The 72089-nt window shown below is 41.5% G+C and overlaps 2 protein-coding genes, 1 non-coding gene and 1 pseudogene across 3 annotated transcripts; 1 reads left to right on the top strand and 3 right to left on the bottom strand.

Moving 5' to 3' along the window:
• Positions 1–15281: 15281 nt before the first annotated feature.
• On the bottom strand, positions 15282–20622 carry LOC104429675. The gene is made up of 2 exons (XR_005547424.1): positions 20595–20622; positions 15282–15856 (listed from the first exon to the last, which is right to left on the bottom strand). It is a non-coding gene; the product is annotated as an NDR1/HIN1-like protein 3 (transcript).
• A 239-nt stretch (positions 20623–20861) lies between these two features.
• Positions 20862–23262, bottom strand: LOC104429674 (L-type lectin-domain containing receptor kinase IV.1). The gene is given in 4 exon segments (XM_039304328.1): positions 20862–21237; positions 21240–22405; positions 22407–22745; positions 22747–23262. Coding segments are annotated over 4 exon segments (1971 nt in total). The 5' UTR covers positions 23064–23262; the 3' UTR covers positions 20862–21088.
• A 2609-nt stretch (positions 23263–25871) lies between these two features.
• On the top strand, positions 25872–28354 carry LOC120289850 (annotated as a pseudogene).
• Positions 28355–67858: 39504 nt separating this feature from the next.
• On the bottom strand, positions 67859–68829 carry LOC104426070 (NDR1/HIN1-like protein 3). Its single transcript, XM_010039005.3, has one exon. It carries the CDS (start codon positions 68762–68764, stop codon positions 68069–68071), a length of 696 nt encoding a protein of 231 aa, XP_010037307.2. The 5' UTR covers positions 68765–68829; the 3' UTR covers positions 67859–68068.
• Positions 68830–72089: the final 3260 nt, after the last annotated feature.

Below are 72089 nucleotides of genomic sequence, written 5' to 3'. Positions count from 1 at the left end.
CAAGCTCTTAATAATCCAGCTACACTAATAAAGGTCGATGAAATTTGGGATGTCACACAAATGGTGGTGGTTCAGCGAAGTTGAGCTCACGACCAAAAAGGGGGGGCTTGGCTTAGGCAGACGGGCGGCGTGTGGTGTGAGCGGGTGGCGACAAGAGTTGGTGATGGTGGTGCAGGCAAAGATGATGGTTTGGTGAAGTTGAGGAGCAGCCAAGCTTGGTGGTTTGGCGGTGAGGATAGCGAACAACATGGCTCCAATCGGCGGATGAAGGTGGCGTGAGATGGTGATGGTGGTGTGGTGGTGGAGATGGGGTGAAGATGATGATGGATGGTGAACGTGGGGGAGAAAGGGAGGAAGGAAATTGAGGAGGGGAAGAAGATGGGGTGAAGAAAATGGAGGGGAAGGATGCGGCAGAAGTGAGGGTGAAGAGAAAAGAGAGAAGAGGGAGAAGAAAGAGAAAGAAATAAAAGAAAATGAAAAGAAAGGAGGAGTGTGGCAGGAGGGTGGTGTAAGGGGAGGCGAAAGAAAAGAGAGAGAAGAAAAGAAAAGAAAAGAAAGGGGAGATGGGGGAGCATTGGCAGAAGAGGGGGGAGCGGGGGAATGGACGCGTGAGAGAGGAATGGAAGAGAAAGAAAATAGAGGGAGAGAGAGAGGATTTTAGAGAGATTTTTCCCTAAAAAATCATCATTTTCCTCACACCACTCCCCCGTAAATCCCTCCTCACCAAGTCTCTTGCCCCCTTCTATTTCTTTTTATTTCTAGTTTCATAAAACAAACTTTTTTGTCCAAAAAATTCAATTTTTCCTTTTGATCCGATTTTTTTTTGTCTGATAATTCATTTTTCAAAAAATTTCAGACATCGCCGATAATTCGACGAACGATGAGACAACGTCCAATAATTAAATCTCGAAACCATCGAAAGTTTGATAATTAAATTCGATTGAATGCGACTTTAATATGACCTAATCTATCGGGTGGCTTTTAGGTGTTCTCGCGCGGTTGACATGTGGCCGATAATTTACATTTGTGCATCTTTGAATCGCGGACGACCCTCAGTTTTCATGTAATGACGAGTATTCAACTACGTACCATAAATATAATATCAACAGAAAATCAATTTATCGTCATTTGACGTGAATATCATAATCATGTAGAATCACCCGCGAATTGGCTACGCATTTCCATTGAATCGATTTATATCCGTTTGCTAATTGATTTATATATTGTAGTATTGACCCTTGTCGATCCATATGGTCGAGCGGTTTATTCCTAATCGAATTCTCTAGTCTTTCGTGTTTTAACCCAATACGGTCTCACCTAATGGATCAGTTAATTCGTGAGTGATTAGTTTAGAGTAAAGTAACTTTTAATGCATTGACGAAATAACTATTTCATATATCTTGAAATAGGGCCAAATTTCGGGATGTCACACTTGTGGTCTTTGATAATGTTATTGTGATATCCCGAAATTTGACCATGTTTCGAATATATGGAATGGTTGTTTCATCGACGCGCCAATGGTCATTTTACTCGGAGCTGGCCATTCTCAAGTTAACTAATTAATTATGTGAGGCTGTTAAGGGATATAAACGTGACAGACTAGAGAATTTGATCAGAAATTGACTGCTTGACCATAATAATTGGCAAGGATCAATACAATACCGTTATAATCAAATTATGATTGGATATAAGTCGGTTCGATGGAATCGCATAGTCGAATTGCGGGTGGTTTCGCATGATTGCGATATTCGTGTTGAATGACAGTAAACCGATTTCCTATCGATATTGTAGTTGGGACACGTAATTGAAACCTTGCGATTTTTATGACAATTGAGAGTTGTCTAGGGCGTGTATGACAAAATTTCTATTCAAGAAATTGATTTCTGGCCAAAAATTGATTTCTCAATTTCTATTTCCGAACAAGTTTCTGAGTCAAAAAAACCCGTTTGATAACAACTCAAAATTTCTATTTTTGGAACAGAAATCCGTTTGATAACATAATAAAATTTCTATTTCTAGGAATAGAAATTGATTAGATATCAACATAGAAAATCTTCAAATACAAAATAATAGTCGAAATAATACTAAAACAATAGAGGAAACCCTCAAATACAAAATAGTAGTCAAAATAATACTAATACATTACAAAAGTTGAAAATACAATTTCATGGAATTTTTGGCATATTATTATCCCTTGCCATTTTATTGGTAATGGTTTTCCTAAGTGTATTTATTTGGTTTCTCTCCTCGGTCAATGTATCGTTTGCAAGCTCATCCTGTGTAGGTTTAAACAAGTATTACAAAAGCATGAATATGGGTGCCATCAATGGTACCTATATAGTCTCGTCATTTTATCAAAAACTAGTATTATACAAGATTATCAACAAAATAAAATTAATGGTGTAAAGGAATATATGAGAATTCTACTTTGAAGTAATGTTTATGGTTAGGAACCAATCGAGGGAAGGTCAGTTTATTTTGATTCTCGAATTGAATCATTCCAGTTGCTCATCCCTAACTTTTTTTTATTGTTGCTCAATGAACTTTTAATGGCTCTTGCATAGCAAAGAGAGAGATTCTCTTGAATCTCTTACCTTTGAATTAAAATTCAAGATTGTGTAATAATCTAATTATTTTGATTTTGCAAGAATTTTGAATCCATAAAGAAACAAGGTTAAATTTTTAGGCACATTTTTTATTCATCTATTGCATAAGAACTTTTTCTTCAACTGGCCATGTGCATGTTGAAATACTTGCTAATCGTTTCTCCCGAACGTTGGAATCTCTCACATAAATCTCTATTTGAGCTATTGTGACTAATCAAGATAAGAAAATTCCAACTCGTTCATCTATTCGAACATAATGACTATCTTTTAACCAACTTCTTACCCTTATTAAATCACATAGATTCAGAAAAACATGTTTCTCCATCATAAAGATTTCATATATTTTATCTGAATGTCCATAAACAATCTTCATTATCCATTCAGATCTTGATAATTTACTGTCCCTAATAGATTCTTTAGTATGCACTGTCCATCGCAACTATACACAACCACGCTATCAATATGTCAAGATCACCATCATTCAAGAATTGTTCAACTAGTTTTATTTGCTGATTAAACACACTATTTGATCATCATTCCATAGTACCTATACCATCACACAAATATAAAAACATTAATATAAATTTTGAAAACATATTCAATAACAATCAATAACATAAGTTATAAAGTCTCAATAAAAGATGCCAATACATATAAATACAAGAGTCTCAACACTAATATCTTTAAAAATTAAATATTAATCGATAACATAAGTTATACAGTCTAATGAAACCTCATGCAATCCATAATATATTTCTAACCATCTACAAAAAACATTAAAGAAGTTCATTTATCCTTTCAGGTGGGGATTTGATGAAAGCCTCCCTCCATGGAGCACTAACGCATGCTCATTCCACTACTTTATTATAAAGATCTTGCTCTAGCTTATGCATACTAACTAAGACATCAATCACAATGATATGGAAAAAGAGTCTACAGGTGGTGATGTAACCCTTGAGGTCGTAGAACCACTAACAAATTGATTTGCCCTAACTTTTAAAAGATCTTGAATGGCTTTGCAAGTGTGAGCAATATCGGATTAGTTACTCTTTCTTCTCCTCTTATTATTTGGAGTCATATCCAATTTGTGCTTTTCATGAACTGAAGTTACAGCATTGTTAGATGTAAAGACTCTCTCATCAATATAGTGTTCACTGAAATCATCTGCATTGCCACCACCAATGTCACCGCTGTCGCGACCTAAATTTCGGGTACAACACTTAGAATTAGGCTAGTGGACTGTTAAGTTTTAAACTTAGTTCGGTCCTCTCAAGCCCATACCAATTCGCGACTTAAGTTTCTATTTTTTAACATGCGAATGAATTTTATCTAGGAGTCGCCACTAATCAGTTTATGATAAGTCGATTAGACACCGAAGTAAAATAATTAGAAAATTATTTTACTCTTACGAACTAGAGACTTTGGGTATAAGGACTTGGTTACATTAGATTTCTCTAATGCCCTTTCAATACCAATCTTTTTATTTTCAAAAATGTATTTTTTGCAAACAGCTTAGATTTATTTTAACATAAATTACTATCATGCAATAAGGTGATTACACAGGTGCTCAAACATTATTAAACACTCAATGAATCAAACAAATTGCATCAAAAGAATTAAACACACAAAGCAAGCAATTATTTTTTGGGGTTTTCTTTTATCTCAAAATTAAAACATATATAACCTAATTCTATTAACAAGCTATTTCTAATTAAATGAACCTAACATGCAAACTAATTGACATGCACCTAATATTTTTGTATTTTCTTTTAAAATTCGAAATTAATAAAGAAAAACCTAATTAAACTATCTAAAATGAAAGGTCATCCAATTTAGTTTAGGGATTAATTTGACTTAAACCCTATCCTACTTTAGAAAATTATTTTCTTTTAAAGAAAAATGAGATTATCAAAATGTGCAAACATTATTTAAAAGCCTATATATATATATAATTCAATCCTACTCTATTCCAAAAATTATCTAAAGGTACAATCTTGAAAATGCAATCTTAATTTATTAGACCAATACACTACGATGCAAGATTTAATTTTTTTATTATTTTTTAGTGTTTTTCAAGACAAACAATTATCAGATAAATATTATATCTAAATTAATCAAGATATTCATCAAATAAATGATTAAAATAATCGATAAAATAATATGTTGTTTTACGGATCAAATTAACGACTATTGTAACCTTGAATATCACAACATATAAAAGAATTCGAAATAATTAAAAATTTGATCCGAAGTCTTATGGACTAAATTTATAATTATAATGACTTAATAATCAAAACAATATCAAAATGCCCAAAAAATTAATATAATTAAAAAAAATGATCCAACGTCTTACGAATCATATTAATAATTACAATAATTTTGGACAAAACCTTACAGGTAATGCCTACAATATTCGAAAATCAACTTCCAATGTTCCAATTTGTACAATAATAACGGAACTTAAAAAAACAATAAACTAAAATAGCATAAAATAAATAAAAAATAAAAATAACAAAAACCACCTAGAGGGAGACTTGGAAAGGGGCAGCAGCGGCGGTGGGTGGCGCCGGGCAGAGGGTGGCCGGCGTCGGAGCTCCGGCGAGGGGACCGGCGGAGGTATGGCGTCCGGCGTGGTCAGCTGCGCGGCGGAGCGGGTCGGTCAGGCGCGGGGGTGACGCGGGCACGGCGACGGCGTCAGGCGGAGAAGGGACAGCGGCGCGTCATCGGACGGAGGCTCCGCAGGGTCGTCGGGTGGGAAGGGCAGCGGTCCGGCTTGGGCGGAGGCGGAACAGGGGCGTCGGCGTCGGGGCTTCTGGCGTCCGGCACTGCAGGTCGCGACAAGCGCTGGGCAGAGGTTGGCGCTCGGTTGCAGCGGCGTCGCGGACGTCGGGCGCTGGTGGAGCAGGGGCTGGCTGCGGGAGCAGAGCGGCAATGCGGCGTCCGGAGGGGCGGCGGAGAGGCAGCACGAGTTCCTGTGGCGTCGGGCAGAGGTTCGCTGGCGACGGGCAGAAGAGACGTCGGCACGGGGCTTCGAACGGAGGCTGGCAGACGCGGCGACATGGGCGACAGCGGCGGAGGCGCGAGCAGCAGGCGGGTCACGGGATCTGCGGGTTGCAGGCGAGGCGGAGGCGCAGGCAGAGGTGCTGGGTCGTGGCTGCAGCAGGCGGAGGCGTCGGGACCGGCTCAGGATCGCGGACCAGCGGGCAGAGGCGCGCGACGGTAGCGCAGGCGTCGAGTGGGCTGAGGCGCAAAGGCGCGGGGACCAGCGAGGTGGACGGCGAAGAGGGAGCTGCACGAAGGAGAAGAACAGTGCACTGTTTTGTTTTTCTTCTTCTTTTTTTCCTCTCTCACCTCACGTCTACCTCACGTCTACCTCACGTCTTCTCTCTCTGCTGTCTACCGCACGTCTCCTCTGTCTCTTCTATGCAGTCCCTATTGCTTTTGCTGATTTTTTTTCTTTCGACGAAAGAGAAATTCTCTTTTATGCTTCAAGTTTTTTTTTTTTTTTTTTTTTGGTGCTAGAGAAACCGGCTATTTTTATACTTCAAGTTCTTGATCAATAAACTGAGAAAAAGCTCCCTCGTGCACGAATTTTTCTCTCTTTTATGGTGATTCCGAAAACCCCAACTCATGGTAACTTTCAAGCTTCCTTTCTCTGTTGCCTTAAATTATGGTATGCAATCAAAGCCTGATTTCGCGATCAGCTTAATATTTCCTTAAATGCTTAGATTCCTTACCATCTATCAAATTTCTTGCATTTTTTATTCACCTGATATCCTTGACCGAAAATTTGCTTCCACGTTTACTAAGATTTGAACATTCATTAGAATTCCCAACTTCCATGCATAATCAATCAGATTGATTTTCTCCTATTTTCCTTTTATTTGCGATTTTATTTTATTTCCCTAAGATTGCCAAAATTAGGTGTTAACAACCGCCTACATTGCCATCACCATTGTCATCTTTCTCCGACACCGTCAAATCTTCAGCATTTCCTGTGGCGTGATCCCCACCAGCATATGTACCACTAAATACAATACATAACTCGGGATACTAAGGAAATCCATCCTTCTAGAATTTTGCCCAATCAACATTATCCTACAATTTTCACAATAATGACATTTTAGCAACATAACCATACATTTTAAAATTTACATCTATAATGATATCAAAATGATCAAAAAGTTAAAAAGATACCTTGATGTGAGATTCTAATATAATTGGATCATTGACAACAATTGTTTTATTCACATTATCCCAACAAAATCCGGACTAAGAAATGAGTTTCTTAAAACTGTAATAATGATATCAAAATGACAACAACTGTTTTATTTCTGTGCGATTTATCATTTTAGAGTAACAACCTTAAAATCAAGTTAAATCAGAGAATGAAAATTATGGTACGATTGATCAAGCTATGGAGCCAAAATGATAAATCGTACGGAAAGAAAGCTTTTGGAACCCATTTGTCTCAGCAGTTTTTTAATTGTAGGAGTTTTTTAGGCAAAATATCAAAATGGAATTTTCAATGGCGCAAAAGGGAATTTCTTTCTAACAAATTTTCGTTCTCTGATTTCACCCGACTTTAAGGGTGTTGTAATCTCCAAAGTGAACCCATTTGTCCCTGCAAATTTCCAACTGTCGGAGGTTTTTAGGCAAAATATCAAAAGAGAATTTTCTATGGAGCATAAGGGAATTTTTCTTTTTACAAAACTTCATTCTCTTATTTCACCTGACTTTAAGGGTGTGGTGATCTCCAAAATGATAAATCATACAAAAATAAAGCTTTTGGAACCCATTTGTCCCTGCAGATTTCCAACTGTCAGAGGTTTTAATGCAAAATATCGAAAGGAAATTTTCTAGGGAGCAAGAGGGAATTTTTTCAAACAAATCTACGTTCTCTTATTTCACATGACTTTAAATGTGTTGTAATCTCCAAAATGATAAAATCATACTGAAATAAAGCTTTCAGAACCAATTTGTCCTAGCAAAATATCGAAAATGAATTTTCTATAGAGCAAAAGGGAATTTTTTCGACAAATCTTCATTCTTTGATTTTACCTAACTTTAAGAGTGTTGTGATCTCCAAAATGATAAATCGTGGGAAATAAAGCTTTTGGAACCCATTTGTCACGGCAGATTTCCAATTGTCAGAAGTTTTTAGGCAAAATATCGAAATAGAATTTTCTATGGAGTAAAAGGAAATTTTTTCTGATAAATCTTCGTTCTCCGATTCCACATGACTTTAAGGGTATTTTGATCTCCAAAATGATAAATCGTATAGAAATAAAGCTTTTGGAACTCATTTGTCCTTGCATATTTCCAAGCGTCGGAGGTTTTTAGGAAAAATATCAAAAAGAGTTTTCTATTGAGCAAAAGGGAATTTTTTTTTTCAGACAAATCTTTCGACGGTTGGAAATATGTAGGGACGAATGAGTTCCAAAAGCTGACTTTAAGGGTGTTGTGATCTCCGAAATGATAAATCATACATAAATAAAGCTTTTGGAACCCATTTATCCTTGCAGATTTTCAACTGTTGGAGGTTTTTAGGCAAAATATCAAAAAGGAATTTTCTATGGAGCAAAATAGAATTTTTTTCGACAAATCTTCGTTCTTCGATTTCACCCGAATTTAAGAGTGTTGTGATCTCCAAAATGATAAATCATACAATCATAAAGCTTTTGGAACCCATTTATCCCTGCAAAATTCCAACTGTTGGAGGTTTTAAGGCAAAATATCGAAAGGGAATATTCTATGGAGCAAAAGAGAATTTTTTCTAACAAATATTTGTTCTCTGATTTCACTTGACTTTAAGGATGTTGTAATCTCCAAAATGATAAATCATACGGAAATAAAGCTTTTGGAACCCATTTGTCCCTACAAATTTCCAACTGTCGAAGGTTTTTAGGCAAAATATCGAAAGGGATATTTTTTCGACAAATTTTGGTTTTTGATTTCACCGACTTTAAAGATATTGTGATTTCCACATGAAAAAATGATAAATCATACAGAAATAAAAAAAAATTTGGAACCCATTTGTCCCTGCAGATTTCCAACTGTCAGAGGTTTTTAGGCAAAATATCAAAAGGGAATTTTCTGCAGATTTCCAATTGTCGGAGGAGCAAAAGGGAATTTTTTATTTCCATAAGATTTATCATTTTGGTGATGACAATACCCGTAAAGTCAGGTGAAATCAGAGAAAGGAGATTTGTCAGAAAAAATTTCCTTTTGCTTTATAGAAAATTCATTTTCGATATTTTGCCTTAAAACCTCCAATAGTTGGAAATCTGCAGGGACAAATGGGTTCCAAAAGCTTTATTTCCGTACGATATATCATTTTGGAGATCTCAACACCCTTAAAGCTTTACATTGTTCAATTATATGAATCCACAACATGCAAGAAATCATAAGGAAGTACCACGGCCATAAGGGGACTCAAACTATGGAGCATAATGAATAGGTTTATTTGCATGGGAATGTCTCACTCTCCCTAAAGAATGTTATGCAAAAGACAATGGCTAATCATCTTCCTACATCACCAAGCACTGTTTTGCAGGAAGAACTTCAGAATTAGTTGGGGATAATACGAAGGGAAACGCGTAACCTTCAACTGAGCATGCAACGATAAGCCGCCAGTGATCTGACCAACATGCGACTCGAGGCCTTCAATCAGATGGAGCAGCAACTTGAGTGCTCCATCAACAAGGTCCACAAAAGGAAGGTAATGGTTCTTTGCAATGATGAATATTGTCGTGCGATTTTTCTAACGAAACAACTGTTTTTGTCAGTTAGAAGCAACAGCATGTGCTCAGCACACCATACCGCCTTTCACATTAATTATACTATTTAGAAGATTTTTCTAGACGCCAAAGGAGAACACGCCGGCGATTAATGTATGGAGGAAGAGCGTCATGGTTAGAGTTTGAAAGAACTTGATAAAAAAACAAAAAATCGAAGCCAAAAGGGTAACATAATGATTGAAAACTACATGTAATTGTCTTCTTTTGCATTTAGATTTGCCCGCTATTCAAAGCGCGCAATTTTTCCATTATGTCATGGCACACACCCCACTATCGTGAATGAATTTACAATCACGTCTTTTATTTCTTAATCAACACAAGCTAATCACTCGAAGGGTTATAAGTGCTTATTTATGAAATGCTATTAACTTAATCAATCCATGTGATCCACTAATGATGTTGTTTAAATTGTTGATCCATGTATGCTAATCGAACCGTGTCCCTGATTTCCAGGTATTACTTAGTTTGAGCTTATGCAACAGCAAATAAACAATCTACAGAGAAAGGTATAACTGTCCTCTCTCTTCTCAAGTAAAATTAAGTTTACATGCATTTCTTTTTTTTGTTGTATATCAAGAAGGGGTCAAAGATTCATACATTTGTGACCATGGTTACAATGTCCAAGGGAAAATGCTACATGATGAAAATGATCAAATATATCATCTGGTGAGTTAAAATGCCGCTAGCTAAATACTTGCCCAACTACTATGCAATAGAACTTAAGTGAAAGATGTTTAGTTCGGTTGACTAACTTCAAAACTTGAAACAATTTTGAGGACATTTTTTCCTCTTTTGCCCCCTTAACTAGCAATGGGAAGAGGCCAGACTAGCTAGGGTTTCGGCTCAATACATATATTGATGGTGCTTCTGCGACATGTAATAAGAGAGTTTGGAAGTTAGTCAACTAAACCAAACATCTTTCACTTAAGTTCCATTGCACAGCAGTTGTGCAAGTATTTTGCTAGTGCCATTTTAACTCACCAAATGATATATTTGATCATTTTCGTCATGCGGCATTTTCACCTGGACATTGTAACCATGGTCACAAATGTATGAAACTTTGATCCCTCCCTGATATAAAACAAAAAAGAAAAGCATGTAAACTTAAATTTACTTGGGAAGAGAGAGGGCAGTCATACCTTTCTCCGCAGATTGTCTATTTGCTGTTGCATTAGCTCAAACTGAATAATACTTGGAAATCAAGGACACAATTCGATTGGCATATGTGGATCAACAATTTGAACAACATCATAAGTGGATTGCACGAACTGATTAAGTTGATAGCATTTCATAAACAAGCACTTATAACCCGTCAAGTGATTAGCTTATGCTGATTAAATGAAAAAAGAGGAGACTGTATATTCATTCATGATAGTGTTGTGCGTGTCATGACATACTGGAAAAATTATGCATTTGGAATAATCTAAATACAATACATGTAGTTTTCAGTTATTATGCTACCCTTCTGGTTTTGATTTTTTTTCCTCGAGTTCTTTCGAACTTTAACCATGACGTTCTTCCTCCGAATGTTAATCGCTGACATGTTCTCCTTCAGCATCTAGAAAAATCTTCTGAATACTATAATTAATGTGAAAGGCGGTACAATATACTTGGCACATGCTATAGCTTTTAATTTACAAAAACAATGGTTACATAAGAAAAATCACGCGACAATATTTGTCATTACAAAGAACCATTACCTCCCTTGCGCGGACCTTGTTGATGGAGCACTCAAGTTGCTACTCCATCTGATCAAAGTCCTCGAGTCGCATGTTGGTCAAATCACCGGCGGTGTATCACTACACGCTCAGTTGAAGGTAACACATTTCCTTTCGTATTCTCCTCAGCTCATTCTGAAGTTGTTCCTGCAAAACAATGTTTGGCAACATACAAAGATGATTAGCCATTGTCTTTTCCATAAAATTCATTAGGGAGAGCGAGACATTCCCATGCAAATACACTAATTTGTTGCGCTCCATAGTTTGAGTCTCCTTATGGCCGTGGTACTTCCTTATGATTTCTTGCATGTTGCGGATTCAAAGAACAGAACAATGTAAGAAAAATCCATCATTCACCATTATATATGACTAATTCCAAAGTAAGTTCGTTGAATAAGATGAAGCATCCATCCCATCAATTGTTTACATGAACTCAAAATGGAAACTAAATCAAACCAACCATTATAGAAATGAAATTAAAAGGAAAATAATATTCATCGCTCGAATTGTGTAACGAGTTCTAATAGTTTGTATTTTAGAATAAATTCGTGGTTTCCTTTAAATCATTCATACATGTTAATTATCATCTCCCACCAGGGATTTAGATTGCATCCTCACCTACCATATAAATGCAGGGATAGGAGTAATTTAATTTATAGACCTTTAAGGCCATTTGTCTTCTACCAGATAATAAAGAAGAATTATCAAAAATTAGAATTATAGAGTCTCATATAGATCACATATTAGCTAATCATTATATCATACATAACATTCATACATTAGGTTTGCATATCTTTCTAAAGTAACAGTTTGCCAAAACCTTGTGGCAATGGATAGGGATACATTTGCTTAGCGCATAAAGGTCCTTAAATTTTTCTATAATCTATTTACTGTATTGATTATGGGTGTTATTTTCTTGAGTGCGCACTTGTGTGATCACCCTCACATGTTAGTGGCATAGGGTAAAAATGGAAAATGACTACATGTAAAACATTTTCGAAATAAAGAGAAAAGGTACCCAAAGGGCATTAGATTAATTTAGCATAACCAATCCCCATACCCATCCTACATTTTACTTGGATGTCTAATCGACCCATAATCGACTAGCGGTGGGTCCAACAGATAAGTTTAATCACATATTGAATTGAGTACCAAGTTGCGATTGATAGGGCTTGAGAGGGCTCATGCTAAACACGAGTGATGGCCTTGTGAGAGGAACCTTTATTCCCGTTTAGTAATCCACTAGCTTTCCCCCAAGTGAACCTCCTCTAGGAAGGTCGCGACAGTGGACAATGTTATGGGCCATTGATCAACAAGTGAGACTAAAAGTGCACTGGCAACGAGAGATTTGCAATGGCTAGTTCAGGTGTGGGGCGAGTTAGAGGAATAATAATATTAATCCTTGACTTCTAATAATGTTCGCGTTCAACTAGAAGTTGAAGATTGTAGGATATACCTGTCGAAATGGAGTGTGCTTGGAAATGTTTTGAGACAACGGTAAATGGTAGCTTTGCAAAAAACGAAGAAGCCTCGAAACGGGGAGAATTCGTTCTATGCTTCTAAAGGAGATGGGTGTGCAACCGCCATTGTCATACGTAGAATGGAAGGGATGTAGCTCTTGGCTCAAAAAAGGTGTAATTGTCACCAGTTGGAGATTAGTTTCTTTTCTTTTCTTGGCTGGAGCAATGCGTGCTCCAATTGTCAAGACATCAGCTACGCTCATATTTTTTTTGTTCTTTATATGTAACTAGCTGTGTCGGAAGCATTTAGAGTAATCACGATAAGCATCACGTGAAGAAGCATCTAAACTTGCAGTCGGAGGACAACTATGCAAATTGACATTGGCCATAACCCCAATTATTCACCAAAAAATTAGAGATGATCAGAGAGGCAGAAGCACATGCAATACACAAATTCGCTCCCAAGTAAACGAGCCGCAAATTGAAAATCCCCGAACTTATGTAAATACAATAGCGAAACCTTTTTTGGCAATTTCATGCCCAATAATCAACTCGTCAAGCCTCTTGCAAAGCTCCTTTGGCATCAGCATCGGCAAGTCCCTCCCCAACCTTCATCTTTCTCCTCCGTAACCGCCACACCAATCTGCCGTTTCACCACAACCTTCACTATTCGCACACGAGGCATTTCGACACCTCTCCATGTCCTTAGCGGTTTCTTTACGTTGTATTCTCGTGCGGCGCTTCTTCAAGAAACTTTTTAAATTCCACACTGTCGGCTTTTGGAGGGGTCCTCATTTATTTGTGTTTCTTATTCAACTTTTATATTCACAAATAAAGAGAGACGTCCACTTCTTATAGGTCAACCGGTCAAACTTAGATAAAAGAAAAATAAATCTTGTGGACGAAATCTTGAGATTTATCTCCAACAAAATAACAAATTCTCCAATATCATAAACCTCTACATAATAAATCCATAACTTGGATTATTTGTGCAATCACACTTTGGATATTTATCCAAATTTATCCAATGGATTGAGTTCCATAAAGATTCAAATTTGAGACATAATTTAACAATTTTCATCCTATAATATCTCTACTTAAAATACTTCAAGATGATCGTGAATGTGACAAAGATTTATCTTTTTCTTTAGTGCAAACTATTAGCGGTGAGTCTTATTGATGTTGATTCTACATAAGCTTGGGCAGCTTCCATTCTAGTGATGAGTCTTAAATTTTTTTTCGGGTTGTAGGTTCACAAACTAGACGGTTTACATATAAGATTATTCTTGTATATACTACCACATTATTGGTGAAGTCCAATTTGGCTTTCACGAGATTATTGAGTGTGAATGATGCTTGAACATGTGAGGAAGGAGGTTGGTATATTGCCTTTGAAAATTGGAAAATAGGATGAGAATGCTCTTTTACTGATTAAAAATTGGAAAATGGACATTTGGTATATATATTTGTCCATGCTCATCAAGCATGCCAACTAGTACCGATGACAAAGTGGGGGCTGCTTAGGAACTGATTGTATGCTCAAACTTCTTGTTTCTAATGTTGCCTAGTGGCCTTGGTCCTTGTTTTGTAGGTGCCGCAAGGCCTCGGGTCCGGTCATGTTGGGGAAGATTGGGTCGGTGTAGTCGATGTGGTGGAGGGATGCAACAGGGTGACCGGCTGAGCCGCGAGGAAGCTGAATGTCTCCCAATTCTCATTCCATCCAGCTGCTGTCATAAGACCATCAGGATTAGTAGCGCGTGAACCATATATTCTTTTGAAACAGAAGTAGTGTGCTTGCTTGATTAGATTAATCCTATTAGTACAGCCTCCCAATGAATTTTGGAAATGAAGTAGGTTAGATGGTTTGGCAAGCTAGTAAATGTTACTTGATGTGTGAAATCATCTTCCCACTGTAAGGTTCTGTATCCTTTCTGTTTGAACCTCAGAGCTTCAGATTTCCCTCAGGAATACGATGGCGCCTGTCTTCAGATAAGATTATCCTATAGCCCAGCTGCTTGCCTTTTGCTGTTTCTTGTTCAGTGGACTGATTGCCACCTCACCGGTACCTTGGGATTGCTTGGGATTTAGGACTTTCATTTACAAGGTAGACTGCACTTTCTCAGTTTCTTTGTTCTTTAATGAAATAGTGGCTGTGTTGCGGAACGGACTTAAAGGAAGCATTTCTTCTGTTCATGTGCTGATCTGATGGTAATTCTCGCAGGCTTATGTAGATGGCAAGACAACCATGGACAATTCGGTGATGTAGATCATTGACAAATGGCGCTCCAAGAAGTCCCACCACCAACTCCCACATTCCACGCCCTTATCTCTTGACGAATGAGAAGCAATGCACGACGAAATTCAATTTCGCAAATTATGGCACCGTAACGAGTTGAATCGAGTGCTATAAAAATCGAACTCCGCGAGTTCCTTATTTATATACGAAAGCATGAACATCGATACAAGCATGCATCTGTATATACCAGAAACCTAAAGGCGACAGCCATAACAAACGTCCTAATGCGCCGATAATGAAAGAACAACGAAAGCAATGGTATCAACATGACCAAAAACTAGTGACCCCAAGAAAAATCAATACATCGCCCATAGAATGATCATCTAAAGATCCTCCAGTCGATGTTGCACTTCTCGGTCAGGAAGGTGGCCGTGGCTGACCCCGACAAGCTCAGAGGGACCTTCAACCCGCACTTGACCCTCGGCTTGATGCGAACGTCTTGATCTTGCCAAGCTTGAACCGCACCCTCAGGTACAGCTTCATATCGATATCGTAGACACCAGTCGCCTTCTCAGAGTTGAAATCGGATTGCTCGCTCGTGCCAAGCACCACCAGCTGCTGGCCCTGGAATGCTGCGCTGAGCGTCGTTGTGTTCTTGTGGCCCTGATAGAACGGGGTCAGGTAATCGGAGGCCAAGCGCTGGCCCCCATCTAATGCCTGCACCTCGATCCGGTCGTAGTAGATCCCAATGTGGCAGTTCGGGTTCCGGATGGTGAGGTTGAGCTGAGGGTGTAACTGAGGGTGGCAGTGAAGTTAAACTGGGTGAGCTCGGTGTTGGTGACGTGGAACTTGACGAGGTTGGGGGAAGATGAGCCAGAAGAGGAGGGTGAGGAGGCCGATGGTGATGACCACGGTGAGGACGATGTTGAAGATGAGCTTGAGAAGGCAGAAGCCACAGCCACAGCCACAGCCCCCACTGCGGCTAGGGCGGAGGTAGGAGTGCTGCTTGGGGGCACGGCGGGGCCATAGTAGGCGCCTATTGGAATTGTTCAGCTGCTGTTTTCTGTCATGTTTTCCTCTATTTTACTCTGTTTTTTTATTAAAAAATAGCCAAGTTCATTTAGTTATGCATTTAGTGTTTTTGCTATTTTCTAGGAAGTTAATAGCACGTTTGTGTGCGTTATGTGTTGCACGTACGTGAGCAGTTTCTGCTTTGTATTTAGTGGTTGTACTCGACAATTTTTTTCTTTAAGCACAAGACGTATGAAGTGCTATGCTCTGTTTTTTTTTTTTTATCTTCTTTCTCTCTCAAAAACAACAAAAATTTTCTGTTTTGATTGTTGTTTTTATGAGCTTTAACATTGGTATCGAGCATTTGTGAGATCTTAAGGGACTGTGAAGTGAGGGTGAGTGAGTGAAAATTGCTTCCAATCTGCAAGAAAAAGCTGATGGAGGCGAGGATCGAGTGGATTCTCTCGCAATGGTTGCTCCAATCTAAACTGGGAAAATTATCAGGCTTGGGCTGTGAAGATGATGGCATTCTTGGAGGGTCATGATTTATGGGAGGCTGTGGAGAATGATTATGAGGTTGTTCCACTTCCAGACAATCCGACCTTGAATCAGATAAAGTACCATAAAGAGAGAATCACAAGGAAGGCCAAGGCAAAGTCTTGCCTGTATGTTGCTGTTTCACCTACTATCTTCACAAGGATCATGAGATGTGATTCGCAAAGGCAATATGGGATTTCTTGAAGGATGAATACGAGGGAAATGAGAAGATAAGAGGCATGAAGGTGTTGAATCTCTTGAGGGAGTTTGAGAGACAGCAGATGAAGGATTCATAGTCAGTGAAGGAGTACTCTGATAGGCTGGTTGGGATAGCTGAAAAAATCAGAGTTTTAGGGACTGACTTGAATGATGAAAGGCTTGTTCAGAAGATCCTGATGTCTCTTCCAGAGAAGTTCGAAGCCACCATAGCTTCTCTGAAAATACAAGAGACTTAGCTGATATAAAGCTTGCAGAATTGTTAAATGCTCTGCGAGCACGGGAGCACGAGAAGATTGATGAAGAGAAGAGTTTGTAGAGGGTGCGCTGCAAGCTAAAGTGAAGTCAAATGATGGAGGCAAAGGGAAGAAATGGATTCAGTCCGAGAAAATGCTGGTGACTCCAAGTTTGTAGCAAAAGAAGGAAATTCTGGTGGGTCTAGCAAATGGAAGATGAACAAAAAGCCTTGTCAATCTTTGTGGTGGAACTAATCATCGTTTTTAGATGTTGGAGAAAGCCGATGCTAGATGCGAAGATGTCACAAGTTGGGTCACATGGAAGCCATCTGCAAAGAAAAAAATTACCAGCAAGCAGGAAAAGCACAGGTAGCATTGAATGAAACTGAGGAAGAGCACTTGTTTGTAGCTTCTTTTTCTGAATCTTCTGTTGGGAATGATGCATGGCTGGTGGATAGTGGCTGTACCAATCATATGACTGGCAATTCGAAGTTGTTTAGGAGTCTAGACAGGTCGATCGGGTCTAGAGTCAGAATTGGCAACGGACAATATATCGAAGTGCAAGGGAAGGGTACAGTGGCTATTGAAGGAAATCATGAGGTGAAGCTGATCGGTGATGTTCTTTTTGTGCCAAACATTGACCAGAATTTGTTAAGTGTTGGTCAATTAGTTGAGAAAGGCTATAAAGTGAAGTTCGAAGGGAATGAATGTCTTATTAATAATGCAGATAGCAAAGAAGTGCTAAGAATCCCAATGAGAGACAAGAGTTTCATGTTCAAGCCACAAGAGATGCAACAAATGGCTTTAAAGTGCAAAGAAGAAAATGCAGAGTTATGGCATAAAAGACTTGGGCATGTTCACAGGAAGAGCATGTCGTTTATACAGAGAAATAGCTTGGCAGATGACTAGCCAAGTTTAGAGGAGAAATTTCCACAGTGCAGAACTTGTCTTCTTGGCAAGCAAGCCAGATTTCCTTTCAAATGAGGAGGCTGGAGAGCATGTGAGAAGCTACAATTAGTCCACACAAATCTATGTGGACCTATGTCTAAGTCTTCTCTCAATGGTAGCAGGTATTTCATTACCTTCACTGATGATATGACTAGGATGAGTTGGATTTATTTTCTGCAAGCCAAGTCTGAAGTTCTGATGTGTTTGTGAAGTTTAAAGCCTTAGTTGAGAATCGAGTGGGAAGAAAATTAAAATGCTCGGGTCTCGATAATGGTTCGAGTATACCGCTCACAAGTTTAAGTTGAATTGTGAGCAAGGCGAATTGTGCGGTAGTTCTTTGCTCCCTATTCACCTCAACAGAATGGGGTCAGTGAGAGGAAAAACAGAAGCATTATGGAGATGGCTAGATGTATGATGCAGGAGAAGAAGTTACCTAAGAAGTTCTGGGCTGAAGCAGCTAATACTATAGTGTTCCTATTGAACAGATTGCCCACAAAGGCCTTAGAGAGGTCAACACCTTTTGAAGTCTGGTATGGTGTTAAACATTATGTGAAAAATTTGAAGGTTTTTGGGTGTTTGTGTTACACTCATGTTCTTGAGGTTAAGAGGGACAAGTTGGATAAGAAAGCAGAGCTTGGAATCTTCACTGGGTACAGTCTCCAATCAAAAGCTTACAGAATTTTTCACCCTATGACAGGGAAGGTAACTGTAAGTAGAGATGTTGTTTTTCTAGAGGAAGATGAGTGGAATTGGATGGAAGGAAAGAGTGCAGAACAACAACAGTTCGAAAAACAACCTGCAACAGATGTAGAGGTTGATGAAGTTATAGATGGATTGGAAGACAGTGTGGATGATTTACCAGTGAGAGGCACAAGGTCACTTGCTGAAATCTATGAAAGAAGCAATGTGGCAATGCTCAAACCATCTAACTTTGTGGAAGCTAAGGAGGATCAAAGGTGGATTGCAACAATGTAGGAGGAGATTGCTATGATCCAGAAAAACCACACATGGGAGCTTGTTGACAGACCATCTGATAAGAATGTGATTGGGGTTAAGTGGGTGTTTAGAACAAAACTTAATCTTGATGGTTCTGTCAATAAACACAAAGCTAGACTGGTGGTGAAAGGCTATGCACAAATATGGGGAGTAGACTATTCTGAAACATTTGCTCATGTTGCACGACTTGATAGAATAAGGTTACTATTAGCTATTACAGCAGAGAAGGGGTGGCCTATATTTCAGTTAGATGTCAAGTCTGCTTTTCTGAATGGAGAGCTTGAGGAGGAGATTTTTGTTGAACAACCTGAAGGCTTCAGTATCAAAGGCCAAGAAGAGAGTGTATACAGGTTGAGGAAAGCTCTATATGGACTAAAGTAGGTTCCAAGAGCTTGGTATAGGAAGATAGATCGATATTTGCAGGATTTTGGCTTTGTAAAAAGCTTAAGTGAGTTCACTCTTTATGTCAAGAAGGTGAATCACAGTGTTGTAATTTTGTCACTTTATGTAGATGATCTATTAGTGAAGGGGAATGATATGGAATTGATAGAGAAGGTGAAGCAAGATCTATTTGCAGTTTTGAGATGTCGACTTGGGAAAGATGGCTTATTTTTTGGGTCGGAAGTCAAATAGGCTTCATATGAGATCTTCATCTGTTAGAAAAAAATACATGAAGGAAATTCTAAAGAAGTTTCAAATGGAAGATTGTCGAAGTGTAAGCACTCCTATGGCTGCTAAAGAGAAGCTGCAGAAGAATGATGGAATAGATCCTATGGCTGCTAAAGAGAAGCTGCAAAAGAATGATGGAACAGATGCAGTAGATGCTTCTATGTATAGAAGTCTGATTGGGTGTCTCATGTATCTTACAACAACCAGACCAGATATTCTATTTGCTGTGAGTGTTTTATCCAGGTTTATGAGTAGTCCTAGTCAGTTACATTTGATTGCAGCAAAAAGGGTCTTGAGATATCTCAAAGGAACATTGTTCTTTGGTGTGAAATTTAAGAAAGGTCAGAAGCTTAATTTACAAGGATTTTCTTATAGTGACTAGGCTAGTTCAGTGGATGACATGAAAAGCATGTCTGGGTATTGTTTCAGTCTTGGTTCTACTTGTTTCTCCTGGTGTTTCAAAAAGCAAGAGATTGTAGCTCAGTCCACTGCAGAGGCTGAGTTTATAGCAGCTACTGCAGCTGTAAATCAAGCTTTGTGGCTGAAGAAGATAATGAAGGATCTGTGGTTGAATTCTAGTGACTGCATTGAAGTTAATGTGGATAATCAGGCTGCTTTAGCAATATCTCAGAATCCAGTTTTCCATGATAAAACCAAGCATTTCAAAGTCAAATTTTTCTTTCTTCGTGAGGTGCAACAAAGTGGCGAAATTAAGTTGATCTATTGCAGATCTGAAGATCAGCTTGCAGATATGTTCACAAAACCACTTCAGGCTGGAAGATTTGAGCTGTTAAGAAAGAAAATAGGAATCTGCAGTAGCAACTGATCCAAGGAGGAGTTTGTTGGAATTGTTCAGCTGCTGTTTTTTGTCATGTTTTCCTCTGTTTTACTCTGTTTTTTTTATTAAAAAACAATCAAGTTCATTTAGTTATGCATTTAGTGTTTTTGCTATTTTCTAGGAAGTTAATAGCATGTTTGTGTGCAGTTATGTGTTGCACGTACGTGAGCAGTTTCTGCTTTGTATTTAGTGGTTGTACTCGACAGTTTTTCTTTAAGCACAAGACGTATGAAGTGCTATGCTCTTTTTTTATCTTCTTTCTCTCTAGAAAACAACAAAAAATTTTCTGTTTTGATTGTTGTTTTTATGAGCTTTAACAGCGCCATTGAGGTGGGCTTGCTTCTCCGCCATGGGGATGTTGCAGAAGAAACGATGGAGACGCTAACCGAGAGGAGATGAATATGGAGAAGGAGATGTGGATGGAGAAAAATTGAGGGATGAGTATGGACTCGGCTAGGGTTATATACAGGGGTGGAATGCGAAGTGGGGACTTGCGTCGACGAAGTGTTCACGCGTTATTTCGCTGCGAGTCCGAGTTGGTGTTGTGTCGACAAATTTTCACAAATTTGTGGCCAAATTTAGCCAAAACCTTCAACTAAAGAGTGAAACTTCACTCAAAGATCTTTCCAATTGTATTTTATTGATACTTACACGAACTAGGGCCAGAATGACCCATGGAGCCTACGAATTCTAGATCTGAACATGATCTTATCTTACATCTAATCTATTTCTACAAGAGAAGAAAGATGCTACTGGACATACGGATGTTTCCCCAAATACAGGGGATGGAACTAAATTAGAAACCAAACCATGAGGCTCATCGTCCACCCGTGAGATGGGATTCTGCGACAGAAGACGATTGCGTAAATGCCTTGGCCAAATCATCAAAACCTTCGCGATGAGCGAACATTAACCCGCCTGAGGAAAGGCCCATGGACAACAGTTCCGGCATCGGAAGATCACCCTCAAGTACTGCAAAATTTGACGCATGCTCGGCCTCATCAACGGGTCAAAGTGGGAACAGATCAACCCGAGTTTCAGCACCAACTCCATCTCTTCTTCCACAAATTCCTCCCCCAACCTCGGATCTCTAGCCTCGAGAATAGCACCTCTGTCCCAGCAAGAAAATACCCACTCCACTAATATCACGTCCTCCGGGTCCCGAAGCTCTATCGGCCTTCTCCCGCAGGCTACCTCGAGCAAAAACGCTCCAAACGCATACACATCGGTGTTCCTAGTGGCCTTGCCTCTTAGCGTGTGCTCAGGGGCGAGATAACCGAGCGTTCCTACCACGTGAGTCGTTTGAGGGTCGGTTCCATGGTCGTATAGTCTCGCAAGCCCGAAATCTCCAAGTCTTCCATTTAATTCAGCATCTAGCAAGATGTTACTCGCCTTTATATCCCTGTGGATCACCACTTGCTCCCACCCTTCGTGCAGATAAAGCAGCCCAGATGCCACTCCTTTGATCACCCTGAATCTTTGCCTCCAATTGAGGGTCACCTTTGGTTGGTTATGGAGGTATTTGTCGAGGCTCCCATTGGGCATGTAGTCGTAAACCAAGAGCAACTCCCCTTTCCGACGGCAGTAACCGAGGAGCGAAACTATGTTGCGGTGACGGAGCCGGCCAATGCTGACGATCTCCGCTATGAACTCTCTCATGCCTTGTCTCGACTCGTGTGAGACCCTCTTCACCGCAATCTCTATCTTCGATGCGGGTAAGATTCCTCTATAGACCCGACCAAACCCTCCTGTCCCTAGTAGCTCTTGCTCCCGGAATCCTTTTGTCGCAATATAAAGGTCTTTGAACTTGAACCGGTGCGGGCCGTAGTCCCTCTCCCACTCTTCGAGGACCTCAGCGAATCTCCTTTTCCTTCTTATCACGTAAACCACGCTCAAGATCATCATCGATACAACGAAAAGAACCATCAGCGGGAGCCCTATAGTCAGTACTTTCGACATCTCCTTCTTACCGATCCGAGGAAGCTTAGGGAGTTGGGACAGGGCAAGTGCCTGAGCCTCTCCATTTACCCTGAAGCTCCAACCTAGAACATAGTGAGAAGTTAGGAGCGAACCGGTCGATGATGAGAAGCCGACATACATGCTCTGGTTGATGATTGACGAGAGATCCTGCCTACGAGACAAGGGGAGTCTGCGGTTTTTGCACATTGATTGGAGCCAATGTGACATCGATCCGCCTTACAGTTCCATCGTAGTCCACCCAAACTTGCATTTCTTTACCACTGATTAGAGTCAAGTTCTTGAACTCACCACCATCTGCATAATACCCCGCCTGAGTTGAGTATGCTGATGTCAACCCATTCAAGTCGATTCCAACATGATTATCGTTGATGTCTTTAAACTCTGTGTTCTGGATCGTGTCGAGTTCCACCCCAATCACATGATTGGTGGAGTTGCCGTTGTCAGTTTCGTTGAACATGCCAAGGTATGCGCTAGCCAGGGACCCAGGAAGCCTCTCTGGGCGCAATCACGAAGACGATCCCATGGCCGCTCAGAGTGGCATACTGAGGTTGAATTGCGAAGACGAAAGCGGTGGAGAAGGAATAGACGGAGCCGTTTGGTGAGTTCTTGAACTGGACAGGGTCGGGATGGAAGGCGTGGCCCTTGTGCTGTTTGGTGTCGTCGGTCAGCTTCAGGAGGCCATTGGAGGTGACTGCGGCGATCCCATCGAGGCTCAGATTGGCCGATCGGAAACCGTTGTAAACAAAATTGGTCTCTTGAGCGTAAGCCAAAACTGGTAGCAGAGAGAGCACGGCCAGAATCTTGAAGAACATGGCTCAAACTCAAAGTCTGCTTAGCAATTAGCTGAAGAAGGATGCAGCTACAAGGGCTATAAAAATCCAGAAGAATCTTTATCTAACAACGTCAAACGAATGGTGCAGATTTCAAAAATTTCTGCTCCACATGAGTCCTACGATTGATGAATGTCTTGGACTTAAGGACGAATCCGATAGAGCCCTCTTCATGAGGCAAAGAGGACTTCAAGGACGAATCCAATAGAGCCCTGTTCATGAGGCAGGACTTCAAGGACGAATCCAATAGAGCCCTGTTCATGAAGCAAAAAGGACTTCAAGGTGAGAGAGAACTTCGATTTCATATTGCATTTGCGGTCGCGATGACTCTGAATAAACAAATTGGACGGATGCTACTGAGTAGTTCGCAATCTGACTGCTATGGACGTTGCAAGAAGTCGTGGCCTCCGAAACAGATGACGACTTTATGTCGGGGAGAGAGATTGGAAGGTGGGTGTGATGGAATCGAAAGCCCGGTAATTTTCTTCCCATAATAAAACAAACATGTGACAGTACTACTTGTAAGACAAGGGATCCGTCGGAATATTTGAGGGAGGACCAACCCATGGTGGAAGGATGAAAAGACTGGTCTACCATATGGTCCGTGAGGAACACGAAGTTCTGTCTAAACGGCCGGCGGTCGGCGGTGGCAGCCAGTGGGCTGTGGGCGGTGGTTGGGCAGCAACAGGTGGCGGTGACAGGCAATAAGCGGCGGTCGGGTGGTAGCAGGCAGCGGTCGGCGGTCGGCCGTCTTTGAGTAAGAAGAAAAAACGAAAAAATACAAAAATTTGTGGATGGTACCAAAGGCATCACTATTCTTTTTCTATTCCAAAAATAGAAATTTTTTGTAATTACTAAACGTCTTATTTTATTCAGAAGTTGTTCCTGGGAATAAAAATAGAAAAAAAAAACTATTTCTAAAAAGAAATTGTTTCCCAGAATTGAAGCGTTACCAAACAAACCCTTAGGGCGCGTTTGGTAATCATTCTGTTTATGAGAACAATTTTTTAGCAAAAAAACGCGTTTGGTAATTGCACAAAATTTCTATTCCTAGAATAGAAAAAGAATAGAAATACGTTTAGGGCTGTTTGCGCAACGTGCAAACGAGTCTTGATTCGATTTTTTGTTCCGAGAATCGGTTTGGGACGAGAATCGCGTTTGGTAAATTTTTGTTCCGGGAACGATTTTGGACAAGATTTGAGAATCAAAAAAATTTGATTCTACGTCCGAGAATCGAAAAAGAATCAAAACATAAAACCCTTGGTTGCCATCCGCCATCGCCCGCCGCCGTTCGCCACCGCCCGCCGCCGCCCGCCGGTCGCCGGTTCGCCGCCGGTCGCTGGTCCGGCGAGGTCGCGGAGGCTCGTCGAGGCCGGGCGAGGTCCGGCGAGCTCGCCGGTGGCCGAGCCGGCCTCGCCCGGCCCGGCGAGCCGGCCCGGCCACCGGCGGGGTTGGGCGAGCCTCGCCGGCGGCTGGGCGAGGCTCGGCCTCGCCAATCGGGCGAGGTCGAGCCTCGCAAGTGGCCAGCGAGCCTCACCGGCAGCCTCGCCCGATTCGGCGAGGCCGAGCCTCGCCTTGCCACCGGCGAGGCTGCCGGCGAGGCTCGCCTAGCCCGCCGGTGGCCAGGCCGGCCTCGCCGGTGGCTGGGCTTGCCTCGGCGAGCTCGGCGGACCTCGCCCGGCCCGACGAGCCTCCGGCGACCTCGCCGGACCGGCGACCGACGGCGAACCGGCGACCGGCGGGCAGCGGCGGGCGGTGGTGGGCGGTGGCGGACGACGGCGGGCAATGGCGGATGGCAACCAAGGGTTTTATGTTTTGATTCTTTTTCTGATTCTCGGACGTAGAATCAAATTTTTTTATTCTCAAATCTTGTCCAAAATCGTTCTGGGAACAAAAAATTTACCAAACACGATTCTCCTCCCAAACGCGATGCAGGAACAAAAATCAGAATCTGGCACTATTTGGCACGTTGCCAAACATGCCCTAAACGTATTTCTATTCCTTTTCTATTCTAGGAATAGAAATTTTGTGCAATTACCAAACGCGTTTTTTTGCTAAAAATTGTTCCCCAAAACAGAATGATTACCAAACGCGCCCTAAGGGTTTGTTTGGTAACGCTTCAATTCTGGGAAACAATTTCTTTTTAGAAATAGTTTTTTTTATTTTATTCCCAGAACAACTTCTGAATAAAATAAGACGTTTAGTAATTACAAAAATTTCTATTTTGGAATAGAAAAGAATAGTGATGCCTTTGGTACCATCCACAAATTTTTGTATTTTTCGTTTTCCTTCTTACTCACGGACGGCCAACCGCCGACCGCTGCCTGCTACCACCCGACCGCCGCTTATCGCCTGTCACCGCCACCTGTTGCTGCCCAACCACCGCCCACAGCCCACTGGCTACCACCGCCGACCGCCGGCCGTTTAGACAGAACTTCGTGTTCCTCACGGACCATATGGTAGACCAGTCTTTTCATCCTTCCACCATGGGTTGGTCCTCCCTCAAATATTCCGACGGATCCCTTGTCTTACAAGTAGTACTGTCACATGTTTGTTTTATTATGGGAAGAAAATTACCGGGCTTTCGATTCCATCACCCACCTTCCAATCTCTCTCCCGACATAAAGTCGTCATCTGTTTCGGAGGCCACGACTTCTTGCAACGTCCATAGCAGTCAGATTGCGAACTACTCAGTAGCATCCGTCCAATTTGTTTATTCAGAGTCATCGCGACCGCAAATGCAATATGAAATCGAAGTTCTCTCTCTCACCTTGAAGTCCTTTTTGCTTCATGAACAGGGCTCTATTGGATTCGTCCTTGAAGTCCTGCCTCATGAACAGGGCTCTATTGGATTCGTCCTTGAAGTCCTCTTTGCCTCATGAAGAGGGCTCTATCGGATTCGTCCTTAAGTCCAAGACATTCATCAATCGTAGGACTCATGTGGAGCAGAAATTTTGAAATCTGCACCATTCGTTTGACGTTGTTAGATAAAGATTCTTCTGGATTTTTATAGCCCTTGTAGCTGCATCCTTCTTCAGCTAATTGCTAAGCAGACTTTGAGTTTGAGCCATGTTCTTCAAGATTCTGGCCGTGCTCTCTGCTACCAGTTTTGGCTTACGCTCAAGAGACCAATTTTGTTTACAACGGTTTCCGATCGGCCAATCTGAGCCTCGATGGGATCGCCGCAGTCACCTCCAATGGCCTCCTGAAGCTGACCGACGACACCAAACAGCACAAGGGCCACGCCTTCCATCCCGACCCTGTCCAGTTCAAGAACTCACCAAACGGCTCCGTCTATTCCTTCTCCACCGCTTTCGTCTTCGCAATTCAACCTCAGTATGCCACTCTGAGCGGCCATGGGATCGTCTTCGTGATTGCGCCCCAGAGAGGCTTCCCTGGGTCCCTGGCTAGCGCATACCTTGGCATGTTCAACGAAACTGACAACGGCAACTCCACCAATCATGTGATTGGGGTGGAACTCGACACGATCCAGAACACAGAGTTTAAAGACATCAACGATAATCATGTTGGAATCGACTTGAATGGGTTGACATCAGCATACTCAACTCAGGCGGGGTATTATGCAGATGGTGGTGAGTTCAAGAACTTGACTCTAATCAGTGGTAAAGAAATGCAAGTTTGGGTGGACTACGATGGAACTGTAAGGCGGATCGATGTCACATTGGCTCCAATCAATGTGCAAAAACCGCAGACTCCCCTTTTGTCTCGTAGGCAGGATCTCTCGTCAATCATCAACCAGAGCATGTATGTCGGCTTCTCATCATCGACCGGTTCGCTCCTAACTTCTCACTATGTTCTAGGTTGGAGCTTCAGGGTAAATGGAGAGGCTCAGGCACTTGCCCTGTCCCAACTCCCTAAGCTTCCTCGGATCGGTAAGAAGGAGATGTCGAAAGTACTGACTATAGGGCTCCCGCTGATGGTTCTTTTCGTTGTATCGATGATGATCTTGAGCGTGGTTTACGTGATAAGAAGGAAAAGGAGATTCGCTGAGGTCCTCGAAGAGTGGGAGAGGGACTACGGCCCGCACCGGTTCAAGTTCAAAGACCTTTATATTGCGACAAAAGGATTCCGGGAGCAAGAGCTACTAGGGACAGGAGGGTTTGGTCGGGTCTATAGAGGAATCTTACCCGCATCGAAGATAGAGATTGCGGTGAAGAGGGTCTCACACGAGTCGAGACAAGGCATGAGAGAGTTCATAGCGGAGATCGTCAGCATTGGCCGGCTCCGTCACCGCAACATAGTTTCGCTCCTCGGTTACTGCCGTCGGAAAGGGAGTTGCTCTTGGTTTACGACTACATGCCCAATGGGAGCCTCGACAAATACCTCCATAACCAACCAAAGGTGACCCTCAATTGGAGGCAAAGATTCAGGGTGATCAAAGGAGTGGCATCTGGGCTGCTTTATCTGCACGAAGGGTGGGAGCAAGTGGTGATCCACAGGGATATAAAGGCGAGTAACATCTTGCTAGATGCTGAATTAAATGGAAGACTTGGAGATTTCGGGCTTGCGAGACTATACGACCATGGAACCGACCCTCAAACGACTCACGTGGTAGGAACGCTCGGTTATCTCGCCCCTGAGCACACGCTAAGAGGCAAGGCCACTAGGAACACCGATGTGTATGCGTTTGGAGCGTTTTTGCTCGAGGTAGCCTGCGGGAGAAGGCCGATAGAGCTTCGGGACCCGGAGGACGTGATATTAGTGGAGTGGGTATTTTCTTGCTGGGACAGAGGTGCTATTCTCGAGGCTAGAGATCCGAGGTTGGGGGAGGAATTTGTGGAAGAAGAGATGGAGTTGGTGCTGAAACTCGGGTTGATCTGTTCCCACTTTGACCCGTTGATGAGGCCGAGCATGCGTCAAATTTTGCAGTACTTGGAGGGTGATCTTCCGATGCCGGAACTGTTGTCCATGGGCCTTTCCTCAGGCGGGTTAATGTTCGCTCATCGCGAAGGTTTTGATGATTTGGCCAAGGCATTTACGCAATCGTCTTCTGTCGCAGAATCCCATCTCACGGGTGGACGATGAGCCTCATGGTTTGGTTTCTAATTTAGTTCCATCCCCTGTACTTGGGGAAACATCCGTATGTCCAGTAGCATCTTTCTTCTCTTGTAGAAATAGATTAGATGTAAGATAAGATCATGTTCAGATCTAGAATTCGTAGGCTCCATGGGTCATTCTGGCCCTAGTTCGTGTAAGTATCAATAAAATACAATTGGAAAGATCTTTGAGTGAAGTTTCACTCTTTAGTTGAAGGTTTTGGCTAAATTTGGCCACAAATTTGTGAAAATTTGTCGACACAACACCAACTCGGACTCGCAGCGAAATAACGCGTGAACACTTCGTCGACGCAAGTCCCCACTTCGCATTCCACCCCTGTATATAACCCTAGCCGAGTCCATACTCATCCCTCAATTTTTCTCCATCCACATCTCCTTCTCCATATTCATCTCCTCTCGGTTAGCGTCTCCATCGTTTCTTCTGCAACATCCCCCATGGCGGAGAAGCAAGCCCACCTCAATGGCGCTGTTAAAGCTCATAAAAACAACAATCAAAACAGAAAATTTTTTGTTGTTTTCTAGAGAGAAAGAAGATAAAAAAATAGAGCATAGCACTTCATACGTCTTGTGCTTAAAGAAAAAAACTGTCGAGTACAACCACTAAATACAAAGCAGAAACTGCTCACGTACGTGCAACACATAACTGCACACAAACATGCTATTAACTTCCTAGAAAATAGCAAAAACACTAAATGCATAACTAAATGAACTTGATTGTTTTTAATAAAAAAACAGAGTAAAACAGAGGAAAACATGACAAAAAACAGCAGCTGAACAATTCCAACAAACTCCTCCTTGGATCAGTTGCTACCTGCATTCCTATTTTCTTTCTTAACAGCTCAAATCTTCCAGCCTGGAAGTGGTTTTGTGAACATATCTGCAAGCTGATCTTCAGATCTGCAATAGATCAACTTAATTTCGCCACTTTGTTGCACCTCACGAAGAAAGAAAAATTTGACTTTGAAATGCTTGGTTTTATCATGGAAAACTGGATTCGAGATATTGCTAAAGCAGCTTTGATTATCCACATTAACTTCAATGCAGTCACTAGAATTCAACCACAGATCCTTCATTATCTTCTTCAACCACAGATCCTTCATTATCCTCGTCAAAGCCGGGGCGAGGTCCGGCGAGCTCACCGGAGGCAAGCCCAGCCACCAGCGAGGCTGGGCCTCGCCAGATCCGGGCGAGGCCGAGCCTCGCCGGTGGCGAGCTGGCCTCGCCCTCGCCCAGCCCCCGGCGCGACCGGCCTGGCCACCGGCGCGGGCTGGGCGAGCCTCGCTCAGCTGCCGGCGAGGCTCGGCCGACGAAGGCCAACCTCGCCGAGGGTCGGCGATGCTCCGATGAGCGTCGGCGGCCCTCGTCTGCCGGTCCGGTCCGGCGACCGGCCAAATGAAGAAGAAGAAGAATAGAAAAAAAGGAAAAAAAAAAAAGAAAAAAAGAAAAAGAGGAAAAAAAGTAAAAAAAGTAAAGAAATTATTTAAAATTTATTTAAAAATCAAAATAAATTAATTTGGAACAGAATCAATTAATACGGTACCAAACACAATTCTATTCGAGAATCAAAAATTTTAAACGAGTTACCAAACGCGCTTTTTTACTCGGAGAATCGTTCAAGAACGAGAATAAAAAATAATCATTTCTAGTCGAATCAGCTCCCGGAACAGAATCGTTGCTAAACGCGCCCTTAGTAACTATACAAAATTTTTATTCCAAATTTTTCTCAAGTGTTTTTTTTTTTTTTATGAAGTGTAAACTTGGTATTGAATTCTCATTCTCATGGAATACTCACAAATTTAATTTTGTTCATGGTGAGTGAAGAAAAATTCTGAACATGGTCATATGTACATACGTGGAAGAAAACTTTATAAGTAAAGTTCATACAATAAAAGCTAGCAAAAAGAATAGTATCTTATAGATCTCTACATGGACCCTTTCATACATGACATCACAAGAATGAAGTAATATAGTTCATTGTTCAACTTCATCACATTGACTTTGATAAGTGATTACTTAAAAACAATATTACAAAAGTCCGAAACACAAATGTTGACACCTAAATTTTGACTAATCATTTAGTAATTAATTGCATAAAAATTTAGGGATTAATAATCTTTAACTCCTAAGAAAAAATAGTAAAATTGCATTTCATGTAGTCGCATTTGCATCTATACTAAAAGGCAACAAGACACAGTGGCTCGTGGTCGATAATATTCACAAAAGGACGGTCTCTCTCTCCACTGATATGAACACTTATTAGAGAGAGTCAAAAAAAGAGGAAGGAAGTTCTTGCACATCCGTTGTCTCTCCCTCATTAATGCATGCGCATGCACGCACAAATTCGGTGGACGTGCGGATTCTAGAGGAAGCAAAATGAGCCCATGATATATTATATAATATGCTCTCTCTCAAGTGTGGGTTGTCAGGAGAAGCAACGAGAAATTTGATGAAGGAGGAAGCAAAAAACAAACGAGAAAAGTCAAAAGTTGTGGCAATCCTATAGAAGGGAGGGACAAGTAGCTGTATAAGAAGCCCCAAGCATGAAGAAGAAAGAAGAATCCATGAACGTGCATTTTCTCTCCCCTCATTAATGCACGCATGGAATGGGGGACGTGAAAATTCTACAGACGCCTGCAAAAAGATGGGCTGACATTTTTATAATACTTTTCTTCCTAGAGAGCATATCGGTGGCCACCATATTTGAAAAAAAAAAGAACCAAATTTGAACAAGCAAGGAAAAGTTGCGGTGCCTCCTGTTCACCTGTTCACGCTCAAGTCGGATGTTGCCTATAAATAAGCAAGGATCCTCGGCTTAGAGGGGGGAGAACGAAAAATTCACTGGAGAGGTTTGTGAGAGCTATTAAAAAAGAGAGAGCCCGTAGAGAGACACACGAGCGGAGAAAAAGGAAGAGATTAAAAAGGGAGAGATGCTCGTCAGAGAGAACCAAGAAAAAATGAAGTCAAGTGGGAAGTGAAAAGAGAGAGGAGGAGATTAAAATCAAAAGATAGAGAGTCTGTCAGAAAAAGAAAAAAGAAAGAAGTCAGGCATAGAAGCTGAACCGAAACAAAAAGGTACACCGAAAGTACAGAGAGACGGAGAAGGGACGTGCGGCTACAGAGAGGAAAAAAGGAAAAGTGCCCATTGTTCTTCTTCTTCGCTGGACTTTCCGCTGCCCGCGTCCGTGCCCGCGCCACCGCGCTCGCACCGCCGCTCCACCAACTCCACCTCCGCCGCGCGCCTCCGCCTATTGTGCGCACCGACCCACGACGACCCGACGCTGCTCCTTCTCCACCTGCGGCTGCTGCCTTGCCGTTCCATCGCGCCTCTGCACCCACCGCTCGAAGCCACGAGTGACGCCCGCAAGCTGTAGCACCCATCACTAAGTCCCGCTCGTCGCTGCGCCCGATGTCGTACCGCTGAGTCCTGTCCGTCGCTGTTGCACTAAGCCGACTGTGAAGAAACGAAGAACAGAGAAAACAAAGAACAGAGAATAGAGAACGAAGAACAAAGAACAGAGAACACAAGATGAAGAGGAAGGATTTCTTTTCTTCTTGAATCAACGAGAACCAAACTCATACATTCAACTGAGAGCTTCGCTTTTTCTCCACACCTTCTATCTATTCTCTCCTCTGTAGTTTTATATACAAGGAAGATGTAAAGAAACAAATCAACCGACTCAACACCGGTTTAACAACTTCGGTTTTACATAAAACAGACTAACCGCTCTAATGAATTATGACACGTGTATTTACTTTTGTTTTAAGTCTTCCAGCTTTGCAAACACGTGTGATGAGCAAACTCTCTCTTCAAGTCAGTCTTGAATTATCTTCAAATGTTTCTTCGTTTCACATGCATTGCCACAGATACAGTCTTCTTCAAGTCAGCTTCTTTAACATCCCCCCGCAAATTGGGAGGGGGTAAATATCCCAAGCCCAATTTGGTTCGAAGACTAAAATGTAGGTAGCGAGGTAAAGATTTTGTAAAAATATCTGCAAGTTGACGAGCACTGGGAATATAAGAGACAATCAAGGATCCAGAAGCAACCTTTTCACGGACAAAATGAAAATCTACTTCAATATGCTTTGTGCGAGCATGTAGAACAGGGTTAAGTGAGAGAGCAATAGCTGACTTGTTGTCACAGAAGAGAGATGTTGGAGCAGATAAGCCAATGCCGATGTCTCGAAGGACAAAACTAACCCATGTAAGATCAGCTGTTGCTGAGGCTAAGGCGCGATATTCAGCTTCTGTCGATGAACGAGAGACTGTAGATTGCCGTTTTGCTGACCAAGAAATGAGATTAGAGCCAAGATATGTACAAAAACCAGTAGTAGATCGCCTGGTAGTACTACATCCTGCCCAATCCGCATCAGCAAAACCATACAAATGCATGAAGCTATTGGAATGAATGGTTAGTCCAAGAGTAATAGTGCCTTTCACGTATCGAAGAACTCTTTTGAGCTTGTGAAAATCACCTAATGTAGGCTGCTGCATCTTTTGACAGAGAAGATTAGTGGCATAAGCAATATCTGGACGAGTTATAGTGAGATACTGAAGTCCACCCACAAGACTTCGATACTCAAGGGGATGCTGTAATAGGATATCATCAGTTATGATGGCTGCAGGCCATAATGAAAGAGGAGTAGAAACAGGTCTGCAATCTTTCATATTAGCTCGAGTAAGTAAATCAAGAGCATATTTGGTCGAGAAAGAAATAAATCTTGTGTGGTTTGTTTAACCTCAATTCCCAAAAAATAATGCAGAAGACCAAGATCCTTCATATGAAATTGAAGGCTTAGTAGATGAATTAAGTTGGAAAGTAAGTGAGGTGAACTTCCAGTGAGCACAATATCATCTACATAGAGCAATAACAGTATGGTGTCTGAGCCATGGTGAAAAACAAATAATGAAGGATCCGTGGTGCTACAAGAAAACCCATTTTCAAGAAGAAAGATACTGAATTTATCAAACCATGCTCGAGGTGCTTGACGAAGACCATACAAGGATTTCTTAAGCAGACATACATGATGAGGCTTCTGAGGGTGAATAAAACCTGGTGGCTGCTGCATATACACTGTTTCATTTAAAGTGCCATGCAGGAAGGCATTCTTAACATCAAGCTGATGGATTGGCCAATGCTTTGTCACGCCACGTAAAAGAATAATTCGAATAGTAGCATGTTTAATGACAGGGCTGAAGGTCTCTGTAAAATCAATACCTTCTTCTTGATGAAACCCCTTAGCTACTAATCTTGCTTTAAGTCTATCAAGCTTACCATCTGCAGTAAGTTTAGTCTTAAACACCCACTTGCACCCGATAACATTCATGTGATCAGTTTGAGGTACTAATTCCCATGTCTGGTTTGTGTATAAGGCATCCATTTCATCTTGCATTGCTTGATACCATCCTCTGTCTGCCAGTGCAGATTTGACTGTTTTTGGTTCGAGAGGAACTTTATACTCGGCCAAGCATGCATATTTAGGATTAGGTTTGACTATTCCAGATTTTAATCTGGTTTGCATAGGATGAATAGACATAATACCTTGTGTATTGTCTGAAGAACTGCTTTGTGGTTGATCAGTATTAACCTCTGTCAATGTTGGCATAGAACACACTTGTTCCTCAGTATGCACTTGTAGTAATTCAGTAGAGTGTATATTTTCTGAAGAACTACTTTGTACTTGATCAGTATAGCAGAGAAATCCGGAGCTCTTAGGAAAGCTCGATACCATGTGAAGAAACGAAGAACGAGAAAACAAAGAACGAGAAGAAGAGAACGAAGAACAAAGAACAGAGAACACAAGATGAAGAGGAAGGATTTCTTTTCTTCTTGAATCAACGAGAACCAAACTCATACATTCAAGCGAGAGCTTCGCTTTTCTCCACACCTTCTATCTATTCTCTCCTCTGTAGTTTTATATACAAGGAAGATGTGAAGAAACAAATCAACCGACTCAACACCGGTTTAACAACTTCGGTTTTACATAAAACAGACTAACCGCTCTAATGAATTATGACACGTGTATTTACTTTTGTTTTAAGTCTTCCAGCTCGCAAACACGTGTGATGAGCGGACTCTCTCTTCAAGTCGGTCTTGAATTATCTTCAAATGTTTCTTCGTTTCACATGCATTGGCACGAATACTGTCTTCTTCAAGTCGGTTTCTTTAACACCGACAACCCACGCCTCGCTCGCCTGTAGCCTCGCCCTGCCCATCGCCGCGCCTGTCGCTGCACCTCTGCCCGGCGTCAACATCTCCTTCCAGCGAGCTCCGAGCGCGCCACCGTCTTCGCCCGAACACCAGCAACATCGTCCCGGACACCTGCACTCGCAACCGCGCCTTTGCACGCTCGCGACTCAGTCACGACGCCGCTCCTGCTTATCCCTCATCCCGTCCGTCGTGGAAGCCGCCGCTGCCCGACGCCATTGCTCTCCACCGCCGCTCGTCCCTCGCCACACCGGTGCTGCACCACACAGTAGCTGTCCGAAGCTCCGCTGCCGTGATCGTCCCCCGCGTCCATCATCGTCGCTACACCACCGGAGTCGCTCCTCGCCGCGACACAGCTACTGCTTGCTGCTACTGACCTGCAGCACCCGCGACTCCGGCTGCTCACTCGACACCCCGCTGCCCGAGCCGCTCTATTCTACTCCGCCCCTCGCTCGCCATCTTCCGTTGCTTCGTTGTTCCCATCACCTTCGTCGGTGATTCGATCCTGCCCGACCCAGCGCCCGACACCGCTCGTTGCTCCGCCAGTCACCGCGCCACTCCGCCTCTCCCTGCTCCGCCCGAGCCGAGTAGACGCGGAGTCGCCCCGCCCGAGCCGCTCTATCCTCGCTGCAGCGCCCTCCGTCTCCCTCGCCACGACCCAAGACCGACGACCACCGTGCGCGCCTTTCTCCGAGCACCACCGCACCGCACGCGACTCCTGCTGTGGTCTTGCCGGAGCTCCTCGCCGGCGTCTCCCCCCTGCCAGAGCTCCGACCAGTGTCGCCCCTCTCAATTGATTGAGCAGCCAAGCCGTGCGTGGGAGCAAAAAAAAAAAAAAAAAAAAAAAAAAAAAAAAGGAAAAGCAAATCAGGTAGTTTTTTATCTATTTTATTTTGCTTTTTTTATTTACCTTTTTTAGTAGAATCATTCCTTAGTATAAGATTAAGAATGTTTGACATGAAATAGCCTGTGAAATTTGTGATTGACAGTCCGATTTTCGTGCCCGAAATCCGACTCGCAATTGTTTGAAAAATCGCCAATCCGATCTCACGTCCAAGATTCGATTTACGATTTATTTAAAATTGGTCAACCCAATCTCATGCGTGAGATATGGTTCGTCAATTTGGATATCAATCTTGCTTTGATTATTGTCGTGACGTTTAAGTTAATTTCGCTTTCATAAAATAAAAAATAAAAAAAAATGTAGGTTAGAATTAGGTTTATTTCCTGTTTTAGGGTTTACATATTTAGAATAGGAATTTTATTGCGAATTTTAAAAAAATAAGAAAATCAAATCAATCAATTTAGGTTGCTAGTTTTTTTAACTTAGGTTTCATGTTTAATTACTTGGCAATTTTTAATTTCGAAATTAATACAAAAAAAACATTAAAAAATAGAATTTTGGCACTCTTTGCATGTCATTGCATTTTAAGGTAAAATATCATATAGTTTAATTCTAGATAATAGTTTTTTTTTTAATTTGTTATAAGTTTAGATAAATTTTTAGATAGATTACATTTTAGTTAGGGATTTCTAAGTTAGGATAACATTCTAGTTTAAATTAGGATTTGGCTTAACCTCATTCCTAATACAAATTAGATGATATTTAATTAGATAATTTTCACATTTTTAAATCGAATTTCTTGAAAAATACAAAAAATTGTCTTAGAATAAATTAGTTTTATTTTCTAGGATAAATTGCATTTTTAAGAAAAAAGAAAAAGAAAAAATGTCATGTGCATGTCATGTAGTTTAGGCTATGCTACCATGTCATATCATGTTAAATTAGTAGCATGCATTACATAAAGCATGATTCTCATTAAATAAGTGAAAACCAAAAAAAAAAAAGAAATTGCGTGTTAATTAGAAATCATATCTAGGTCTGTTGATGTGAATTCCGATCTAACAATACAGATATTTTTGTTGTTATGAGGTAAGTCCTGCAATTTATTCATCGCTTTCTTGGGTGTTAAATTGGTGATTTGCGCACCCGCATGATCACCTCACATGTTAGGGAGGTAAATTAAAATAAATTCAAGTTTCCTGCAAAATATTTTTTGAAATAAAAAAGAAAAGGTACCGGAAGGGCGTTAGAGAAATCTAGCGTAATCAAGTCCCCGAACTCATTTAATCTCTGGTTCGTAGGAGTGAAGTAATTCTCCTATTACTTTACTTGGGTTTCCAATCGACCCACCAAAAATAGATTAGTGGTGACTCCATGATAAAAATCATCTGCATATTAAGAACTTAAAACCTAAGTTGCGAATTGGTATGAGCTTGGGAGAGCTCAAGCTAAGTTTACGCTTAGCAATCCATTAGCCGAACCCTTAGGTGGTCCAACCCACTTCAGGGAGGTCACGACAACAAAGTCATGAAATCTCAAGCATATTATGATCCCTTGCCATTTTATTTTATTATTTTATTTTTTTTGGTGACCCAGGGAATCCCGTACACCGTTAGCGGCGGGTAAACCCTAGGGAGGACACGTGGAAACCACAACCACATGCCCCAGGCAAGGCCTCCAGCAACGCCCAGGATTCGAACGCTCGACCTTTTGTGAGAGGAAGAGCACTCGCTCTAGCGACACCACCCTGAGGGGTGGTCCTTGCCATTTTATTTGTAACACTTATCCTAAATATATTTATCCTAGGTGCCTACTCATGTAATGTATCATCTACAACCTCTACAACCTCCACTTCTCTAGGTTTGAATGGATATTTCGAATCTCCATATAGGGAAAAGTTTATGTCCATCCTATTTTTATCACAAATGTAATTATGGAGAGCATAACATGTAATTACAACAAGTGATTGCTTCCGAATTGTAAATGGAGGCATGTCTCAAAATGGTGAAACGATTCTTTAATGCCCCAAATGACCTCTCAATTACATTTCTTAGTGAAGAGTGCTTATGGTTGAACAATTCTCTTGCTATTCTTGGTCGTTTTCCATTCCCTCTATAATTGTTAAGATGATATCGTTCGTCTTTAAATGGAGTTAAAAATCCTGGAAGTGCTGCATAACCAGAATCTACCACGTAGTATTTCCCGATAACATTATATATATATATATATATATATATATATATATATAAATTTGTTGTAATAGTCAACTATAATATAATCATAAAGAAAATTTGTCTTTATAAACAAAGTAAATACCAAGGGGTGGTCAAGGAAGTTGCAGTCGAGGAGTTTCAAGTGCTGCTGAAAGCACTCGATAATCATTGGCAGATCATTCCCATCCAACATACACGAAAGTAAATTTCATATCAAATGAGCAAACACACAGCACATTCTAAGTGATAATCCCTTTTCTGCCTCTAAATAGAATCTCTTTGAGGCACAGGGACGATAGCATTTATATGGGTGCCATTCATAACATTTACACAGCCCTGTCAATTTATTACCAATCTAATATTATATAAGATTATCAACTATATGTATTTGACGGTATAAAATCGATATAAAAATCATACCTTGAAGTAGTGTTTATAACTAGGATCCATAAGAATTTCTTGTGGGACGACATCAAAGGATGGTGGTCTGATTATCTCTTTTGAAAGTTTGAGAATTGCTTTCAATACTATATTGAAATACTTGCTGATCGTTTCTCCCGAACGTTGGAATCTCTCACATAAATCTCTATTTGAGCTATTGTGACTAACCAAAGATAATAAAATCTCAACTTGTTCATCTATTCGAACATATTGACTATCTTTCAACCAACTTCTTACCCTTATTAAATCACATAGGTTCAGAAAAACATGTCTCTCCATCCTAAAGGTTTCATATATTTTATCTGAATGTCCATAAACAATTTCCATTATCCATTCAGGTCCTAATAATTTACTATCCCTAATAGGTTTTTTAGTATGCACAGACATATCCATCGCAACTATGCACAACCACGCTATCAATATGTCAAGATCATCATCATCCAATAATTGTTCAACTAGTTTTATTTGCTGATTAAACACACTATTTGATCCTCCTTCCATAGTACCTATACCATCACACAAATATAAAAACATCAATATAGATTTTGAAAATATATTCAATAACTATCAATAACATAAGTCATAGAGTCTCAATAAAAGATGCCAATACATATAAATACAAGAGTCTCAACACTAATATCTTTAAAAAATAAATATTAATCGATAACATAAGTTATACATCTAATGAAACCCCATGCAATTCATAATATATTTCTAAGCATCTACTAAAGACATTAAAGAAGTCCATTTTTCCTTTCAGGTGGGGATTTGATGAAAGCCTCCCTTCATGTGGCACTAATGCATACTCGTTCCACTAACTTATTGTAAAGATCTTGCTCTAGCTCATGCATACTAACTAAGACATCAATCACAACAGATATGGAAAAAGAGTCTACAGGTGGTGGTGTAACCCCTGAGGTCGTAGAACCACTAACAGATTGACTTGCCCTAGCTTTTAAAAGATCTTGAATGGCTTGCAAGTGTGAGCAATACCGGATTAGTTACTCTTTCTTATCCTCTTAGTATTTGGAGTCCTATCCAATTTGTGCTTTTCATGAACTGAAGTTACAGCATTGTCAGATGTAAAGACTCTCTCATCAATGTAGTGTTCACTGAAGTCATCTGCATTGCCACCATCATTGTCACCACCATTGTCACCACTGTCGCGACCTAAATTTCGAGTGCACCACCTACAATTAGGTAATGGACTGCTAAGTTTTAAACGTAGTTCGGGCCCTCCCAAACTCATACCAATTCGCGACTTAAGTTTCTGTTTTTTAACATGCGAATGAATTTTATCAAGGAGTTGCCACTAATCAGTTTATGGTAAGTCGATTAGACACCTAAGTAAAATAACGGGAGAATTATTTTACTCCTACGAACCAAATAACATGCAAACTAATTGACATGCACCTAATATTTTTGTATTTTTTTATCAAAATTCGAAATTAATAAAGAAAAACCTAATTAAACTATCTAAAATGAAAGGTCATCCAATTTAGTTTAGGGATTAATTTGACTTAAACCCTATCCTACCTTAGAAAATTATTTTCTTTTAAAGAAAAATGAGATTATCAAAATGTGCAAACATTATTTAAAAGTCTATCTATATATATAAAAAAATTAAATCCTACTATATTCCAAAAATTATCTAAAGGTACAATCCTGAAAATGCAATCTTAATTTATTAGACTAATACACTACGATGCAAGATTTGATTTTTATTATTATTATTTTTTAGTGTTTTTTCAAGACGAACAATTATCAGATAAAACCACCCGGGGTAGTGGCGTAGTGGTTGAGCTTCAGTTCCTTTCGGGAGAGGTCTGGAGTTCGAATCCCTGCGTCGTCTGCCTTGTTGGAAAGGAACCCACGATTTGCCCGGGACAGAAAGGGTGGTGGTGACTTTCCTGCTCCTCCAGGGTTTACTCCGCCGCGAAGTGGCGCACGGAGGTTCCCTGGGTACCAAAAAAAAAAAACAATTATCAGATAAAACCACCGCCCGAGGTGGCTCGGTTGATAAGACTCGCTGATCCTTTGCGAGGAGATGAGGAGTTCGAATCCCGCTGGACGCACGGGGTTTTAAGCGCAACGTCGTGGTGGTGGGTTCTCCGCTAGCGTCGCTCCAAGATTTACCCGCCAACTACCGACTGTACGGGGTTCCCGGGTAACAAAAAAAATATATTAGATAAAACCACCCGCCGCGGTAGCTCCACCGGATAAGGCTTCGTTGATCCTTGCCCTCAAGGTGAGGGGTTCGAAACCCAGCGGAGGCGCTTGGTGCCTTAACCGCTTGCATGGGGTGGTGATTCCCTCATGCGGCCCTCAAGGTGAAGGGTTCAAAACCTAGCGGAGGTGCTTGGTGCCTTAACCGCTTACATGGGATGGTGATTCCCTCATGCGGCCCCAGGGTTTGCCCATCGGGCCGCACCATTTGACGGGTTTCCTAGGTCATAAAAAAGAAAACAATTATCAAATAAATATTATATTTAAACGAATCAAGATATTCATCAAATAAATGATTAAAATAATCGAGAAAATAATTTGTTGTCTCACGAATCAAATTAACAACTATTGTAACCCCGAATATCACAACATATAAGAGAGTTTAAAATAATTAAAAATTTGATCCAAAGTCTTACGGACTAAATTAATAATTAGAATGACTTAATAATCAAAACACTATCAAAATGCCCAAAAAATTAATATAATTTAAAAAATGATTCGACGTCTTACGAATCATATTAATAATTACAATAATTTTAGACAAAATCTTACGAGTAATGCCTACAATATTCGAAAATCAACTTCTAATGTTCCAATTTGTATAATAATAACGGAACTTAAAAAAACAATAAACTAAAATAACATAAAATAAATAAAAAATAAAAATAACAAAAACCACCTAGAGGGAGACTTGGAAAGGGGCAAAGAGCGACGGTGGGTGGCATCGGCGAGGGTGGCCGGCGTTGGAGCTCCGACGAGGAGACCGGCGGAGGTATGGTGTCCGGCACGGTCTGCTGCGCGACGGAGCGGGTCGGTTAGGCACGGGGGTGACGCGGGCGCGTCATCGGACGGAGGCTCCGTAGGGTCGTCGAGTTGGAAGGGCGGCGGTCCGGCCGGGCGGAGGCGGAACAGGGGGCGTCGGCGTCGAGGCTTCGGTGTCCAAGACCGCAGTCGCGACAAGGGCTGGGCGAGAGGTTGGTGCTCGGTTGCAGCGTCGGGCACCGGTGGAACAGGGCTGGCTGCGGGAGGAAGCGGCGATGCAGCAGCCGGAGGGCGGCGGAGCGGCAAAGACGAGCTCCCCGTGGCGTCGGGCAGAGGTTCGCTGGCGACGGGCAGAAGAGACGTCGGTACAGGGCTTCGAACGGAGGCTGGCAGACGCGGCGACAGCGGCGGAGGCGCGAGCAACAGGCGAGTCACGGGATCTGTAGGTTGCAGGCGAGGCGGAGGCGCAGGCAGAGGAGGTGCTAGGTCGTGGCTGCAGCAGGCGGAGGCATCGGGATCGGCTCAAGATCGCGGACCAACGGGCAGAGGCGCGCAACGGTAGCGCAGGCGTCGAGTGGGCTAAGGCGCGAAGGCGCGGGGACCAGCGGAGGTGGTCGCGAAGCGGCGGTGGACGGCGAAGAGGGAGCTGCACGAAGGAGAACAACAGTAAACTGTTTTGTTTTTTTTTTTTTCCTCTCTCACCTCACGTCTACCTCTCGTCTTCTCTCTCTCGTCTACCGCACGTCCCCTCTGTCTCTTCTATGCAGTCCTGTTGCTTTTGCTAACTTTTTTTCTTCCAACGAAAGAGATATTTTCTCTTTTATGCTTCAAGTTCTTGATCAATAAACCGAGAAAAACCTCCCTCTTGCACGAATTTCTCTCTTATATGGTGATTCCGAAAACCCCAACTCATGGTAATTTTCAAGCTTCCTTTCTCTATTGCCTTAATTCATGGTATGCAATCGAAGCCTGATTTCGCGATCAACTCGATTTTTCCTCAAATGCTTCGATTCCTTACCTTTTATCAAATTTCTTGCCTTTTTTATTCGCCTGATATCCTTGACCGAAATTTGCTTCCATGTTTACTAAGATTTGAATAGTCATCGAATTCTCAACTTCCATGCATAATCAATCGATTGATTTTCTCTTATTTTTCTTTTTATTTGTGATTTTTATTTTATTTCCCTAGGATTGTCAAAATTATGTGTCAACAACCGCCTACATTGCCATCACCATTGTCATCTTCCTCCGACACCATCAAACCTTCAGCATTTCCTGTGGTGTGATCCCTACTAGCATATGTACCACTAAATACAATACATAACTCGGGATACTGAGGAAATCCATCCTTCTAGAATTTTGCCCAATCGACATTATCTTACAATTTTCACAATAATGACATTTTAGCAACATAATCATACATTTTAAAATTTACATCTACAATGATATCAAAATGACCAAAAAGTTAAAAAGATACCTTGATGTGAGATTCCCATATAATTGGATCATCGACAACAGCTGTTTTATTCACATTATTCCAACAAAATCCGAACTAAGAAATGAGTTTCTTAAAACTACAATAATGATATCAAAATGACAACAACTGTTTTATTTCCGTGCGATTTATCATTTTGGAGATAATAACAACCTTAAAATCAAGTGAAATCAGAGAATGAAAATTATGGTACGATTGATCAAGCTATGGAGCCAAAATGATAAATCGTACGGAAAGAAAGCTTTTGGAACCCATTTGTCCCAGCAGATTTTTAATTGTCGGAGTTTTTTAGGCAAAATATCAAAAATGAATTTTCTATGGAGCAAAATGGAATTTTTTTCTAACAAATCTTCGTTCTCTAATTTCACCTGACTTTAAGGGTGTTGTAATCTCCACAGTTAACCCATTTGTCCCCGTAAAATTTCCAACTGTCGGAGGTTTTTAGGCAAAATATTGAATGAGAATTTTCTATGGAGCATAAAGGATTTTTTTTTTTTTAACAAAACTTCGTTCTCTGATTTCACCTGACTTTAAGGGTGTTGTGATCTCCAAAATGATAAATCGTACGAAAATAAAGCTTTTGGAACTCATTTGTCCCCGCAGATTTCCAAGCGTCGAGGTCTTAATGCAAAATATCGAAAGTGAATTTTCTAGGGAGCAAGAGGGAATTTTTTCGGACAAATCTACGTTCTCGATTTCACATGACTTTAAGGTTGTTGTAATCTCCAAAATGATAAATCATACTGACATAAAGCTTTTGGAACCAATTTGTCCTAGCAAATTTCCAACTATTGGAGTTTTTTAGGCAAAATATCAAAAAGGAATTTTCTATGGAGCAAAAGGGAATTTTTTTCTGACAAATATTTGTTCTTTGATTTCACCTGACTTTAAGGGTGTTGTGATCTCCAAAATGATAAATCGTGGGAAATAAAGCTTTTGGAACCCACTTGTCACGGCAGATTTACAACCGTTGGAGGTTTTTAGGCAAAAATCAAAATAGAATTTTCTATGGAGTAAAAGGGAATTTTTTCGACAAATCTTCGTTCTCCGATTCCACATGACTTTAAGGGTATTTTGATCTCCAAAATGATAAATCGTACATAAATAAAGCTTTTGGAACTCATTTGTCCCTACATATTTCCAACTGTCGGAGGTTTTTAGGAAAAATATAAAAATGAATTTTCTATGGAGCAAAAGGGAATTTTTTTCAAACAAATCTTTCGACAGGTTGGAAATCTACATGGGACGAATGGGTTCCAAAAGCTGACTTTAAGGGTGTTGTGATCTCCGAAATGATAAATCGTACGGAAATAAAGCTTTTGGAACCCATTTGTCCCTGATTTCCAACTTTCGGAGGTTTTTAGGCGAAATATCGAAAGGGAATTTTCTATGGAGCAAAAGAGAATTTTTTTTCTGACAAATCTTTATTCTCTGATTTCACCTGACTTTAAGGATGTTGTGATCTCCAAAATGATAAATCATACGGTCATAAAGCTTTTTGAATCCATTTATCCTACGCAGAATTCCAACCGTCGGAGATTTTAAGGCAAAATATCGAAAAGGAATATTCTATGGAGCAAAAGGGAATTTTTTTGACAAATTTTTGTTATCTGATTTCACTTGACTTTAAGGGTGTTGTGATCTTCAAAATGATAAATCATACGGAAATAAAGCTTTTGGAACCCATTTATCCCTCTGATTTCCAACTGCCGAAGGTTTTTAGGCAAAATATCGAAAGGGAATTTTTTCGACAAATCTTTGTTCTCTCGATTTCACCCGACTTTAAAGGTATTGTGATTTCCACATGACAAAATGATAAATCGTACTAAAATAAAGTTTTGGAACCCATTTGTCCAAGCAGATTTCCAACTGTCGAAGGTTTTTAGCCAAAATATCGAAAGGGAATTTTCTGCAGATTTCCAATCGTCGGAGGAGCAAAAGGGAATTTTGTATTTCCATAAGATTTATCATTTTGGTGATGACAATACCCTTAAAGTCAGGTGAAATCAGAGAACAAAGATTTGTCAAAAAAAATTTCCTTTTGCTCCATAGAAAATTCATTTTCGATATTTTGCCTTAAAACCTCCGACGGTTGGAAATCTACAGGGACAAATGGGTTCTAAAAGCTTTATTTTCGTACGATATATCATTTTGGAGATCTCAACGCCCTTAAAGCTTTACATTGTTCAATTATATGAATCCACAACATGCAAGAAATCATAAGGAAGTACCACGGCCATAAGGGGACTCAAACTGTGGAGCACAATGAATAGGTTTATTTGCACGGGAATGTCTCGCTCTCCCTAAAGAATGTTATGCAAAAGAAAATGGTTAATCAGCTTCCTACATCACCAAGCACTGTTTTGCAGGAAGAACTTCATAATGAGTTCGGGATAATACGAAGGGAAACGCGTAACCTTCAACTGAGCATGCAACGATAAGTCGCCAGTGATCTGACCAACATGCGACTCGAGGCCTTCAATCAGATGGAGCAGCAACTTGAGTGCTCCATCAACAAGGTCCACAGAAGGAAGGTAATGGTTCTTTGCAATGATGAATATTGTCGTACGATTTTTCTAACGAAACAACTGTTTTTGTCAGTTAGAAGCGTCAGCATGTGCTCAGTACACCATACCGCCTTTCACATTAATTATACTATTTAGAAGATTTTTCTAGATGCCAAAGGAGAACACGTCGGCGATTAATGTATGGAGGAAGAGCGTCATGGTTAGAGTTTGAAAGAACTTAATAAAAAAAAAATCGAAGCCAAAAGGGTAACATAATGATTGAAAACTACATGTAATTGTCTGCTTTTGCATTTAGATTTGCCCGCTATTCGAAGCGCGCAATTTTTCCATTATGTCATGGCACACACCCCACTATCGTGAATGAATTTACAATCACATCTTTTATTTCTTAATCAACACAAGCTAATCACTCGAAGGGTTATAAGTGCTTATTTATGAAATGCTATTAACTTAATCAATCCATGTGATCCACTAATGATGTTGTTTAAATTGTTGATCCATGTATGCTAATCGAACCGTGTCCCTGATTTCCAGGTATTACTCAGTTTGAGCTTATGCAACAGCAAATAAACAATCTACAGAGAAAGGTATAACTGTCCTCTCTCTTCCCAAGTAAATTTAAGTTTACATGCATTTCTTTTTTTGTTGTATATCAAGAAGGGGTCAAAGATTCATACATTTGTGACCATGGTTACAATGTCCAAGGGAAAATGCTACATGATGAAAATGATCAAATATATCATCTGGTGAGTTAAAATGCCGCTAACTAAATACTTGCCCAACTACTATGCAATAGAACTTAAGTGAAAGATGTTTAGTTCGGTTGACTAACTTCAAAACTTGAAACAATTTTGAGGACATTTTTTCCTCTTTTGCCCCCTTAACTAGCAATGGGAAGAGGCCAGACTAGCTAGGGTTTCGGCTCAATACATATATTAATGGTGCTTTTGCGACATGTAATATGAGAGTTTGGAAGTTAGTCAACTAAACCAAACATCTTTCACTTAAGTTCCATTGCATAGCAGTTGTGCAAGTATTTTGCTAGTGGCATTTTAACTCACCAAATGATATATTTGATCATTTTCATCATGCGGCATTTTCACCTGGACATTGTAACCATGGTCACAAATGTATGAAACTTTGATCCCTTCCTGATATAAAACAAAAAAGAAAAGCATGTAAACTTAAATTTACTTGGGAAGAGAGAGGGCAGTCATACCTTTCTCCGCAGATTGTCTATTTGCTGTTGCGTTAGCTCAAACTGAATAATACTTGGAAATCAAGGACACAGTTCAATTAGCATATGTGGATCAACAATTTGAACAACATCATAAGTGGATTGCACGAACTGATTAAGTTGATAGCATTTCATAAACAAGCACTTATAACCCGTCAAGTGATTAGCTTATGCTGATTAAATGAAAAAAAGAGGAGACTGTATATTCATTCATGATAGTGTTGTGCGTGTCATGACATAATGGAAAAATTATGCATTTGGAATAATCTAAATGCAATACATGTAGTTTTCAGTTATTATGCTACCCGCTTTTATTTTTTTCCTCGAGTTCTTTCGAACTTTAACCATGACGTTCTTCCTCCGAATGTTAATCGCTGACATGTTCTCCTTCAACATCTAGAAAAATCTTCTGAATAGTATAATTAATGTGAAAGGCGGTACAATATACTTGGCACATGCTATTGCTTTTAACTTACAAAAACAATGGTTACATTAGAAAAATCACGCGACAATATTTGTCATTACAAAGAACCATTACCTTCCTTGCGCGGACCTTGTTGATGGAGCACTCAAGTTGCTACTCCATCTGATCAAAGTCCTCGAGTCGCACGTTGGTCAAATCACCGGCGGTGTATCACTACACGCTCAGTTGAAGGTAACACATTTCCTTTCGTATTCTCCTCAGCTCATTCATTGTTCCTGCAAAACAATGTTCGGCGACATACAAAGATGATTAGCCATTGTCTTTTCCATAAAATTCTTTAGGGAGAGCGAGACATTCCCATGCAAATACACTAATTTGTTGTGCTCCATAGTTTGAGTCTCCTTATGGCCGTGGTACTTCCTTATGATTTCTTGCATGTTGCGGATTCAAAGAACAGGAAAATGTAAGAAAAATCCATCATTCACCATTATATATGACTAATTCCAAAGTAAGTTTGTTGAATAAGATGAAGCATCCATCCCATCAATTGTTTACATGAACTCAAAATGGAAACTAAATCAAACCAACCATTATAGAAATGAAATTAAAAGGAAAATAATATTCATCGCTCGAATTGTGTAACGAGTTCTAATAGTTTGTATTTTAGAATAAATTCGTGGTTTCCTTTAAATCATTCATACATGTTAATTATCATCTCCCACCAGGGATTTAGATTGCATCCTCACCTACCATGTAAATGCAGGGATAGGAGTAATTTAATTTATAGACCTTTAAGGCCATTTGTCTTCTACCAGATAATAAAGAAGAATTATCAAAAATTAGAATTACAGAGTCTCATATAGATCACATATTAGCTAATCATTATATCATACATAACATTCATACATTATGTTTGCATATCTTTCTAAAGTAGTAGTTTGTCAAAACCTTGTGGCAATGGATAGGGATACATTTGCTTAGCGCATAAAGGTCCTTAAATTTTTCTATAATCTATTTACTGTATTGATTATGAGTGTTATTTTCTTGAGTGCGCACTTGTGTGATCACCCCTCACATGTTAGTGGCATAGGGTAAAAATGGAAAATGACTACATGTAAAACATTTTCGAAATAAAGAGAAAAGGTACCCAAAGGGCATTAGATTAATTTAGCGTAACCAATCCCCATACCCATCCTACATTTTACTTGGATGTCTAATCGACCCGTAATCGACTAGTGGTGGGTCCAACAGATAAGTTTAATCACATATTGAATTGAGTACCAAGTTGCTATTGATAGGGCTTGAGAGGGCCCATGCTAAACACGAGCGATGGCCTTGTGAGAGGAACCTTTATCCCCGTTTAGTAATCCACTAGCTTTCCCTCAAGTGATCCTCCTCTAGGAAGGTCGCGACAGTGGACAATGTTATGGGCCATTGATCAACAAGTGAGACTAAAAGTGCACTCGCAACGAGAGATTTGCAATGGCTAGTTCAGGTGTGGGGCGTGTTAGAGGAATAATAATATTCTAATCCTTGACTTCTAATAATGTTCGCGTTCAACTAGAAGTTGAAGATTGTAGGATATACCTGTCGAAATGGAGTGTGCTTGGAAATGTTTTACAATGGTAAATGGTAGCTTTGCAAAAAACGAAGAAGCCTCGAAACGGGGAGAATTCGTTCTATGCTTCTAAAGGAGATGGGTGTGGAACCGCCATTGTCATACGTAGAATGGAAGGGATGTAGCTCTTGGCTCAAAAAAGGTGTAATTGTCACCAGTTGGAGATTAGTTTCTTTTCTTTTCTTGGCTGGAGCAATGCGTGCTCCAATTGTGAAGACATCAGCTACGCTCATATTTTTTTTGTTCTTTATATATAACTAGCTGTGTCGGAAGCATTTAGAGTAATCACGATAAGCAGCACGTGAAGAAGCATCTAAACTTGCAGTCGGAGGACAACTATGCAAATTGACATTGGCCATAACCCCAATTATTCACCAAAAAATTAGAGATGATCAGAGAGGCAGAAGCACATGCAATACACAAATTCGCTCCCAAGTAAACGAGCCGCAAATTGAAAATCCCCGAACATAAATACAATAGCGAAACCTTTTTTGGCAATTTCCTGCCCAATAATCAACTCGTCAAGCCTCTTGCAAAGCTCCTTTGGCATCAGCATCGGCAAGTCCCTCCCCAACCTTCATCTTTCTCCTCCGTAACCGCCACACCAATCTGCCGTTTCACCACAACCTTCACTATTCGCACACGAGGCATTTCGACACCTCTCCATGTCCTTAGCGGTTTCTTTACGTTGTATTCTCGTGCGGCGCTTCTTCAAGAAACTTTTTAAAGTCCACACTGTCGGCTTTTGGAGGGGTCCTCATTTATTTGTGTTTCTTATTCAACTTTTATATTCACAAATAAAGAGAGACGTCCACTTCTTATTGGTCAACCGGTCAAACTTGGATAAAAGAAAAAATAAATCTTGTGGACGAAATCTTGAGATTTATCTCCAACAAAATAACAAATTCTCCAATATCATAAACCTCTACATAATAAATCCATAACTTGGATTATTTGTGCAATCACACTTTGGATATTTATCCAAATTTATCCAATGGATTGAGTTCCGTAAAAATTCAAATTTGAGACATAATTTAACAATTTTCATCCTATAATATCTCTACTTAAGATACTTCAAGATGATCGTGAATGTGACAAAGATTTATCTTTTTCTTTAGTGCAATCTATTAGCGATGAGTCTTATTGATGTTGATTCTACAGAAGCTTGGGTTCCATTCTAGTGATGAGTCTTAAATTTTTTTTCAGGTTCAGTAGGTTCACAAACTAGACGGTTTACATATAAGATTATTCTTGTATATACTACCACATTATTGGTGAAGTCCAATTTGGCTTTCACGAGATTATTGAGTGTGAATGATGCTTGAACATGTAAGGAAGGAGGTTGGTATATTGCCTTTGAAAATTGGAAAATAGGATGAGAATGCTCTTTTACTGATTAAAAATTGGAAAATGGACATTTGGTATATATATTTGTCCATGCTCATCAAGCATGCCAACTAGTACCGATGACAAAGTGGGGGCTGCTTAGGAACTGATTGTATGCTCAAACTTCTTGTTTCTAATGTTGCCTAGTGGCCTTGGTCCTTGTTTTGTAGGTGCCGCAAGGCCTCGGGTCCGGTCATGTTGGGGAAGATTGGGTCGGTGTAGTCGATGTGGTGGAGGGATGCAACAGGGTGACCGGCTGAGCCGCGAGGAAGCTGAATGTCTCCCAATTCTCATTCCATCCAGCTGCTGTCATAAGACCATCAGGATTAGTAGCGTGAACCATATATTCTTTTGAAACAGAAGTAGTGTGCTTGCTTGATTAGATTAATCCTATTAGTACACCCTCCCAATGAATTTTGGAAATGAAGTAGGTTAGATGGTTTGGCAAGCTAGTAAATGTTACTTGATGTGTGAAATCATCTTCCCACTGTAAGGTTCTGTATCCTTTCTGTTTGAACCTCAGAGCTTCAGATTTCCCTCAGGAATACGATGGCGCCTGTCTTCAGATAAGATTATCCTATAGCCCAGCTGCTTGCCTTTTGCTGTTTCTTGTTCAGTGGACTGATTGCCACCTCACCGGTACCTTGGGATTGCTTGGGATTGCTCAGGACTTTCATTTACAAGGTAGACTGCACTTTCTCAGTTTCTTTGTTCTTTAATGAAATAGTGGCTGTGTTGCGGAACGGACTTAAAGGAAGCATTTCTTCTGTTCATGTGCTGATCTGATGGTAATTCTCGCAGGCTTATGTAGATGGCAAGACAACCATGGACAATTCGGTGATGTAGATCATTGACAAATGGCGCTCCAAGAAGTCCCACCACCAACTCCCACATTCCACGCCCTTATCTCTTGACGAATGAGAAGCAATGCACGACGAAATTCAATTTCGCAAATTATGGCACCGTAACGAGTTGAATCGAGTGCTATAAAAATCGAACTCCGCGTGTTCCTTATTTATATACGAAAGCATGAACATCGATACAAGTATGCATCTGTATATACCAGAAACCTAAAGGCGACAGCCATAACAAACGTCCTAATGCGCTGATAATGAAAGAACAACGAAAGCAATGGTATCAACATGACCAAAAACTAGTGACCCCAAGAAAAATCAATACATCGCCCATAGAATGATCATCTAAAGATCCTCCAGTCGATGTTGCACTTCTCGGTCTGGAAGGTGGCCGTGGCTGACGCCGACAAGCTCAGAGGGACCTTCAACCCGCACTTGACCCTCGGCTTGATGCGCAACGTCTTGATCTTGCCAAGCTTGAACCGCACCCTCAGGTACAGCTTCATATCGATATCGTAGACACCAGTCGCCTTCTCAGAGTTGAAATCGGATTGCTCGCTCGTGCCAAGCACCACCAGCTGCTGGCCCTGAAATGCTGCGCTAAGCATCGTTGTGTTCTTGTGGCCCTGATAGAACGGGGTCAGGTAATCAGAGGCCAAGCGCTGGCCCCCATATAATGCCTGCACCTCGATCCGGTCGTAGTAGATCCCAATGTGGCAGTTCGGGTTCCGGATGGTGAGGTTGTAACTGAGGGTGTTGGTGGCAGTGAAGTTAAACTGAGTGAGCTCGGTGTCGGTGACGTGGAACTTGACGAGGTTGGGGGGGAAGATGAGCCAGAAGAGGAGGGCGAGGAGGCCGATGGTGATGACCACGGTGAGGACGATGTTGAAGATGAGCTTGAGAAGGCAGAAGCCACAGCCACAGCCACAGCCCCCACTGCGGCTAGGGCGGAGGTAGGAGTGCTGCTTGGGGGGCACGGCGGGGCCATAGTAGGCGCCTATTGGAATTGTTCAGCTGCTGTTTTCTGTCATGTTTTCCTCTATTTTACTCTGTTTTTTTTTATTAAAAAATAGCCAAGTTCATTTAGTTATGCATTTAGTGTTTTTGCTATTTTCTAGGAAGTTAATAGCACGTTTGTGTGCGTTATGTGTTGCACGTACGTGAGCAGTTTCTGCTTTGTATTTAGTGGTTGTACTCGACAATTTTTTTCTTTAAGCACAAGACGTATGAAGTGCTATGCTCTGTTTTTTTTTTATCTTCTTTCTCTCTCAAAAACAACAAAAAATTTTCTGTTTTGATTGTTGTTTTTATGAGCTTTAACATTGGTATCAGAGCATTTGTGAGATCTTAAGGGACTGTGAAGTGAGGGTGAGTGAGTGAAAATTGCTTCCAATCTGCAAAGAAAAAGCTGATGGAGGCAGGATCGAGTGGATTCTCTGCAATGGTTGCTCCAATCTAAACTGGGGAAAATTATCAGGCTTGGGCTGTGAAGATGATGGCATTCTTGGAGGGTCATGATTTATGGGAGGCTGTGGAGAATGATTATGAGGTTGTTCCACTTCCGACAATCCGACCTTGAATCAGATAAAGTACCATAAAGAGAGAATCACAAGGAAGGCCAAGGCAAAGTCTTGCCTGTATGCTGCTGTTTCACCTACTATCTTCACAAGGATCATGAGATGTGATTCTGCAAAGGCAATATGGGATTTCTTGAAGGATGAATACGAGGGAAATGAGAAGATAAGAGGCATGAAGGTGTTGAATCTCTTGAGGGAGTTTGAGAGACAGCAGATGAAGGATTCATAGTCAGTGAAGGAGTACTCGATAGGCTGGTTGGGATAGCTGAAAAAATCAGAGTTTTAGGGACTGACTTGAATGATGAAAGGCTTGTTCAGAAGATCCTGATGTCTCTTCCAGAGAAGTTCGAAGCCACCATAGCTTCTCTGAAAAATACAAGAGACTTAGCTGATATAAAGCTTGCAGAATTGTTAAATGCTCTGCAGGCACAGGAGCACAGAAGATTGATGAGAAGAGAAGAGTTTGTAGAGGGTGCGCTGCAAGCTAAAGTGAAGTCAAATGATGGAGGCAAAGGGAAGAAATGGATTCAGTCCAGAGAAAATGCTGGTGACTCCAAGTTTGTAGCAAAAGAAGGAAATTCTGGTGGGTCTAGCAAATGGAAGATGAACAAAAAGCCTTGTCAATACTGTGGTGGAACTAATCATCAGTTTTTTAGATGTTGGAGAATCCTTAGCGGAGACCCGGCCGATATTGGCGAAGCTCCCCTGTAATGGCTCCAGATTTGAAAGGCCTGAAGTAGAAGGTGGTCCGGTAGCAGGGCAGAGGTTGAGGGTCGGGTAAATGCCCGGAATCGGTTGGTAATGGAGAGGGGTGGTTGGAGAAGAGGCAGGGCATTTGCTTCCAGCGCTGAGGACAGTTCACGTCTACCCTAATGCGGTCGTAGTCGGTCCTGTCCCACTTGTGGTGCCCGTGGCCCCAGCTGGACGAGGAGGCGCCAATCGCGCAGGAATTCAGCAGGAACGAAGGCCTGTCGAAGGCGGCGGCGACAGAGAGGCGTTTGAGGGCAGCTCAGAAGTGGCGGACGACGCCAAACATTGCTCTCTTAGAGTGATGCCACCGAAAGGACTCAGTTTAGGTTCGGTGGGAGGTGTTGATGGATGGCGGTATTGTTGACACCTAAATTTCGTTTTTAATTAATTAGTTTTTTTTTTTTACATTTATTTGTCTTTTCGGATAGTAAATAATAATAAACAACACAAAAGCAAAGCAAAAGCCCAGCCCATCTTTTTCTCCTTCTCTTCTCCCTCCGCGTGGCCCCTACGGCCCATTTTCCTTCACCCCCCTGGCCCGGCCCCTTTCTCTCTTCTTCTTCCTCCTTCCCTTTCCTTCGCCGCTGCAACTCACGCGCGCGAGGGAGGCCGACACGCGAAGGACGGCCTACGGCCGAGGAGTGTAGGCCGACGTCGGCCGGAGGGGATAAGATCGCAAGCGCCATTAATGTTGAGCGAGCTTCGCTGGAAAGCTCGATGGGACACCGGTTCAGCCAAGCGGAACCGGTGGGCAAGCCGGAGGCGGCGACCGAGCCCCTCCGTCGACCGGAGTTCCTTCGCCTATAAATAGGTGGCCGCAAGCATCGTCGGAGGGCGTGGCGAGCTCGGAAATCCTTCACTGAGAGACATCGGGAAGGGTTGAAGGGCGAGCCAGGAGAGAGCTCGAGTCGCAAGCTCGGCCCACCTTCCACCAGAGACTTCGGGAAGGCGGGTGGCGAGCGACCTCGAGAAGGTCGATCCGGCCGAGTGGAGGCTCGGATCTGGCCCGAGTGAGGAGAAATCAAGGCCGAGGAAGGTCCGCCGAGATCCGCGGCGCCTCGGATCCGGGAGTTTTCTTGCTGCCTGTTGCCGTCGGATCTTTGTACCGCCGCCGTTCGCCCTGACCAAGTCCCGACGCCGTTGCTTCGAAGGTTTGCTGTCGTGCCCCCCCGTGAGGCCGTCGTCAATCGATCCCTGCCATCACCGTTCATCGTCCCTGTTTGAGGAAAGGTAAAAGGGCCGTCGCCGTCGCCTTCGCCGAATTCCGCCGTTGCCTTCGCCGTTCATCGCATTCGTCGTAACCGCCGTCGTCGTTGTCTTCGCCGTTGCCGTCCTTTGCCACCGCCGCCGTCGCCGCCGCAATGCCTCGGTTTCCCCTCGGCGCCGCGGATTCGCGAACCCTAGGGTTTGCAATTTTCCGGGTCGTGGAATCGGAGCCGGGTTGGCGGCCGGGTAGGGTTTCCACGGTTTTTGGGCGGCGGAAAGTCGGGTCGTGATTCGGATCCGGTCGGGTAGGGTTCGCAAGGAGCCGGGTCGCGCCGAGTCAATGGATCCGAGTCGTCGGGCCGGGCCGGGCGTCCCCAAACGCCCGGCCACGGCGTCGTTTTAACAAAATAAAAAAAAATAATAAATAAAAAGATGAAAAATCCGAGTCGGGCCGCGTTGCGGCCCGTCACGTTGGGTCACCAGGCCAGGTCGGACCCAACCCGCGAGATCCGACCGGTCGTTTTATTTTATTATTTTAATATAAAATAATAAATATTTTATTTCCAAAAAAATCAAAAAGTGTTTTATTTTCAAAAAAATATTAAAAAAATGTTTTAATTTCAGAAAATCGAAAAATATTAAAAATTGTTGAAAAATGTTTTATTTTCTAAAAAATCGAGAAAAATCAAAAAATAATTTATTTTCCAAAAATATCAAAAAATATTAAAAAAAATTATTTTTCAAAAATCAAAAAAATCAAAAATATTTCATATTTTCCAAAAAAGCCAAAAATTCAGAAAAATCCAAAAGACTTGTATTTTTCCAAAAAAAATACCAAAAATACCAAAAATCCCTTTTATGTCCAAAAAATGAGAAAAATACTCAAAAAATGTTTTTCCTCCCAAAATGCATGGAAAATCTTTCAAAAATCCAAAAGCCTTAGGGTTTAAACAAGATTAGGTATCGAAAGGGCATTAGTGATTAACTAGTGTAATCAAGTCCCCGATCCTAATTTCTCTGGTTGCGCAAGAGTGAGTATTTCTCCCGATACTTCACTTGGGTTTCTAATCAACCCACCCCAAATCGATTAGTGGCGACTCCATTTTAAAAATTGATTTATAAGTTAAAAACTCAAACTATTAAAGTCGTGAATTTGTGGACTTGGGAGAGTCCGGGCTTAATTAAATTCAGCCGAGCCATTAGCCTCCTTAGGCGCCCGTACCCGATTGCGGGCGCCGAGAAAAAAAAAAGAGGTCGCGATGGTATCACACCTCCAGCGAAAGATGATCGAGTGTTAATTAGATTTTCTTAAAAATTGCCCTCATTTTAAGCCTTTAAATGAATAATATTTTTTTATTTTTCATATATTATTTTTTACACATTGTGTAAATATGAAGGACAAAATTTATTTTATTTTCGTGATTTATTGGACTTTCTCCGATGAATTTATACATCATTAATGACTAATCTAAAATTCATATGCCATATACTGTTATATAGATGAACTCGCCATCCTGTCAAATATTGCCCTCACATTTTCGATATATTAAGGGGAAATCTGGTTTTGCCTCCCTTTCACTAAACTTCTAGAATTATACTCGAATAAAATTAAGATTTTAAGAAAAAGAAAATGACGTTTCGATATGCTCACTTTCATCTACTATTTCTTCTATGGATCTTTACCGCACACAATTCATGAAAAGCATGACAAAAATTTGACAGTAAAATGGCAAGAATAGTGCGATAAATTTCGCACAGTGTTCATTTTCATATTATAACTTTTCAAACGATCATCTAAATAACATACACTTAATAACAAACAAATTCGCTCGAGTTACGTGGACTATTTCACTTCAAGATGGCTAGTTCGCTAGGTGGCAAAATTGCAGCACGCACTTTCTTTTTTTTGATCAAAAAACAACTTACTATGAATTACTTTGCGACTGTTTGAGACAATACATCCAGAGCATCAGTACATAATAAGTCTAGTAAAGCGGGCGGGGGATGAAACAACCAATTAGAGGGAAGATAACTATACCAACAGGCCTTTGCGAGCCAATCAGCGGGCCAGTTTGCTGCTCTATTGCAGTGGGCCAGGGATACGTCACTGAAGTCCTGCAGTTTCGTTCAGCCCGGTCCAGGAGCAGTTGAAGCTGCCAGTTCACTTCCGTCGAAGCCGTAACCCCTTGCACAAGTGAAAGGCAATCTGTATGTACTTGCAAGGAGAGTTCCACACGGTTAGAAAGTAGATCTAGGGTTTCAAGCAGAGCCAAAGCTTCTACTGTTCTGCCGAGGCCGCCTCCACCAATTTCGCGAAGCCGTCCACCATACATCCTCGATAGTCCCTGCAGATACACGCTATAGCAGCTCTGTTTTGCAATTTTCCTCCGGCCTCTGCTTCTGGCGTTGAGCTCAACGAAGGAAGCGTCAATGTTAGCTATTAGCAGATGAGGGGGCGGAGGTTGCCAACAATCTAGTATGGCTGTGAACTTCCTTTCTTCTACTTGTTGTTGGGTCACGGATCTGAAGTTATTGTAGAGAGCTTGTGCCTGAGTTACAACTTGCTACGGGTGCAGGGGATGACTCTCAAAGAGGAACTGATTTCGCCCCTTCCAGATACTCCATAGAACAGCCACTACCTGATCGAACTTCTGAGTATGGTGAGGGTTAGTTTTGAGTTTGCCTAACCAATCATCGAGGCGAGTTAACCCATATCTGGAAATTTTGATCTGCAGAGGTGCGGAACTCCAAATCAGAGTTGTCCATGGACAGAGCAAAAGCATATGTTCGATGGTTTCAGCCTCTTTGCTGCAGACAAGGCATATAGGATCCGGTACGATATTTCTTCTATATAAGTTTTCCCGAGTAGGAAGAGCATTTTGACAGGCTTGCCAGAGAAAGAATCTGATTTTTGGGAGGGTTTTAGCATGCCAAATGTGTTTCCATAGATCTGGATTGATGTGATGCAATGAAGTTGCTGCTTTGCATTTGCTTGTTGGGTTTTCTCTGACTGTGTAGTAGCCACTTTTCACTGAATAGATACCAGAGTTATTGTGCGTCCAGACGAGCTTGTCTTTTGAATCTGGCCTTCCGATAGGTGTTGCAAGAATTTCCTTCACAATTCTGTCATCAAACATCGACTCCACGCACTGAACATTCCATTTGTTATTCCCTGGTTCAATTAGTGCTGCCACATGTTCTGGTTCATTTTTTGTTGCCGGGCCTCCAATCGGACCACTTGGTATCCATTTATTTGCTCTTATCGATAGATTTTTTCCATTCCCAACTGAGTACATAATGTGTGAACAGATAGAATCCCTTCCCCCGAGTTATACTTTTCCAACCCCATGAAGGTCGGGATCCTTTTCCAGCTTTCCAGAAATCTCCATGAGGATAATATAAGCCTTTCATCACTCTGCTCAATAAGGACTGAGAGTTTTGTGAGATGCGTCACACTTGTTTCCCCAACATAGCTGTGTTGAATGCGATTAGGTCTTTAAAACCTAGGCCCCCCTCCTTCTTTCTGAGTTTCAATGCTTCCCATTTCTTCCAGTGTATTCCAGCATTTCTACTATTCGTTTTCCACCAAAAGTCAGCAATCCTCCTCTCAACAGCTTTGCATATAGAAATAGGGATCTTGAAGATGGCCATGGCATATTGAGGGATGGCCTGTACAACTGATTTTATCAAAATTTCCTTCCCTGCTTTTGATAACAAATGTTCCTTCCAGCTTTCTAACTTTCTATTTACCTTCGCAAGGATCCATGCGAACATGTCTTTTTTTTAGCAGCCCCAATCCGTCGGGATCCCTAAATATTTCCCTATTTTTTCAATTTCTGGAACTCTCAGTTCATTGGCCATGTTTCTCCTCAAGGTAATTGGACAGCATTTACTAAAGTATATACTAGATTTGTTTAGATTAATAGCTTGGCCAGAAACATAACAATACTCATGTAGGATAGCCGCCAAGTTTTGGCACTCTAGGATTGAACCTTGTAGGAAGAAAATTGAATCATCCGCAAATAGCAAATGCGAGAGAGTGGGGCAGCTGTTATTTAGCTTGATTCCTCTACTAGTACCATCTTCAACTACTTTTCCCATCATGTAGGATAAAACATTGGCTACTAATATAAAGAGATATGGGGAGAGAGGGTCACCTTGTCTAATTCCACGTGTTGGCTTGAAATAAGGTAGAGACTCCCCATTAAAATTCACACTGAAAGTAACGGTTGAGACACATTACATCACCCACTGTTCGCAAAATCCCATTTTAGATAGGCATGCACTGAGAAAATCTCATTCAATCCTGTCATACGCCTTCTACATATCTAGCTTTAAGAGTGCTTGAAACTTCTTTTCTCTCCCGAATTCGTAATCTATGAAGAACTTCCTGTATCAGCAATATATTATCTTGTATCAACCTTCCCTCCACAAATGCACTCTGCTCTTCTGCAATTAGAGTTGGTAGCAGGGGTTTTAATCTGTTGGTCAGCACTTGTGAGATAATTTTGTAAATGAAATTACAAAGGCTATTGGGGCAAAACTGTTCCAGCTTTTATGGATTTGGAACTTTGGGAATAAGGGTAATGAGCATGCTGTTCATAGCTGGATTGAGATAGCCCGTGTTAAAAAATTCCTGTATCTTTATATAAATATCCTGACAAATGTCTGGCCAGTGTGTCTTGAAAAAGAGACCATGCATAACATCCGGGTCCTGGGGCTTTATGGGCTTTTAATTGTTGCATTGCTTGTGTGATCTCTTCCATAGAAACAGGTTCTACTAGTCGTTGGTTCATTCCCGCATCCACCGAGGTTGGTATTTGTTGTAGAAGGGGCTGAAAATTTCGTGGCCCTGCTGATTCGTACAGCCTTTTGAAATATGTACTTGTCATCTCTTTCAATTACTGTTCATTACACACCCACACATCTTCTGGATTTTTCAGCAAAGAAATCTGATTTCTAGTTCTTTGAATGGTTGTAGCGTGAAAGAATTTGGTGTTTTTATCTCCCTAAGCTAACCACTTAATTCTGGATCACATTCCACAATACATTTCTTCTTGTCGCCACAACTGTTCAATTTCTTTTGTCAGTGCCATGACTGTCTTGCTTTCTTGAGAAACCCTTGTGCTGTTCATTAATTGTTGCAGTTCACTATTCAGCCAAGTTAACCTCCTCTTTGCATTGGTAAATTTTCCTTGACTCCATTTTACCAACTTTTTTGCCACATTCTGCAGTTTTTCAACCACATTGAGCTGTTGCAAGTCGGGACCAGCCCAGGTGTCCCTAACAAGGCTCATACATTCCTCCTCTTCTGCCCAAAAGGCTTCATACTTAAAGTTCTTCCTCTTCCTTTTTTTCGGTGGACAAATAGATAGAATAATTGGAGTGTGATCAGAGCCAATTGCTGGTATGGCTATACACTCTGCTGTGGGATATTTAATACGCCAATCTGAGTTGCATAATACTCTATCAAGACGCTCCTTGATTAGATTTTCTCCTTGTCTCTTGTTTGTCCAGGTGTATGCACACCCCTTGCAGTGTGGCATCCTAGAATTTCATAAAAATCCCTAAATATGCCATGAGCGATGGATAGGCGATAGAATTACCGCTATTGTATTTTGTAGCCTCCTAGTCCATGAGTTGCAATGAGATATATAGCCAAGTCTTTAATGGATGAATTTTGGGAAATGAAGTTTTATCTTTGGCCATGTGTGTGTGATAAATTGAAACTTATGGAATTATAATTTCAAGTGTATAGTTATCTTAATTTGTAATTTAGTACTTCAATTTAATAGGGATTTGAGTAGTTTTAAAAGGGTTGATCTTAGGCTAATTAGGCTTGGGTCTTAGGCCCAAGAGGGAGGGGCCCAAGATGGGCCAAGCTGGCCGGCCCAATAGAAGCCCACGGATGGGGCTGTTGCCGGCCCAAGGGAGGCCCAAGAAGAGGAGTGGCCGGCCCATTGCATGGGCCTTGCCAAGTGGCAAGGAGGACTTGCATGCATTGGCCATTGGAAGTGGCAAGTAATCATTGCCAATGATGGAGATTTGGGGGAATAAAAGGAAGAGGAGGAGAGAGAGTGGCCAGTTGGTTCCGTCCAAGCCAGAGAGAGAGAGAGAGAGAGAGAGAGAGAAGGGCGCCGAGAGGAGAGGAACCGAGGAGGAGGAGTCGCCCGTCGCCGCCCGTTGCCGCCCGTTTGCCACCTGTTTGCCGCCGTGTGCTCGTTGCTAGCTCGGTTTAGAGGCAAGTTAGGATCCTCTTACTACTCTTGCATGTGTGTGTTGCATGTATGTTTGGAGTAATGTCGAATTTTGGGTGATTAGGAGGGGGAAACCGAAGCTAGGATGACTTGTTCTTGAGTGGTGTTGCTGTTTTCGCATGAGCCGCCTGAGTCAGAATCTTGTGAGAGCTTGCATGCATGTTTTGCGTTCGATTTTGACTTTTATTTATTCATGAAAGTTGTAGCCAACACCTTAAAATACAACATGCTAAAATTTGGTGCAAAATGGTGGATATTTAAGGGGTCAAATTCTCATCCTACGAAGACACTAGATCTAGAACGATTTTGCTGACCTTGTGGTAGATTTGTGGTTGCATGTCGATTTTTATCAAGAATATCTCTTCGACTTCTTCACGAAACTTGTAGAAAACATCTTAAATATTAACATACTCAAATTTGAAGTAAAATGAACAAGTTTAACCTAGTGAATCGACTTACTCTTGAAGACGGTAAATCTGGAGACGCGGTACTGGACATCCGAGACTTCATGGACCCATATGGTGACTGTTCTTTGGAAATTTGACTTAGATCCCTTAATGAAAGTTATAGGCGACCTCTTGAAGTAAAACATATCCAATTTTCATAGGAAAATAAGAAGAATAAGTGGGTAAAAACTCGGTATTTCGGAGATGACTACACTGGATGTTTCGGTATGAGAACCAGATGCTTCAGACGACTATAGGAAATTATCTAAAACGAATATGGCATAGAAGTCTTAGTGAAAAATCTACTTTAGTGCCTTAACTATAACCTAGTAAAATTTCATAATTTTCGGAGGTCGTTCGGGTATTTTAATCGAATTATTTAAAAAACTGCATATTCTGTTTTTATCCGAAATTTCATGCTGTGATTGTGTGAATGATATCTTTTGTGTGGAACTTTATTGGCCATGTGTTTCTCATGAAATCATTATCTTATTTTCTTGTTTATCAAATGCCTTAATTTCATGATTTTTGGGAATCATATGGATATTTAATTTAAATATTTTCAAAAATGGTGTAAGCTGGAATTTAAATAAATTTCAAAAAGGCATGATAAATGAACTATTTTAAATTGTACGAATTCCATAAACTTTATTTTTATGAATGATTTCGTCTTGCTGCATGTATGATGATAACTGATGATGCATGTATAGATCAAAGGATGAAAGTGATTTTGTTTGCCATTACATCATGTGTCATGCTGAGTTAGACCTAAATTGGTAAATATGATCAATGATAAATGAGGAAACTGTTTGTGGCGGATGATAATGCCCTGGGAGTATCAGGATGCCCGGGATGGGGGGTGCCGGATGCCCGGAATGTATAGAGATACATGGCCGGATGGCCTCGGGAGTTTCGAGATGCCCGGAATGGTTGGGTGCCGAAAGCCTTGGAGGTCTTTGCCCGAGGGGATGCCTCGTGATGCCAGTTGGGATGCGAGATGCTCGGAATGTGGGGGTGCCAGATGCCCGGTGACCTTAAGTGGCTGAATGCTGGAGGTTTTTCTCGCGATGCCAGGATGGGGTGCGAGTGTAAAGTATGGGATGAAATTGATGATCCCGAGAAAGAGTGATGTGGTGATCGAATTGAAAAAATTAAAAGTGGAAATTGAATCATGCATATATGACATGATATGATGATGATCACCTGTGGCATGATGATATGCATATATGACATGATATGATGATGATCACCTGTGGCATGATGATATGTATGTGTTATGATTGTGATGAAGATGTATGATGGTATATGCATGGCTTCGAGGTAAGTATGCTTGGATGCATGAGTGACATCTATGACGTCGAGATTGTATTGTATGATGCATTGAGTGGTTATTTGATTCATTTACCTGCTGAGTGGTTGTACTCATTCCTTCGGGGACCAACATTTCAGATTAGAAAGATGCCGCTTCCTACCGTCACGCGAGGCACCTTCTATGGCCTCCCATCGGATGTAGAAGTAGAATGTACGGAGATCGACTGCGTCACCATCCCTGGATTGACTTTTGTGCAAGTGCGAGTGCTGGTTATGTACGATTTGGGCCTGACTGGGGGCCCAATCATCCAGGAGTTCCTGTCCGTTCATGTTCACCGGGACGGAGTGTTTAGGGGGATGTTGCCGCCACCACCACCCGACGCGCCGACGCGCCAGGATAGGTGTGATGGTTGCGTGAGGGGTAGAGCTGGAGTTTCTTTTTGGGAATAACCGCCGCTGTTAGACAGAGGACGTCATGTGATTACTTTAGGGGTCACAGTATCTTTTTGGGATGTGGCCAAGTGTAACTGAAAATCTTGGCTTTCTTTTGTTGTATCGACCCGCCAAAATCCATCATGAAAATATGTAAATAAAAGTGGCGTGGCTTTGTCTTTTATTATGGTATTTAATGGTGTGCAATTGTATCATGGTTGTTAGGAGGGATATATGGCGATGTTATATTTTGCTTCCGCTAATGAGTCGCGTTAGGACCGTTTTCTGAAAAAAAAAAAAAAATGTCTATGATTTACGACGCTTCTTCTTCTTCTAAGAGATGTGGCTAGTGTTCCATTAGATGTAACGCCAGGTGCCTGTGGCGACCCTAGGTGATTCGGGGTGTCACAGCGCCCCTTTTTGGTATTAGAGCGAGTGGTTATAAGTGGAGTAATAAGGAGCCTCATTTGGAAATTGAGGAACATGATGACAATGCACACCATAGGATATAAAACGAAATAATTGAATAACGGGTGATGAATATTCACTCGTAGATCCCTAGCAATTAATTTTGAGTTGCCTTTAGGTACCAGTAACATGTATGTGTTACTTATGTAGTAGTAGTAGTTGCTTTGAATGGAGGCAGTGGGTCTCAAATTATTCCTAAGGCAATGCTTGGAAATTGTAGGAAAGTCATGGTACGAGCTGGAAGTGCTCATCCATCAAGGGCTGAACCCCGAATGGAAGACATCTTGCAGGCATTGGCCAATATTGGAAATCTGATGGAAAGGCAGGCGCAGCAGCAACCTGGAGTAGAACGTCGTACTCAAAGACTGGTGGAGCAATTTCTAAAGCTGAAGCCACCTAAGTTCAATGGAATGGGAAGTCTTGAGGAGGCGGAACAATGGATTGATGGGATGGAACGAATTTTCCGGCTGTTGGACTGCAATAATGAGAAAATAACTTTGGCGAGTATGTGGAGGGAAATGCAAAGTTTTGGTGGAGAGCTTCGAAGGACATAATTTGTGAGAGGATTTTGGGAGGAGTTTGTGAGAGCTTTCAATAGAAAGCATTTTTCTGACTGTGTTAAAGATAGGAAAATTACAGAATTTGTTCAACTAGAACAAAATGAGCTGAAAGTGGACCAGTATAAGGCTAGATTTTCTGAACTATCTAGATATGCTCCTAGATTGATTGAGGATCAGGAGGAAAAGGCTAAGAGATTCCTGAAAGGGTTGAGAACTGACATTAGAAAGCAATTAGTGCCTTTGAACATAAGAGATTATAATGAGATTTATGAAAGGGCACAGTTAGTGGAGCATGAACTGTTAAGAGAGCGATCGGAGTTTAAGAAACCGCTAAACTTTAATGATGTGAAGAGGGGTAAGAGACCCTATTCTGGTCAAGATCAGACTTGGAATGTGAAGAAGAAGAGTAATTTTGGAAATTTTGGGGGAGCAAGAAGTGGTCTGAATATAGGGAAAGCACCCTCTCAGCCTGGTGTTTGTCAAAGGTGTAATGGGTGACATGGCCCAGGACCTTGCAATTGATGACTAAAATGTTTTGGTTGTGGACAAGTGGACCATCTTAGGAGAAGTTGACCACAAGAAAGGTCGCAAGTGAGTGTTGGATCGGTGCGACAGGGATATCAGAGTGCTGTTAGATCAAACTTACAAGGGAATCCTCAGAGGCCACCAGCCAAGGAAGGGTGTATGCGGTCACCCAAGAGGAAGCAGAAGCTTCCAAAAATGTTATCTCATGTACAATCCTTATTAGTGGTGAAAAGGCATATGCATTGTTTGATACGGGTGCAACGCATTCATTTGTGTCTGAAAGATATAGACGTTTGAATAGAATAGAAGTTATGCCTCTTGAGACGCCTCTTTGTGTTTCCACGCCTTTAAAGGATATGGTATTGTCTACGCTGGTGTGTGGAAATTGTAAGATATCAATAGAAGGAAAGGATATGGAAATAGACTTAGTTGTAATGGTCATGTATGATTTTGATGTTATTATAGGAATGGACTGGCTTCGTAAGTATCAGGCTAAAATGGATTGTTATAGAAGAGTGATCCAATTCATTTTACCTGATCAATCTAGTTGTGAATTTTAGGAGGTCAGACCCATCTACTTGTAGCACTTATTTCGGCAGTAGAAGTATGTGCGTTACTTGACAAAGGATGTCAAGGATACCTGGCCATAGTTAAAGATTATGCAAGGAATGAGCCTAAACTTGAGGAAGTTCGAGTCGTTAATGAAGTTCAAGATGTATTTCCTGAGGAATTGTCTGGATTACCACTAGAGCGGGAAGTTGAATTTAAATTGAGTTAATGCCTAGAACAGGACCAATATCAAAAGCCCCATATAGGATGGCCTTAGTCGAATTGAAGGAATTGAAAGTGCAACTACAGGAGTTGCTTGACAAAGGATTCATTAGACCAAGTGCTTCACCTTGGGGTGCACCGGTCTTGTTTGTGAAAAAGAAAGATGGATCGATGCGCTTGTGCATTGACTATAGGCAGCTGAACCAGGTGACCATTAAAAATAAATATCCTTTACCTAGAATTGATGACCTGTTTGACCAACTCCAGGGAAGTTCGGTCTTCTCTAAGATTGACTTGAGGTCGGGATACCATCAATTAAGAATTAAGAAATAGGGCATTCCTAAGACTGTGTTTAGGACTCGTTATGGACACTACGAGTTCCTTGTTATGCCATTTGGATTGACTAACGTGCCGGCTGCATTTATGGATTTAATGAATAGGATATTTAAGCCTTATTTAGACTAGTTTGTGATTGTATTTATCGATGATATTCTGGTATATTCAAGAGGGCCTAAAGAGCATGAGCAACATTTGAGGATAGGTTTGCAGACCCTGAGAGAGCATAAGTTGTATGCCAAGTTTAGTAAGTGTGAGTTTTGGCTAGACCAGATAATATTTTTAGGGCATGTGGTGTCAGGAAAAGGAATTGCAGTAGACCCGGTAAAAGTTGAAATGGTAGTAAATTGGCCGAGACCAATGACACCTACTGAAATACAAAGTTTCTTAGGACTGGCTAGTTATTATAGAAGGTTTATTGAAGGATTTTCACGATTGGCAGGTCCTTTAACGAAGTTGACCCGAAAGAATGTGAAATTTGAATGGAATGGGGAATGTGAAAGGAGTTTCCAGGAGCTTAAAAGGAAATTGACCTCAGCTCCAATCGACTATACCAACTGGACTGATGGTTTTACAGTATATAGTGATGCATCTCATAAGAGGTAAGGATGTGTTTTGATGCAACATGGCAAGGTCATAAGCCTATGCATCTAGACAATTGAAACCCCATGAACTGAATTACCCAACGCATGATTTAGAACTAGCAGCTATAGTGTTTGCCTTGAAGATATGGAGACACTATTTGTATGGGGAGAAGTTTGAGATTTATACGGATCATAAGAGCTTGAAATATATGTTCTCACAAAAGGAGTTGAACATGAGACAAAGGAGGTGGATGGAACTATTAAAGGACTATGATTGTGAGATAAGATACCATCCGGGGGAAAGCGAATAGGGTAGCGGATGCTCTTAGTCGTAAGTCGGCTATGGAAATTGCTAGTTTAAGGATGGTAGAATGGGGGTTGTTAAAGTCTGTAGCAGACTCAGAATTTAAATTGGAAATGGATTGTCTTACTGGTATGCTTAGTGCATTAAGAATAGAACCTCACTTCTGGGGGCCCTTCTCTTGGAGGAGTACTAATTCTTGTGAAGAGAAGGTATGGTGGCATTCCTGTGAGTTGAAGTTTTCGGCATTGCTCAGTTTAGCAAGTTGTTGGGTTTGCTGCATTGCATTCTAATGCTGTTCTGGTTCAGGGGTTGGCTGAATGGGAGTTTCAGGCACATTTTCCTCCTCCTCTGGCTGTAGTTCTTGTTTGCCATAGAAGATTTTGCCATATGGACTCAGCTCACGTGCCTCTGCGCGAAGCCAATGTCCAAACCGACCTGGTAAGTTCTTTGCTAACCCTGTCTCCTCGTATGGTATTTCTTGACAACAGGTTGCATAGTGCCCGATCTTCCCACATGAATAACAATAATGCGGGAGTCTTTCATACTTAAACTCTACCCACAATCTTTTGCTATCAAGATTCACAAGTACACCTGTTTTGAGGGGGTTTTCCAAATTCAATTTTACTCTAGCCCTGCCAACCCTGTAGTTGTTGTTCCCTTTTGCCACTAATTTCACATCTACTACATCTCCAATTTTAGATGCTATTTCCCTTACTACTGCATCTGTTACTCTCCCGATGGGTAGGCCAAATAAGTTTACCCAGAAGTCACAGTGGTTGAAGTCGTAGCAAATGTCAGGGGTGTCGGGATCACGTTGCTTTAAGACTAGTAAATGATTCCCAAAGGACCACGGCCCTGAATCGAACACTCGATGTTTTTTATCTCAAACTGGAACAAAAATTGGAAATATCCAGGCTCAATAACAGCACAAGTGAAAGTTTCATTTCGCCAGGCTTTTTGCATTGTGCCGATAAATGCATTAAAGTTTATGCTGGGCTTATTAAAAAAATTCCCAAACAGAGTTTTCCGGCATGTTTGCAGGTTTTCCTCAAGAATATCACCTGTAATTTCTACAGCATCTTCCTCTTACCAAAGATTGCCCAAACTCTTACAAAGGGCAGCCACTCTCCTTTCTTCTTCATACTGATTGGCCATCTTCTTGATTGCAGGAACAGGATCGAACGAGATTTTTGGTGCTGACCTGATAGATTGCGATGCCACCGAAGCCGGGATGATAGATCCTATGCGATTGAAGGGAGCTCTGGGTCTACCGGTGAAGATGACTAGAAATCGACACCATCTGGTTGATGACGGTGATTTTGGGAGTTTTTCTGAAAATCGAGACGGATCGCTTGGAAAAAAACTAAGATGTGATTTAGGGTACTGCGTGGAAGCTAGTTGAGGGAGCTTAAACCTGCTCTTTATTTTTTTTGAAAGTCCATAAAATCTTCGTTAGTGTTTATTGATCAATCGTATATTATAGTAAAGGATTTTGCAGCGATGTACAAGATGGAAACTCTGCTGTGCGACGTCATAGATGGAATAAATTCTATTGCGAGATATCAGCTTAAGTGAAACAAGTTCTGCTAATGAAAGGCAAAATGCCAAAATCGCCGAAATAATGGATTTAAACCTTATCGGGCTACTTTAGAGCCTTTCCATTTTCTTTTTGAAAACGTCAAATCTTCACTTGACTTTGTCCCCGATTGAAGCTTTCAGAAGTCCTCCTCCTACTACTATTTCAACGTCTATCTCTCAACTTTTCCTCTGTGTCTGATTGCTCGTTCTTTAATTGTCGGAAGACTGTGACAAATGGCGCTCCAAGAAGTCCCACCACCAACTCCCACATTCCACGCCATTATCTCTCGACGAATCAGACTCAATGCACGACGAAATTCAATTTCGAATTATGGCACCGTAACGAGTTGAGTCGAGTGCTATAAAAATCAAACTCAGCGAGTTCCTTATTTATATACGAAAGCATGAACATCAATACAAGTATGTATCTGTATATACCAGAAACATAGAGGCAACAGCCATAACAAACGTCCTAATGTGCCGTTAATGAAAGAATAACGCAAGCGATGGTATCAACATGACCAAAAACTAGTGACCCCAAGAAAAATCAATACATCAACCATAGAATGATCATCTAAAGATCCTCCAGTCGATGTCGCACTTCTCGGTCTGGAAGGTGGCGGCGGCTGACCCCAATGAGCTCAGAGGGACCTTCAACCCACACTTGACCCTCGGCTTGATGCGGAACGTCTTGATCTTGCCAAGCTTGAACCGCACCCTCAGGTACAGCTTCATATCGATGTCGTAGACACCAGTCGCCTTCTCAGAGTTGAAATCGGATTGCTCGCTCGTGCCAAGTGCCACCAGCTGCTGGCCCTGGAACGCGGCACTGAGTGTCGTCGTGTTCTTGTGGCCCTGATAGAACGGGGTCAGGTAATCGGAGGCCAAGCGCTGGCCCCCATATAATACCCGCGCCTCGATCTGGTCGTAGTAGATCCCAATGCGACGGTTCGGGTTCCGGATGGTGAGGTTGAGCTTGAGGTTGTAGCTGAGGTTGTTGGTGGTGGTGAAGTTGAACTGGGTGAGCTCAGCATTGGTGACGTGGAACTTGACGAGGTTGGGGCGGAAGATGAGCCAGAAGAGGAGGGCGAGGAGGCCGACAGTGAGGACCACGGTGATGACGATGTTGAAGATGAGCTTGAGGAGGCAGAAGCCACAGCCACAGGCACAGCCCCTGCTGCGGCCAGGGCGGAGGTAGGAGTTCTGCTTGGGGGGCACAGCGGGGCCATAGTAGCCGCCGTTGAGGTGGGCTTGCTTCTCCGCCATGGAGGAAGTTGCAGAAGAAACGATGGAGACGCTAAGTAAGAGGAGATGAATATGGAGAAGGAGATGCGGATGGAGAAAAAATGATGGATGAGTATGGACTCGGTTAGGGTTATATATAGGGGTGGAATGCGAAGTGGGGACTTGCGTCGACGAAGTGTTCACGCGTTAACGTGGTTTCGCCGCGAGTGCGAGTGGGAAACTGCGGGAGTCGGTGTTGTGCTTTTAGGAAGGGAGGATGGTGCGTAGAAACTTCCGTGGAGTCGTTGTCTCAAACTGAAACAAGACAAGGGTAAGGTTTCATCCGCAAAATAGTTGTTGAAAGTGGGACCTACCTTGGTCTATCCCGCGTAGTAGTCTTCCCCCTTGATATTTCTATAATTCTCGATCATTTTTTTAGGAAATTAGGGTTTCTTTAATCGGGGATTGGAATTTATTGACTCCATGTGAAGTAGAGGATCTTCGTCCCGCCAATAATAAATTTGGTGGATGATTCGATGCTCATTTAGGAGCGGCGCGTAAGTTTGGTAAACTAATTTTATGAGTCGGTTTTGGTATTTATTACCATTGTTCTACTCCAAGTTCACTATATCAAATCAAATTAGTCGGATGTGAAAAATTATAAAAGAAAAGTCACGACCTTTCAATCTTCTACTTGGTTACCTCCAGCATAATTTGACTTCAAAATTCTTATTTTATATAGTGTAATTTCAAGATTTCACATTTTATATCTCTAAGTTGGATAGAATTGTTGCACACTCAAATGCGAAGCAGAAACCTGATTCTTTTTTCTTCATCGAAATAAAACTATTCCATTCAATAAACAACCTGAGTAGAAAAGAGCTGATGTGTTTCTAAACATAAAATGTCCCTTAGAGGTTGGGAGGCTTAGATAGCCGGTCAATGGAAGGGTTCCTCTTCTTTGAGCTTTTGCGATATACTCCGGGAGTTGGTTGACTGCCCGGGTGCGATGAACTATTTTGACTGTTTTTAGTTGGGCCAAATACGCCTTACACTCTTCTATGACGTTCCACAAAGCCCCTGGGGTTGGAGCCGTTCCCAAAAAATATTCTACAACTGACAAGCTGTCGGTTTCCAACTCTGCTCAGGCCAAAAGAGGATTTAAGATCCTCTCTCTCGGTCAGGTACACCAACGGCTCTTTCCACACACAGAGTAGAGGGAGCTCTTACCATTTTAGCAAATCCAGCGACCCATCACCCCTGTGAATTGCGACATACTCAGGCAGTTGACATTCCTGAGGAGCTATCGAGCCACGATCCATCGATGTTGAACTTTATAGGCTCTCTAATCAGCGGCATCCACCTTTCAGGTAAGGAACTTCGCCCTTTGTCCGCTTTCCCTAAACCTGGGCTCCATCTAACAAAGATCTTATTGGCGATATTGGCGAGATTTGCTCTCCTATTCAAGGAAAGGACATATTGTGGGCAAATCTCTGCATTGATAATTTTCCTATTTTTGAGTTTCCTACTTTTGAAATTTCCCTTTTTTATTGCAGTGAACCCTATGTACAAATTGCAAAAGAATGTTATGACAAAAAATAAGAGAGTCGAGAGTTTTGTCCGAGGACAGGCACATTGCTGAACCTCGTAATCCGTGTGTTCTTTTCCGATTGCCTTACTTTCAACATGGTATCAGAGCAGGTTTGATTCAACCTGTGATTTTTTTTTTGGTTTGTTTTCTGCACATCTGATTGTCTCGATCTGCTTATGTTCGAGACTGTTCTTGTTCTACAACAATCTACATTCTTCAGTTAGTGCTTGTTCCTCTCTTTGTTGCTGTCATATCATTGTTATTACTAGCAAAGCGTCATGATTGGGTCAAAGAAGTTAGGAGATGCATCCAACACAACACAGGTGCATGAGACAAACAATCAGCGGTTGACTTCGTTGTTGTTAAACGAAAGAAATTACCTTCCCTAGTCACTGTCAGAATCGTTGCTCTCGGGGTAGATCGAAGCTTGGTCACATCAATGGGAAGATTAGAGCCCCTCCCATGATGGATCCCAAATTTGATGAATGGCAAGCAAATGACCACAGTGTAATGTCTTGGATATTCAATTCCATGGAACTAGAGATCTACGAGATATTTGTATATTCAGAGTTAGCCAAGGCGTTGTGGGATTTGATAAACGAGATGTATGGTCAAGCCAGGAATGCATCTCGGATCTTTGAACTACAACAAGGATTTGCTTCTTCTAAGCAAGGCGCAACACAATCTTTCACTAAACACTTGGGAAAAATGAAGAAGCAATGGGATGAGCTTCCTCAGTATAGACCTGCGACCCAGAATGTGATGGATTATGTCAATCGAGAAGAGCAAGATAAAATCTTTCAATTGTTAGCAAGTATCAGGCCTAAATTTGAGGATACCAAACGTCAAATTCTTATGAGTCTTGTATTGCACACTTTCAATTAAGTTTGTGCCATAATCCAAAGTGAGGAAACAAGGAGATGCGTCATGCCTTCAGTTCCAATTACATCAGGAGAGCTTGGTGAACAATCGGCCCACAGTGCTATCAACACGAAGCAAGGAGACTCCATTGCTTGGTTTGCCAAAGGAAAATTTAAGAAACCAGCATGGTTCCATTATGACCATTGCAATCGCGATGGCCATACCAAAGAGAGGTGTTGGGTTCTTCATCCGCATTTGCGTCTTTCCAAAGACAAAGGTTCGGAAGCTAAGGTGGCAATCCAAGAAAATCCAAACGATTTTCAATCCAAGTTTGAGGCTTTGTCTCAACAAGTTCAGCAATTACTTCAAATACATAGCAATGGAACGAACACTTCTAGCACCAAAACCGGAAATTTGGCTATGACGTCTGGTAATGTCCATGCTTACTCAGCTTTATCCAAAACTCAGTTTATTGTTGACTCTGGTGCTACCGACCACATATGTAGTTCTCCAAACTTGCTATCCAATATTACTTCAGGTGTGTCATATCGACCTATTACTATTGCTAATGGTGGGCGAGGTTCCAACTAGTGGTGTTGGACAAATTAATTTCTTTTCAAATAATTAGAAGCATTGTCGGTACCCGAATTATCCTCAAATTTAATGTCAGTTAGCAAATATACTAATCAGGGGAATTGCAATGTTATTTTTACTCCTCAAAAGGTGTTTTTTCAAGATCGAATCACCAGGAGGATGATTGATGAAGGGCAATTGCATAATGGGCTATATATGGTGGACCTCAACAACGAAGCGTTGATGGCACGAAGGAAGATTGTTGACACTTCCCGGTTGTGGCATTGGCGTCTGGGTCATCCCTCTAATCGGGTGTTACATGCTATTGATATGACTTTAAGT

Source organism: Eucalyptus grandis, chromosome 11, assembly GCF_016545825.1.
Source record: "Eucalyptus grandis isolate ANBG69807.140 chromosome 11, ASM1654582v1, whole genome shotgun sequence".
Taxonomy (NCBI): domain Eukaryota; kingdom Viridiplantae; phylum Streptophyta; class Magnoliopsida; order Myrtales; family Myrtaceae; genus Eucalyptus; species Eucalyptus grandis.
The sequence above is the reverse complement of the archived record's forward strand: the minus strand, read 5'-3'. Positions and strand labels throughout refer to the sequence as shown.

Excerpts from the sequence above, each read along its gene's own strand:
- LOC104426070 (XM_010039005.3), bottom strand. The coding sequence starts at position 68,764 with ATGGCGGAGAAGCAAGCCCACCTCAACGGCGGCTACTATGGCCCCGCT.